General features: G+C 36.3%; 2 protein-coding genes across 2 annotated transcripts; both read right to left on the bottom strand.

Annotated features, from left to right (window-relative positions):
- Nucleotides 1-208: 208 nt before the first annotated feature.
- Nucleotides 209-3,445, bottom strand: SPINK7 (serine peptidase inhibitor Kazal type 7). The gene is made up of 4 exons (XM_069484005.1): nt 3,385-3,445; nt 2,492-2,517; nt 1,648-1,772; nt 209-254 (listed from the first exon to the last, which is right to left on the bottom strand). Exons 1-4 carry the CDS (start codon nt 3,443-3,445, stop codon nt 209-211), a joined length of 258 nt encoding a protein of 85 aa, XP_069340106.1.
- Nucleotides 3,446-21,515: 18,070 nt separating this feature from the next.
- SPINK13 (serine peptidase inhibitor Kazal type 13) lies at nt 21,516-33,499 on the bottom strand. The gene is made up of 4 exons (XM_069484006.1): nt 33,430-33,499; nt 26,649-26,674; nt 25,359-25,486; nt 21,516-21,564 (listed from the first exon to the last, which is right to left on the bottom strand). Exons 1-4 carry the CDS (start codon nt 33,497-33,499, stop codon nt 21,516-21,518), a joined length of 273 nt encoding a protein of 90 aa, XP_069340107.1.
- Between the last annotated feature and the right edge of the window lie 38,590 nt (nt 33,500-72,089).

Below are 72,089 nucleotides of genomic sequence, written 5' to 3' on the forward strand. Positions count from 1 at the left end.
TATTGAGGTATAAAAAGAAGCCAGTCTGTCAGGGAGGCATGACTATGTAGAAGGAGCACAACTTTCTTCATTTAATAAAGGTGACTCTGAATCTGGCTCTGCTCCCACCCAGAACATCAGCGAAGATGAAGGAATGTCAGTCAGAGCCTGGCAGTGATGAAGATGATGATGAGAATATCATTGCTGTCTACCCACGTCCATGGAGAATTTAGCAATTTCCTTCATGAAGAAACTGAACTCTTCCATGACTTTTCCTAAGGGAAGACATAGTTAACAAGATTCATTAACAGTAGAAGAAATTACATATAATATTAGAGCTGAAAGGACCTGTAGAGATTATGAGGCAGAAGCTTATTTTACAAATGAGGAAATTGAGTTCAGAAAAGAAATATCCTTGCAGCTTCTGACAGAGGCAGAAGCAGAGTTTCCTTAGTCTGGTGATGATTCCTCCCCATCCGCTGCCTCCTCTAATTGCAGAGCCCAACTGATCACTCAATGTCTTGAAACAACAAAGACAGAGCACTCTGACAAAAGAAGTTGAGGGGCCTGTCCGTCAGCTTTTCCTGGTCAGCAAGGCCTGTGATGAAGCTGGGTCCTGCATTAGTGAGGAGGACTTTCCAGTGTTCCTGGAACACAGCTAGTTTCCTGGACAAGGGCCCAGTGTGTATCTATGTTAGAGAGTCTTTCCTTTTGTGAAGTAAAACTTTCTGAATAGGAATAAGTATATAGACATGTCCTTCTGGGCTCAGGGCCCAACTCAATATTCTAACTTGTTAAGTTAATCAGAATGATGAAAACCATGAGATCTAAGATAAGTGACCAAAATCCAGTGGCCTAAAAGAGAGTTAACAATGACCATGGTGGACTCTGCATGAGGTAGCAAGCACAAGTTGCATGTCTTGCACCAAAGAAGTGACATCTGACAAATTACAGTTCTTCAGAAACACTGTGTGGGCCAAAAAAAAAAAAAAAAACATAAACAAAACATGTTCATGGGATTCTGGTCCAAGTACTAACAGCTTGCATCCCTTATTTTAGATAAAAGAAAAGCAATCATTCTGGTAGCTTTATTCTCCCTTACAGCTACATATACTTAGAGTCTCTAGAAAATTAAAGATAAAGAACCTCTAGCAACAGTCCAAGAATCAAGCTGTATTAAGGCTGCTAAACAGCTTAGAAGTCATGTAGATTAGTGATTTTCAATTTTTTTTTTTTTTTTTTTGGTGTGGAGTTCAGGACCCTTTCTTCAAACAAGATATTATGTGGAACTCCACTATTTAAACAGTTGAAAGCTCAACTTGGGGTTGGAGACTACCTCAAATGGTCCCTTTAACCCTTCTGCTGGCTCCTGATTTTCTTCTACAAAACCTCTGGGCTCTGGAGATTGCAGTTTGAGAACGCACGGTCTTGTTGGGTTACCACAATTGATAGACAGGAATTGGAGGTTCTGTAATGGGCTGGGACCAGTCCAAGCCTTCAGAGCAGGTGGCCCAGCCCTGGTCTGACTGTATGACAATCAGGATTTTATACTTACTGGGTGGGAATAAGTATAACTTACGGAGATTTAAGCAAGATCCTAGAAAGAGGAATGGTTTGTAGCAGAGAACATTGGCCCCAGATTTCTTTTTCTTCCCATGAGGTACTCACAAGCTCTCAGAACACAAGAGACATTCATTCCCATAGGTGATATAGTCAGAACCACAAACTGGCAGGTATGTGATGGGGCAGGGGATGACCGCCACTGGGTACTTCTTGTAAATGCTGCAGTCCACCTGTGTCAGACACAAGAGAATGTCCTGTTTTTCCTCCCGACCCCAAGCTAGGCTTCTTTGGCCTCTATTGGGCAGGAAACAAGAGCAGGCAGTTCTAGTTCAGATATTCTGATACTGCTATGGCTACTTCTCTAAGTGCTAATGTTACCATTATGAATATTAGTACTCCTGGCACCACCTCTACTTTTACTGCTATACTCAGTCAAAATTGTTGAGCATCCCTGTGCCAGGCATTAAACTTAAATCTTACGTGAATTTTCTTTGTTTAATCTTCAGAACAACTGAATAGGGTTGGTTCTACTATCACCTCTATTTACAGATGGGGAAATTAAAGCTTAGACAGAGAGATAACTTGTATAAGGCAAATGCTGGTAAGTTGTAGGGTCCCAACTCATTTTGAATGCAGAGGCTGTACAATTAATCAAGTTACCTCTGCTTGACTCTAACGTGTCCCTTCCATGAAAATATCACCATCCTCTCAGCTCTTTCTCCTTTAATTCTGGATTTTGTTCTTTTTTTTAAAATTAGGACATGGTTATTTATATTTCTGTGATATTTTTTCAACTGCCTTCTGGAAAGCAGAAGCCACTTCCTCTGTGTTTGTCTCCATCTCTGATCCCTTCAACATATTGATTTAATCCTACATATAAGTATTTGTAGCAGTTGACTAAATGACAATCTATAGGAATTGAAATTAAAATGTTATTCAACATACTCACTGTTGTTAAAGGAAGATTGGCAGCTTCTGAAAGAGAAATGTAGATGGAAATGTTAAAAATAGAGCAAATGAAAATTACTGAAATCTCATTCATTAATGTAACTTCTATCCTATAATTAAAGACTCCATGTTTCTTCTGGCAACGAGGCTCGGCACACTGCCCATCCTTATGCAAAATCCCAGCTGTTTGATGTGGAAATTGAATGCCAATGAGTTAGGTAAGTCCTTAGTTCAGACTAGAGAATTATCCAACTTTTCTCTTTTTATTGACCAAGGGACATTTTCTGGAGCTCATAGTGTCTTCGATAATGGTTAAAATTCAGGTAGCAATAAGAAATATTGCAATTATCAATCCTACAAGCCTGAAACATCATCCTCGATATCTTTTCCCTTCTAATTGATATAAAGGAATGCAATGGGAATGTCTCTAAGGTGTTAGAAATTAATTTTAAGTATGCAATTTTTCACCACAGAAAAGCCTAATTATTGACTCCCTGCCTTCAGAGAATTGTGTTCTGTTTTGTTTCTCCTGGATTGATTTGGGGAGACATCCAAGTTTTTCTGCATCTTTGCACTGAGGAATAGTATCTAATAACACTAATAACTTCCAGTGTCCTTATGAAATGGAAGACTTATGGAGAAATTGGATTATTTTCTGTTGTTGTTCCATGTATGCAAATAAGAATCCCTGAAAGGGAAAACATTAGACTAAATTCCTCAAACTCCAGGTGAAACATAAGATTCTCTTTTCCGAGGCCGGGGCTGTTTCTATTCCAAACCAGCACACTTTAAATTCACATGACCAAACATTTCTCTCAGATGCTCACATCCCAGGAGGGATTATTTGGGAAAATAAGCTTAACTGTATGGGGCACTTATGTACCCTTAACTCACCTGACCTGCTGCAGAAATGGGTCACTGTACAGAGCAGAAGGAGCCCCACAATGATCTTCATGGTGGAAATGGCTGTGACGCAGAGGCTGCTCTGAGATTGTCCCCACAGCTGCATCAGCCATGGCCTAGGAAGGGGTCACATTTATATGGCAAGGCTCGGTTTCTCCACCTTTCCTGTGAGGTCATCCAGGGTCAGTGTTGGCTCTAAGGATCTCAAAGCACAACATCACACCCTGGGCGGTGTTGCAGTACTGGTTGCTTAATTGCAACTTCCTATCTGACCAACATATTGGTTACTTGAGGTAAGAAGGATTTTTCTGTCTGACTTATCGGTGAGGGTTGTTTAGAATTCTAAACTTCATGCAGTAGAAGAGATTAAGTAGGGACTGCTTGGCCTTGTTATAAAATAAGTGAAAATTTCAAACTTCCTTTTTTTTTACCAAAATGGAAGTTATTAAACTCAGATTAGACAGATTGTACCTAAATTTATATCTTGCTCCTCAGAAAATATTGTTTTATTTTTGAGGCAATAAACCTATGAAACAAGCTGAGATCTAATGGAAGGAACAGTGACCTTAGCATTTACACGGTATGGGAAAGAGCGTTGACATATTACTTTTTACATTTTCTACCTGTATGATCTTGGATAAGTAATTTATCACCTGTAAGCTTGTGTCAATTAGGAAGACTTGGTTATGTTGTGGCAACATATAACCACAAGATTTCTGTGACTTAAAACAAAATAATTTTGTTTGTTTCTTACTCGGGCTACACACGTATGTTGGCCAGCTGATGGAGCTGCATTGCCTTCACCATGGATGATCATCAGACAGACTAATCACTATTTGGAATATTGCTGCCCAGGTGAAATACCGATGCATTCTCAAGGATTTCTCTTTTCAGCAATGTTCCAGCCTGAAGTGATTACTTCCCCTCATGGTCACGTGGCCATCGCATGGCCTCACCCAACCATAGAGACTCTGTATGGATTGAGTACAATCAATCTAACCTTGTCCCTGCAGGTCAGAGAGGGAGAACTGGTGTAGTTGGCAAACAGCACAGAGACCACCCCAAAGCCTGAGTTTCATCGCCTGTCCACTAGGGCCTACTCTTAGCCATGACAGAGTTCACATAATTGGGGTCATTTACATGAAAGTCTATTTTAAAGCACAGTGCATTTAATTATGTTATGGTGATTGTTATTATTGATGAGCCAAGAGCTAATGCTATGGATAGCAGACATTAGGTTGTACATTGTATTTTCCAAGCACAATTGTCCAAATGGCTGTGTGTACATTGAGCTTAAGGATATATGTATTAAATAAAGACCTGGGGAAAAGCAATGGATCTATTCCATCAATTTATTGCTTGGCAGATTTATTTTAGTACATTCTGAAACACACATCTACAGAAGATATTAACCAAATAATAACTGATATTGCATGACCCCCTAAAATTTGGACTCTTACTTCTGTTTGGAAGGCAATATAATTTAGTGGTTAAGAACATGGGCATTGAGTCCAGTGAATTTCATTTGGAATTTTTCTTCTAAAAAATGACTCTGTACCTTTGAGTATATAGGTTAATATCTGATACTTTAGTTTTCTCATCTTTACAGCAGAAGTAATATTTACCTCTCAGGGAGTTTTGAATGCCAAATGAGATTTTCCACACACATACAGCTATATAGTGGACCCTTGAACAAAGTGGAGTTTAGGGGCATCTACCCCCCATGTAGTTGAAAAATTTGCATATAACTTTTGATTTCTCCAAAGCTTAACTGCTAATAGCCTACTGTTGACCAGAAGCTAATGGTTAACATAAGTAGCCAATTAACACATATTTTGTATATGTATTATGTATTGTATTCTTACAACAAAGTAAGCTAGAGAAAAATACATTCAGAAAATCAGATGAAAGAGGAATATATTTACAATTCATTAAGTAGAAGTGGATCATCATAAAGATTTTATCTTCATTGTCTTCACATTGAGTAGATTGAGGAAGAAGGAGAGGGGTTAATCTTGCTGTCTCAGGGTGGCAAAAGTGGAAAAAAGCTGCATATAAGAAGAACTGTACAGTTCAAACCCGTGTTGTTCAAGAGTCAACTGTATATGTAATCTCTTATGGATATGTGTGTTCGTGTGTATGTGTGTGTGTGTATTTGTGTATCAGGGTGCCAAGCTCATAATTAGATCTTGATATATGGTAGCTAATAATATTGGAATACGATCTTCATAGCGGCTCATTAAGAAGGGAATTTTACCAGTAAGTTAAGGCTCAGAGGATTTAAGTAATTTTTCTAAGATCATGATACCAATGATACTAATTAATGGAGAAGACTGCTGAGTCCAGTCATGGAAAAGAAGCAATGTGAAGGTTCTAATAAATAGAAGTAATTGTATGTTTTATTATTTGCCATGCAAGTTTAAAGCAACTAAATCCTGAGAAAAAGCCATTGTTATTCCAGATGAGCTGTCTTTATTGTAGACTGAAAATGCAGTTTCATCAAAGAGGAATAAGAATGGAATCAAAACATGATCAGGATCATGGGGACGGATAGGGTCTCAGGTTTTTTGGTTTTTTTGTTTGTTTGTTTTTAGATGTGATAATCAGAGGGGAATGGAAGGAACTGAGGCTTCAGCAAGCTCTAGAATAGACTGTCTTAAGACCAAAGGGAAGAAGAAAAAAATCAAGATACGTGGCAGAGGGTAGCTAATTAGAGGTATGTACAAAGATAAAAAATAAGATTAAGAGCACAGATAAAACACCATTCCTTTGACCCAAGAGACAGGAAGAGTGAATGAATGTAGAGACAGAGATATTTTGAAAGGTAGGGAAGGAGAGATGAGAGGCGAATGCATTGTAAGGTATCTCTGGTTGTTGAATGCTAGGGTTGCTTTTTGCAGTGGGAGAATTGGGTTGGTCTGAAAACTTGAGAAAGATAGTAGAAGGCCTAGTACAGACATTGATGAGAGCATGTCCGATAGCCAACAATGGATGTACAGATGGATGTATGGCCACTAACCAAAGTATCAGTGGATGCATGGCCACTAGCCAAAGCTAGCACTAGAGTTTAGAAGGTGTAATCTGTACTATGCTGCACATCTCTCACAAAATTTTCATGACACAGAGTGAGAAATGGGGAAGAGTGATTTTCTGGATAGGGAGTGGGTATATCAGAGAGTTGAGGGGACCCTAAAGACTATGTTAGGAGGTGGTAAGGCTTAAAATAGTTAAGTGTTCCAGGAGGTTCTGTGAACTCTGCAAGGTGCAAGCAATTAAGTGTTTAGAGATCAAGGTTTAGGCAAAATGTGGACTTAGTAGGTGTGGGGAATATGACTGATTGTTTATGAATGCTGTGGCTAGGAGGCAAGGTGTCATATTTAATTTCTCAGGGGTAGGGCTGAGATAATGGTCCTCAGGGTGCAATCAAAGATCAAGTACATGAAGGATTGGTGGAAATACAGTTCTCTCTGTTGAATAGGGTGAGGAAAGATGAGGTCAATGGATCAGGTGTGGGGTTGCTTTGGGTTTTGGCTGCTGTTTACATGGAAAAGAAATTTTCAAGCTGGACGTAGGCAACAAATTATGGAGAAACATTTTGAAATATAAAATGAAGACTGGGAAGATAGAAAGTAGTCCATTTCAGGCTGAGGGAAGTTTGTCCATCCCTCCTTATAGTCCTACAAGGTAGGGGAGATGTGGGAAAATGAGGCCTTGTAAGAGAGAATCTCTATGGCAATGGGTCCATTCCCAGGAAGGCAGGATAAAATTACTGCAAAAAATTTAAAAACAAAGTAAGATACAAGTTTGAGATTCTTGGGAATTTCTTCCCTTGTAGATTTGAGGTGCTACAAGGGAAATGCAGCTTAGTACAGACATTGATGGGAGTATGTCAGATAGTCAGCAATGGTTGCAAGGATTAATGGCTACTAGACACAGTTAGCATTACCTTTTAGAAGAGCAGGATTAAAACTTCTAACTTCAGGTCCCATTTATTTATTTTTGTTTTTGTTGTGATTGCCTTTGGGGTCTTCTTCATAAATTCTTTGCCTAGGCCAATATCTATAAGAGTTTTTCCAACATTTTCTTCTAGAATTCTTATAGTTTCACACCTTAGGTTTTTAAGTATGTTATCCACCATGAGTTGACTTTTGTGAGAGGTGAAAGGTGCAGATCCTGTTTCAGTCTTCTACATGAGGCTATCCAGTTTTCCCAGCACCGTTTATTCAATAAGGATTCTTTCCCCCAGTGTATGTTTTTGTCTGCTTTGTCAAAGATTAGATGGCTATATGAGGATGGTTTTATATCTGGGTTTTCAGCTCTGTTCCATTGGTCTATGTCTCTGTTCTTGTGCCAGTACCATGCTGTTTTAGTTACTATAGCCTTGTAGTATAGCTTGAAGTCTGGTAAATTGATGCCTCCCAATTTATTCTTTTTGCTTAAGATTGCTTTTGCTATACGGGGTCTTCTCTGGTTCCATACGAAATGTAGAATTATTTTTTCTAGATCTGTGAAAAATGATGTTGGTATTTTAATAGGGATTGTGTTGAATCTGTAGATCACTTTGGGTAGTATAGATGTTTTAACAATATTGGTTCTGCCGACCCATGAGCATGGTATGGTTTTCCACCTGTTTACATCCTCTGCTATTTCCTTCCTCAGTGTTTTGTAGTTCTCCATGTAGAAGTCTTTTACCTCCTTAGTTAAGTATATTCCTAGGTACTTTATTTTCTTTGTTGCTATTGTGAAGGGTACTGAGTCTTTGATTTGGTTCTTAGTTTGACTGTTGTTGGCGTATAGGAATGCTACTGATTTCTGTACATTGTAAGAAAACTCAATGATATGCAAGTAAAAATGGATAACTAGCACAAAGAAACCACAAAAAAAAAATCCAAGACTTGGAAGAAAAATTCACTAAAGAAATTGATATATTAAAGAAAAATCAAACTGAACTCCTGGAAATGAAGAATTTATTCAAGGAATTACAAAACACAGTGGAAAGCCTCCAGAACAGGGTAGATCAAACAGAAGAAAGAATCTCAGAGATCGAAGATAACACCTTTCATTTAAATAAATCAGTCACAGAGATAGAGCAGAGAAATAAAAGAGCAAAGCTTATAAGAAATGTGGGATTATGTGAAGAAGCCTTAACATGAGAATCATAGGCATTCCTGAGAGTGAATAAGAAAATACACAAGGGTTGGAGAAGCTATTTGAGGATATAATAGAGGAAAATTTCCCAGGCCTTGCTAAAAATCTAGATATCCAGGTACTAGAAGCTCAAAGGACTCCTGGGAGATTCATCACAAACAGGAAGACACCAGGACACACAGTCATCAAAATGTCTTTGTTTAGAGCACAGGCTGGCCACACCAGATCTTGGGGTGGGGCTGGCCACACCTGGCAGTGTAGGGTAGGGCTGGCCAAACCAGAAATACCAACTATGTGATTTAGGGTTGGGAGTCCCGTTGACCTAGAGACTGAATGAAACAATGGGGCAATCAATCAATCGTGCTCATGTAATAAGTCCCTCATAAAAACTCTGGACATTAAGGCTTAGGAAACTCCCCTGGTTGGCAGTACCCCACATGTATTGTCACACACTGATGCTACACAGAAAGTAATAATGTCCTGACCACACAGGGAGAGGACAAAGTAAGGTTTGCCCTGCCCCTGCCCTATGTTTCTTCCTTTGATTGATTTTAACCTGTGTCTTTTTCCTGTAATAAACTATAACCATGAGTATAATGGCCTTCAATGAGTCGTGTGAGTCCTTCTAGTAAATTGTCAAGCATGAGGTTGGTTATAGGAACCTCTGAATTGTAGTTGATGTAAGAATTGAGGGCAGTTTTATGGAGGACTCTGCCCTCAACCTTTGTAGTTCAGCTAACTCCAGGTAGGGATTATCAGTGGGTATGGGAGTATGTGGGATATGTGAGCAGTTTAGGAAATGAGCATGTGGGTATCTGCTAGAAGCAAAACAAATCCAATTAAATGCAAACAACAGCAAGGTGAGCTTTTCAGGAGAAAGAGCAGGTTAGCAAATGTGCATTGTGAAGGAGATCAGCAGGAAAAGCTGGGAACAAGTTTAAGAGTATGAGAAGGGCTGAAGTATGGAATCAAATAAAAGTTTGAAATAAAGGAACAAGGGGGCAGTGAGGCTAATAAACAACTGAAGAAATTGATTTTTTATAAGGATAGAAGCACTAGAGGACAGGTTCTGACAACTGGTGGGAGCATAAGGACAATTCAGGTGGATAGGCAAGGCAAGCAATTATAGCTGCAGGAACATTTTGGAAAGAGATAAAAAAAAAAAAAAGCTTAAGAAATGAGCAGGATGGAAATGATGGAAAACACATAGGTGGATACACCATGGTGGACGAGATATGACAAGTTCGGGAGGTGGATGTCATTCCATACATAGGAGCAGCTATGATCAGTGAGCAACTGGGGAGTAAAGAGTAGCTGAGGAAAAAAATGTATGTGTGTGTTGGGGGAGGGATGCAGATGTGGTCAGTGAGGTTAGCTGGCAATTGTAGAGTGACTGAAGAGAGTGAAATCAAAGCAAGAAGAGCCACGGAGCAGACACGGCACTTTTCAAATCTGCTAGGAAGTTTAGGAATCGAATAGGAAGAGGAATAGCATTTGGAAAGGGGAGAAGTTGATGTAATAAGGACAGCAGAGAGGAGATACATCTACCAGGAAACAGCTAGAAAACAAAGTAGAGAAACAATGTGGATGAGAGGAGGCTGGAGACAGATGTAGTCTACAAGAGTCCCAGGATTTCCCATGTATGTGTGAAACTCGACTCTAGGTCCTCATAAGGTGACAACTGGAGAAGTGCAGAAATAAATGCCGCTGAAGTCAGGGAGTAGCTAAATGAGTAAGAACCACACAAGAGACAGAATGATGGACGTAACAAATAAAGCAAGAACAAATGAAGAAAGAACAAATAGCAAGGCCAAGAGGATGGAGGCTCACACCACAGAAGCTTGGGAGGCAGGATTGGTCCAATTGAAAACAGGAAGCTGCAGTCATTGCAAAAGGAGGTGAAGCCTAAGACAAGAGACTCACAGGAAACAGGACAGCTGAGAAAATGAGGCAGCTGGTAGAAAACAAAGTAGGGAAATAAAACATATAAGAAACAGTAATTCTGAATTAGAATATAAACCACATGATACTATTACCTTCTATAAAAATAAAAGGAATTATAGAAGAACCATACTAGAAGTTTAAAAAGGAAGGAAGACCCATATTCGGATATATAAGGTTTACTGGCTATAAGAAAAAAAAAGAATAAATATAAATATGCAGTCTTAAAAATATTTCTTTTGAAGATGTTCAAGTTTTAAAAAGCATTCTGTAAAATATAAAACTAATAAAATAAAAACAGTTCAGAATAAATTAGAAGTCAAGATCATATCAATTTTTTTGCAACAACAAATATAATAAAATTTATCTATAATTCTCTCAGTACATGCTTTTCTGCCACCTGTATATTTTCTTCAGTGAAATGTCTGTTCTTGACTTTGGCTCATTTTCCAATTGAGTTGTTTGTTTATTATTGAGTATCCTAGATACTAGTTATTTCTGGATTTATGGATTACAAATGTTTTCTTGAAGACTATAGTTTGTCTTTTCATTTTTAATAGGTTATTTCAAAAAGTAAAAGAATTCAAAAGTCTTAAATTTTGATGAGACACAATATGAGATATTTTAAGGTTGGTTTTTTGACTTAAAGTGGTATAATAGAGTCAGCTTGCGTCAGCCCTTGAGAATTGGTTATTAAATATTTAGGGATTGTAAAATTGATTATTAAGGGTAGCTTGAATTTGGTCACTTGAAAGTATTTACACCACAAAAGTTAGGAAATGCTACCAGTCAGGGCTCTTGCCTACTCTCTCCTCAACACTGCTGGTCCCTAAAGTATGTTTTAGTCAGAGAAAAATGTAATCATTTATTTATTTAATAGCTTTTGAATTTTAGAATCACCTTAATTTTAACCAAGCCTGTTTTTTAAGTTTATTTAATCTCATTAGATAAATTAAAAAACTCAAATTTGTATTTACTTTACCAATAATTTATATATGGCAAAACAAATCTTGCTGGATTTTTTTATCTTTTGTCCAAAATAGACATACCTTTTCTGAGTGCAATAGTAGTGACACAGATGCTGGTAGAACTGGTTCAGAAGAAATAAAGATGAATAGAGTTTTTACTGGTTTTACTCAACAGTATGTTCCCTTATAAAATGGAATTTAATTCTGTAACCATTATGAACAGCTAACACCATAGTGTTTCATCACTCATGGGAAGGTTTTTTGCTAATTAAGCAATGACAACATTAAAATTTAAGTAGCAATTTTTTACATACAAGATAGAAAGAAGATCAAATCAAAATAATTCTTTAAATGATGAAAACAGTAAATTCTTTCATTGAATTTAAAAGGCTTATGAAAACAGAGGCTAAAAGTTTCATCCAAACATATCAGTGCTTTATGTGCTTCTTACTAAATGTCACTTCAGTTTGCTTAGACTAAAATAAACATACACAGTTGCTGAGACATCAGTGAAAGAGTGGATCAAAGATACTTACTTGGAAATATTGGGTGAATTTTTGGCAAAGATGGTTGCTCAGCTATCACTTTCCATTAACACCATAGCGTGCTGGCATGTGGTATGAAATATTAACTCATGGAATAAATCAAGCTGGTGAAGCATCGTTCACTGTAACTTGACTAGTAATTGGGCAATTTACCTGTGATGGTGTAAATATGAAGGAAGAACTTTTTTTTTTTCTTATTTTGCAACAAACACAACTAACTCTAAGCTACATAAAACTTTGAAGGATTACATTGTCAGCAAATATGGTGTGAAACTGAAGTTTTGCATAGTCGTATGTTATGATACTGAACCTAGAATGACAAGGAAACATGCTGAAGTGGTTCCCCAGATTAAAGAGCTTGTTCTAGAATGTAAATTACTTCTTTCTTTATGGAGAAAATCTCACTGTGAGAATGAAAATCATTCAAAGTAAACAGTGTTCTTAATGACAGTAAAAATTATGAATTACAGAAGACTAATGCATTACCTCTTGGCTATTGTCTTTATTATGTAGTATTATGTATGCTGATCTTAACAATGGTTACTGCCTGTTTATGGGGGGTTTTTTTGTTTATATTAAAATAAATTTTAATTTTTTCTGTTGAAAATTTGGAACATGCAAGAAGAATATGAATAAAGCACTCATGATCCTGTATCTTAGAAATAATCACTGTCTAAAATTTGATTTCCTCCTAGCTGCCAACAAATGCCATAAATTTGCATACACTAAAATCTTGTTATTGGTCCATTTCCTAATGGCTGGCCTCCCTCTTTAAATAGAAGCTATTATAGTTGTTGGAGCTATTGAGAAGAATTTTTTTTTTTATGTAATAGCTTTTTAAAAATTTTTATTTATTTTTTTTTAATTTCAGGATATTATGGAGGTACAAAACATTTTGGTTACAAGTTATTACTTTGCCTCACCCAGGCCAGGAATAGAGGCATGCTCTTCCTCCATACAATGCTCACCACATCCATTAGTTGTGAGTTTACCCATCCCCACCCCCGCAAACCCCAGTGAATATTACTACCATATGAGCACCTTAGTGTTGATCAGTTAGTGCCAATTTGATGGCAAGTACAAGTGGTGCTTATTCTTCCATTCTTGTGACACCTCACTTTGGAGGATGGGCTCAAGCTCTATCCAGGATAATATAAGAGGTACTAGATCACCGTTGTTTTTTGTAATTGAGTAGTATTCCATAGTATACATATACCATATTTTATTAATCCATTCATGGATTGAAAGGCACTTGGGTTGTTTCCATATCCTTGCAATAGTGAATTGTGCTGTCATAAACATTGGAGTGCAGATGTCTTTATTATAGAATGTCTTTTGTTCCTTTGGGTAGATGCCTAATAGTGCTATTGCTGGATCAAATGATATTTCTATTTTTAGCTCTTTAAGGTATCTCCAAATTCTTTTCCACAGAGGTTGTACTAATTTGCAGTCCTACCAGCAGTGTAAGAGTGTTCCTATCTCTCCACATTCTCACCAGCATTTGTTTATGGTTTTTAGGGAGAAATGTTCTGTTGAGTATTTCAAGTACTAAACAAACTCGTACTGTTTCTGCAAGATTTGAAACTAGTCTGATCTCAAATTTTTAAAGATACGAGTCAGCCAGACTTACTTATTTGTCTGATATCTTTGGTATTTTTTAACGATTTTAGTACTACCATTCAAGAAAAAAATTTAGACTGTTTTTCATGAACTAAGGACAAAACAAAAGTTAGATGCTTGTATGAACAGAGTATCTACAAATTGTTATGATAGACATAATGATCCAACAATTATCAATCAGTTGGTGATAATTTTGGTATTGAACATCTGTGAAAAGTTATCAGCAAAACCTTATACATTTGTTTCCAATTTAAATTTTATTTTCTGTCAAAAGAATATTTATGCATAGGGAATTTATGGATCCAAAATCTATTCCTTTCATCAAATGTAATTTCATGTTTGTTAGCTGTAATTTTACACAACAAATTTTGGAACTGGCCACTGATGAAGGATTGAAATTTAATTTTGAAAACAGTGTCACTTTCTCTGTTTCATGTAACAGTCAAAATTGAATATTCTGAGCTTGCTGAAATTTCTTTAAAATATATTTTCTGAAATTAATATAAATATTCTCTGTGAGATCAGCTTTTAAAAAAATGAGTGTTATTTAAATAAAATGACACAGAAAGAGTTTAAAAATAAATTATCCTCTTGAAGCAGCATTGTTGGCAATAGATTAAGTGAGTTAACAAGCAAGGAGCACATTAAAACTTTTAACAGTTGCAAGAACCGTGTTTTTTCAAAATGCTCATACAGGTGTTTCTCGTGGAAAATTGCTATTTTACTCAACATTTTTAACTGCAGAAAAACAAAATCATGAACTAATAGCAACTAACAATATTGAGTACCTACATATATGCACACTTTGTATAACATAAAGATTTCTTATTTATTCCTTTTCCTATATTATATTTGTACTTATTGAATTTGTTAAAATTAATTTTATATCTGAATTTAATAATAAATGTTAGGCTTGTACTTTCTTTGACATTTTATCATTTCATTTGCTAGTAATTCATTTTATTGTCTTTTGTACAAATATTGGTCTTTGAAGGCTTGGATATTTTTAAAAAATTGGTCCTTAAATGCAAATTGTTTAAGAACTTCACTAGAGAATTTGACAATATGTTGTAGTCATGGAGAGACAGAGTAAGAATAAAATGTTTCAGCCTTGTTATTGAGAAAATAAATTTCCATGGACTGAAACAGGGATAGATGGAAAAGGAGCTTACCTGTGGGGAGAGATGCTTGGTTGAGTTTTGGAACTTTAGATTGTAAGATGATGGTAAAAAATTCAGATAGAAGGTTTAGCAGGAGGTTGGAGCTCTGGGACGGGCACTAAGGTCATGGAAAAGATAAGACCAAGAAATCATTTTCATAAAAGTCATAGTTGAGTCAGGGAAATGATGACATTCAAAGAAAAGAATGAATGTCCTATGAGATATGAGCAGCTCTACTTTATCACACGATGGCTTTCAGTAAAATTGATTTATACTTCCCATTAGTGCTATTATTCTTCCAATTAATTTAAACTTTTCTAATATTTTATGGGAGAAAGGAACACAGTGGTGAGAACGATCATGATGATCATAATAGTGATAATAAAATAATGATGATATAATTGTAAAACAATGATAAAAATAAAAACAAGTGCTTATGTAGTCCTTATGGGCCAACTGCAGTTTTTATCCCAAGAAAAAGTTAAGGCACAGAAGGCTTAAATAACTTGCTGGAGGTCACTTAAATAATATGTGGTAGAGTTGAGATTTGGATTCAGGCAGTTTGATTTTAGAGCTTGTTTTCTTAACCATTGACTACTAACCCCTGAAGATGCTAAGGTGAACCTTGCTTAGAGTCATTAGCACCAAGCCACACAATGTCTTGGAAATAATCATGTCTTCCAGGAGAAAAAAAAAAATGATTTAAAAAACACACTTTTTTTTCTGAAAGGCTCTTATTCTAAGTCTAAGCTGATGCTTCTCAAACTGTAATGCGCATTAACATCTTCTGCAGATCTTGATAAAATGCAGAATCTGACCCAGAATTCCTGAAGTGAGATCTGTAATTTTGCATTTTTAACAAGCTCCCAGGTCTGCCCTTGACCCACACTCTGAAGAGCAAGGGTCTAGAAAGTGAGGGGGCAGATGAAGATATGAGAAAGCTACCGCAGTGTTTACAGACAAATTAGGTGCTGGAATTGCATCTAGAGGAGCCAGGCTATGGCTCAAAGTGTTCAAAGTGTTGAGGAAATAACCCTTTTAATGGCTCTTCATCACATTTAAAATAAGACCTAGACTTCTGTCTATGGTTTTCCAGCTATACTTATATGATGTGATTGGATCCCTGGAATCTCTCTGATCTCAACACTGGGTCTTGACTTCTAGCACCTCTGGCATCTCTCTTCTCAAAGCAGACCAAATTCAGTCTGGCCCTTGCTGTTCCTATGCCTGGAGCTCCTTCCTCTGCTTTTACATGGCCCACTCCTTCTTGCTATTCTAGGCTCAGCCAAATTTCAGCTCCTCATGTTAGCCTTCTCTGGCATGACATCACTCTCTAGCCATCATATTATGTTTGTTTGTTTGTTTACTATTATTGTTTCCCCTCTAGCACTATGCCCTTGCACAAGGCCATTGGAATGTGAACTTCATGAGAACAGGGGCCTTATCTCCCAACTGCCTAGGACAGCAAATGGCACAGAGTAGGCACCCAATAAATATGTTCAACAAATCAATAGATTTCATTTGCCTATGTTCCAAAACTATTTGTCATTGTTTCATAGAGAATAAATAGATCTGGAGATCAGAAAACAGGAATGGTTGATCAATTCTTAAAAAAAAAAAAAAAGTGGTGCTAAGGGAGCATTAGCAGATTTATTTCAAATATCTGAAAAGTAAGTAGGAAAACTAAGTTCCTATTGGAGGACTGCTTTTCAAATTTTGAAAACAAAATTTTATTTTCATACACTATTAGCCCATTAATGCATCTAGGCAGAATACTTGCCTAAAGAAGAGACTGATATTTTTAAGAGGATGAGAGTCTGTACATTTTTGAAAATCTCTTCTAATCAGCTCTACCTGTCCTCTTTTTTCTAGTTCCATTTGGGTTTATTGACAACATAAGGTTGTGGTTAAGAGCAGGATAATTTGAGTTTGAATTTCATTCTCCTTTATAAACTACAGGATTACGTAGTTTACTTACCTTGTGTAAGTTTAGTTTCCTCATCTGTAAACTATGGGATGGCAATTAAGAGGATTAATTGAGACAAAGCAAATAAAACACACTTGGGGCACCTGGCATGGTACATGTGGACACTGAACCTGGGCTAACTATTGCTACAGTTCTGCCTCTGCCCGTGGGCTGTGACCAAGTGTCACACTGCTCCCTCCTGTCCTGGAACACCCGTGTTCTGGAACCTCAGATGACTAATTTCATTCTCAGCTCACACCCAGAGTCGTCTCCCTGTGTTCTCCTGGACTTCTTCCCTTTCATACCTCTGTCCATGCCTGTCTCTCCAGCAGCACAGGAGTTTCACACATTTATAAATCAGGCATTTCTAGACTATGAATGTTTGTTCCTCCACTAAAATGGAATAATTGTGGCCTTTCTATTTTTTTAAAGAGAGAAAAAAAGAGGATAGAATTTTTCCTAATTTCCCCTTTTTAGTCTGTGGTAATACAGGATTGCTACTGCCCACCCCTGTTTTGGGGAAAGGATTTCCTTTTTGTTTTTGTTATTTTGGGTAAGACGGAGATGGAGAGACTAAATAATGAAATAGTGCTATGCCGGTACAGATGGTCAATATTCAAAAGAGAGGACCTATATTTTAGGAGATGTTTAATTTTTGGCAACCTGAAAGACCTAGAGCTGTATCTCTCCAGCTCCACAGAGAGCCATCCTGATGGCACCTCCTGATCAGGGGGACACAGGAGAAGAGAGGGAGGGAGAGGAAAGAGGATGAGTGTCCCTGTTGCCAACAGAAGTGGCCTCGTGATTAGCTATAAAGGTGATGAAAAAAAAGTAGAGATATGCGTTTCTCTCTGGATCCTTCTAGTCAAATAAAACTAAGAAAAGTGAGGCTGGCGTCTAGAGGTAACAGCAGGTCATGGCCCTGAGCACACTCTAAAGGCAGAGAACTTTTTCACATTGTATATCCCCAGCCCTTAAACGTAATAATGACTTCATCTTTCTGTATTAGTCAAGATCTTTATTACAAGTGACAGATTATAAACTAGATTAAGCTAAAAGTTAAAGAATTTATTGAAAGGAAGAGATAGAGTATTAGGTATGCTGGAACTAGGGGGTCAAATGACACCAACTCGCCACTCAGAAACACACCAGCTCCCCAGAACACCTGACTCTGCTGCCTTCTCCTGCCTTCTATTAGCACATGGCCATTTTTCTCTCCTAATGAATGTGAGCTTCATCCAGAGTTAGAAGGCTACGAACAGCTGTGTATATGTGTATGTGTATGTGTATGTGTATGTATTTGTGGTGGTGGGGGTCTTAGTTGATCTTTTCTGTTCCAGTGCTTACACGCTGATGACTTCCAAACTTTTGTCAGCTCCATCACAATTGCAATCCCAGACCTAGACATTTATAGGGCGTTTTTGCCTAGATGTCTCATAAGCTATTCTACCACAAAGTAATCAGAATAGAAGATGCTACACATTTTAGGTTCTTATTCTTGGTTATTTGTATTTCTCTTCCTTGTGGACAGTAATAGTACCTATAATTTCCCCTTGGATCTGCATCAGAGACCAATACATACATTTAATATTTATTAATATATATTCATTAAATAAATGAATAAATGTATGTTGAATGTGCAAAATTGAAATGGATATACTCATGGTATAATTTGATTATGAGGAGTGAGTGAAATAACATATGTAAAACATTCAGCACGATGCTTGACATATGTAATTTTACAACCATTGAATGAGGTGAACACAAATGATGCCATTTTTAAACTTGTATCTTCTATACTATAGTTTCTCAAGTGAATTCATAACATGAAAGGATCAGACATTTTTCACACCTAGGGGAAGTAGCCTTACCACCAGAACATCCTTTAGAATACTTCAGGTAATGCCTTGAAGTGTTTATTTGCATTTGTTTATATAAATGGGAGAAGAGCAGAATGCTTTCTACACCTCAGGTAAGCCTATAACAGAACTGCAGGGCCTTTTTGGATACATAGTAGATTCTACTTCAGCCTGGAATTCTTTTGAAATGAATTAAGTGGAATACTAGAGTGAAAAAAAAAATATATATATATATATAGCACAGTAAACCAGTTCATATATGATGTATTAAGTGAAATTACATACTCAATTCTATAAAAGACATTTTCCCAAACATCTTCTCTTTCAATACTTACATTAGTGGAAAAATCCACATTAAAGGTAGCAAAGATGATGCTCAGGGAATGTAAGTCACATAAGTATCAGGAGAAAGTGAACCCAGGTCTCCATGCCACATGTCCATCCCTCAGCTCACTGCACCACAGTGCCACACTTGACACTGAGAAAACCTCCTGTGTCCACACTCAATGTGATAGCATCATTTCCCATTTTCAGGGTCAGGCATATTTTTTGTTTAGGGGAGAACATTTCCTACAGCAATAAAATTTATCCACCAATATTGATACTAGAGGTGTTGAATGCCTGACAATCTCATTGTGTTATGATCTCTTAGAACAGGAATGAATCCGAAATTGGAATGGCACAAATGTGCACAACAAACATATAAACACACTCAGTCATATCACACCTGACATTTTTGCCTCCCAGTTCTTCATTCTGGGCTAAAGAAATGCGAGGCCAAAAGTTCAAGTGAATAAACCAGATAAAGAAGGAAACCCCCTTGGACAATGACAAGAATGTTGGCAAGGTAGGCTTAGAGAACAAAAGGCCTGTATTATTTGGGGGGCATGTCCAGTGTCTAGGCAACAGAGATGAGGTGTGGTAAGTGATCCAGCTGGCATGTGTCTTCACACTGCCTTACCAGCAGGACAAAGAAACAAGGGCTGGAAGCTGTCTCAAAAAACCCAGAAGATGCCAGTTCCTCCTCTATCCCTGCAGGAGAGGGGGCATGTTCCACTCTCCACTATGGAAAAGTCAGGAGTGTCGATGGGGGAAGCGCCAGGGGCAGCCAGGGCAAGGAAGTGTAAGAAGCATTTGGTGACAAGGATGAGCACATAGGTGAACTTGTTTATCATGCAACAAGGATCAGTGGAACACAGTGAAAATATCTGTGAAGGAGGGGAGCCATGGAAAGAAAGGCTGAGAAGAAACAGCACAATAAACACATACACACACACACACACACACACACACACACAATGCCCGGGCTTAGATGCCCATACTGCCTTTGTAACCGGGGGAAAGACTCTGGTTTCTAATACAAATAGACTTTGACAAAGGATCTTTGCAAAAGTGAAAAAATCCAGGGATTCATTTATCTTCTAGATACTTTGTTCTTTAATATGTCATTTGGCTTGACTCGGGGAACAGAAAACCTGATACCAACTGCGTAAGAAGTTTATTATTACATGTAAAAAAAAATATCAAAGAGTAGATCTGATTTTGGCATGGCTGAAGACAGGAAGTTGATGTCATCAGAATATAATTTCTCTGTATCTCTCTCCACTTTCTCTATTTGACTTCATCCTTAAAAAGGGGCTCCCATTTGTCCTTACAAGGTGGCTGTCTGTGGCTCAAGGAAATATGTTCTAAGTATATGCCCAGGAAAACGGAATGAGGATCTATCTTTCAGCATTTCCTGCTGAGGACCAGAGTATCAATGGCCCTGTTTGAGTCATGTGTGATACCTGCGCTAATGTCTGTGGTCATTAGACTTCCATTTGTAGGTTTACAGGGCCCAGGTTATGTGTTCTACCCCTGAGCATGATGAAGTCAACACCTCTGAAGACATAAGGCTGAGTGTTGGTACAGTCCCCCTCAATGCAAAAGGTAATTGATTTTAGTTTCTAGAGTATGTATGACTGGATATCTAGACAGCAGCAAAAGATGTCAACTCCATTTGACTTCATTACTCCTTATATCCCATACCAGCTACTAATAACACTCAATGTTGGTTGATAGCAGAGTATTTCTGCTATTTGATGATAAGCCAACAGTGAATTTTAAAACCCCAATTTTTCTTACTAACAAATGGAGGAGCAGTAGTGTCTTTCATCAGGATATTCAATATATATGAGGCCAGATACCAGTTAAAGTGTATGCCTTACTCTTCTGCATAAACAATACAGTAAGCCAAACCAAGAACATTTTGAAGCCACTATGGCCAGAGACACTGATAGTGAATATGATCCAAAATTAAAAAGTGGCAAAATTGAGGGCAGAATTTAGGTCTCCTTATTTCCACGCCAGTGTCCTTTCCTTCTTTGAGTAGGAACCATTAGTTAGCCTAACACTCCTCATCTCCCTCTGGTATTTTACTTCTCCAACCACAGCAGGTGTAACTTTTCAAAGCACCCAGATAGATAGCTTAGGCTTGGATAACTGAATGACTCCCTCCGTGGTCTCTGCCGTTTGCAGAGAGGATATTTTCTCTTTTGCTCCATGTTTTTAAGTGGTATTAGTGGGGTAGGGTATGACCCACAGAGAGGCCTGTGATTTATTGTAAGTTTAATACAGGGGAGTGTTAGTAACCCCTTTTGATGAATAGATCTCAGCTCCACCAGATGAAAGCTTACTTCAAACAATCAGTACACACAGATTGATTTCTACCAGCTCTTTTATTGTTTTGTTTATTGGTAATAAATGTAAAATTTGATTTTCCATTTTCCATTAGTTTTATTCCTTTGTTTCCCATTTTGTTCCAAATTTGGGTACAGCATAGGGATGTGTTAATTTACATTCTCAAATTCCAAAAGAAATAATTTTCGCTGTTAAGTAGTGAAGAAAATAAGCAAGTCTAGGCACGCTGTTACCCATTAACTACATTTTCCTTCTTTTTTTACTTTAATGTCGAGGTCAAATTCCCTAAAGAGAAGAGAAAAAATAAATTAGGAAAATAATAATAAAGAAAGTGGACATTTCTCTTGAACGTACTTTGTCTTATCTTCTAAATGAGGTACTGAAAAGGGAGCTGCTTTTACAATTCCCTAAATAACCTTCTTTTTTTAGCATTCCTATTTGTAGCCACCACAATTTGTACATTCCTTCTCTATGTCTTGATTATTCAAAAGGTGTTCTATGAAATTTTTCAACATTGAGTTTTTCTTCCCTTAACCCATTCCCATCTCAATACCTTTCCATTAAACGTAGCAATAACAGATTTTTTTTCTCAAGAGGTTGGGTAAAAGATAACCAGAGCAATAATGTTATGTGTAGTTCACATAATTCACTCTCTGCTCAAAACTTTTGCTATGTTCACACTGCCCATAGGCTATAGGCTATTCTTCTTACTCTGGTATTTATTAATACATCTCACAGAAAACTAGCCTCTGCTTAACTTTCTACCCTTACATATTACTATTCTCTAAATACATGACATTCCTTTCAACATAATCTTTATATTAAATTTCCCTAAAGACACTGCACACTTTCTCAATTCCAAAAGTCTTCCCAAACAGCACTGTGTAGCTTGATCATTCAATTTTCTTTTCTGTGTTTTCTTTCTTTAAAAATCCTTCAAACTTTTCTTTCTTCAAGAGATTCCCCTCTCTCACCCCTATAATCTGGCTCATCTTAGATGTATTTGTGATCTGCTCATCTGTTTCAGGCATTGCAAACTAAATGCTCGGAGCCATGCAGGTAATATAAGTAAGCGATATGAGCTACCTCCACCACAGAAGAGAGTGGTGGGACTCTAGCTATCTGGAACGCCTGAACTCCATTTGAATGGGGGGCAGCTGCTGTTTATTTATTCCGTGTGAAACCCTTGCTTAGTATTGCTCTTATGTTTGAAATCTATATTTTGGCATAAAATCTTACTTTTGAAATATCGTTTTTGGTCCAACAAAACCAAGGCTGCTTTCTATTTTCATCAACTTTGCTATGCATAATCCTTCTTCACAAATAAGACCCCAAGCTTCTGAAGAGTCTGGGGTGTGTTTCATACAATTCTCTATTTTCTTACTACTTATTATCAGAGTCCTAGGCTGAGTAGGCTGGAGGGATACCTTTAAGGATGGTAACTAGGACTCTGTATCAATTCTGGCCAACACTTGCACTCTTCATTATTTTTTAAAGATTTTACATTGTTCACAAGTGGTGAGTATCTCTCAGGGCTGGGAGTTCAATTCGCCAGGCTTTTCTTCAAAATATCACTGAGAGCAGAGACTGAAAAATTACTCTCCTCCCCTCACTAAGAGCATTAGGACTGTTCTTTTTGCTCCAAGACATAGAAATGGCATGAAGGTTAAGTTTAGATATGCAAGTCCCATGGAGAATTAAAGCAAACATATAGGTCATGACACCACTCCTGCCATTGGCATCAATTTTCTGTGTTTTTAGAATAAAATATGTCTGCTATGAACTTTGCTCATATTGGCTACAATGTTACTAAACCATTTTTTGCTCTTTTAACCAACAGGGGTTCTTCATGTGTTCTTAGATTGAGAAATAACAGGTAGAGTGGTCAGAGTACATCTGTCAGGGTTGCAAGCTAGAAAGGAAGCAAGGAAGGAAAGAGGAAAAGAGGCAGGGGAGGAAGTAAGGAAGAAATCACCATGCCAGGAATTTTTACCTGGGAGATGACCTAAAAGAGGAAGGAAGGAAGGGAGGGAGGGAGGAAGGGAGGAAAGGAGGTTGGGAGGATGGAAGGAAGGAAGGAAAGGAGGTTGGGAAGGAGGAAGGAAGGATGGAAAGAAGGAAGGAAGGAAATAAATTATTTCTTTCATCTCTTCCCCATTTTTGCCAGAAGAAATCTGAGGCATGATCTTTGAGCTGCTGAGACTGTTCTGTGAAAGCACAGCTTCCTTAAGTTTCCTAGATGAGGCTGAAAGGAGTCTAAAATAATCTTTGTGGGCCGTTGCAGAGTTACAGCCCGGTGGACCAAGGCCTACACTGTGCCTCCGCATCAACCTGTTACTTTCAGAAGGCCAGACCATTGTGGGAGAGTCTTTTTTATACCACTGTTTTTAGTAGTGTGTGTCCAAATACCACAGAGTGTGGGAAAAAATCTTATGAGGAAGCGCTAAATAAGACATTTCCAATTCTCTTTCCTAATTAGCTCATTCTTGAGAAGTCAACAGTTAACTGCATTCAGACGGAATGATAGTGTAATTTATTCTACATAATCTGGTAATATTAATGCATTTTCGTTCATCTTTCTTCAAAACCAATGGTAGAGAATAGGTTAATTCACATTTTTCAGCTTCCCTTCTTTTCCTTTCAAGGCTATTTTAAGCATCCTCTGAGGATAGTACTTGCTCTCAACATGAGCATATATTTCCTTTATTAAACTAGCTTCTATACCCTGCCTCTTTCAGTACTCGGTAATAATTTTTATGATTGGGAATGTGACATTGGAAGCTCAGGAGGATTCTTTTCAAAAGAAGGTTTGCAATAAAGAGTTGGCTCAACAGGCTTGGGGTGCTTTAATCAGCTACTGGAGGTAGCCAATAAGCCCATAGAATACCCCGCTTGATAAGAGTGTGCTTGCATACCTCGGACTTGGGCCTGCCAGGCAGTTTATGCTAAGCCTGTGATTTATGGTGAATACCTGTTTTCCTGGGGTCCTGAGACACTCTGTACCAGTTTGACCTCTGGATGGGGAGCAGGAACGCTGCAGACTAAGTAAAGATAAGCCATGCAGGTGTTCTATGCCTATGTGACTGACTTTCATTAAAAAGCCTGAACACCAAGGCTTGAGTAAGCTTCCCTGGTAAGTATGGAAATACTTCATACAAGTTTTCCCCCATCATAGCTAGGAGAATTAAGCATTGCCTGTGTGACTCCACTAGGAGAAGATAGCTGGAAGCTTATGCCCGAGCTCTCCTGGATGCCACTCTTTGCACCCTTTGTCTTTGCTGATTTTAGTTTGTATCCTTTCATTGTATTAACAGTTATCATAATTATAACAGATTTTCTGAGTTTTGTGAGTCCTTCTAGCAATGTGGATTGTCAAACCTGAGGATAGTCTTGGAGACCCCAACATAGAAGATCTCACAGGCTATGTAGGACTTACTGACAAGACATAGGGCTAATTTGTAAAAACAAAATGGGGCTAAAATATACCATAAGAATATTATTAATTTTTTAATCTAAATTTCCTGCCAAATTTATTTGAAAGGCTAAAAATACGAAGAGTTGACTGTTAACTTTTATCCATGTAAAAACATACAATCACTTTGTTACTCATGTATTTTTTTATACCCATAGCTATGTCTATGTCTTTGTCTATATCTATGGTTCTGTCTGCATCTAAATCTATATATATTTCTAGCTACCAAACAACATGAATGGGTGCTATCCATAGGTTTGTCAATATGACTTATGAAAGAAAATTTGAGTGGTTTTTGAAAAAATGGGTTCCCATTCATTGCTTGAATATAATCAGCAAACTATAAATGTGATCTCTGTACAAGTCTCCCAAAATACAATGTAATCCTTTCTCTCTTTTATTAATAAGTCAAGTTTGAATGTTAACTAAATTTTTTTTAAAAAATTCTCTTTACTATATATGTAGTCTGTCTTCAATCTTTCATGAACAATGGAGGCTATTTTTAAAAGTCCCAAGCATTGGTAAAAACCAATTCCTTAGTTAAGATTATTTGAAATTTCTATAGAGAAGTATAGAGAAAAAATAATGGTATTTTATTTGAACTTACCACTTATCAAGGCAATAGAAACACTCATTCTGGTAGGTGAAGCCATTTGTAGCACAAATATATGCTGTTATATTAGGACAGCTTGCTTCATAAGAAGGACTCGGTGGGATATACATTTCACATGGGGGCTGCAAATATCATAAAATATCATAGGAATAATTATTATGATAATAGATTCTCTCCCATCTATTCCATGCCTGTCACTTTTGCCTCACATAGAAATACTATCAAATCCTACTAGTCAATTGATCTTTTTTAAGGATTTTCTGTGCTCTGGCTTCCATCAGGCTAGTATTTTTTTTTTTTCTGACCATAGTGTCCCCACCCTTCCCATCATCTCTTAAGTCATAACCATTATAATATACCTGTTTAAGCTTAAATGCAAAGTTTTCATTTAACCTTGGTGTCCCAGTCCCAGGAACTCATTGTTAAGAAGTTATTGAGTAGAGACATTTACGTGTTTGTGAACTTCTAGAGGACGGGGCTCAAGTATAGTCAGTAGGAGTGAGAATTCTGTATTGAGACTGGGACCACATCCCCCACCTGACTGGCACCCAGTGAGTATTACTACCATGTGAACACCTTAATGTTTATCAGTTAGTACCAATTTGATGGCAAATACATGTGGTGCATGTTCTCCCATCCTTGTGATACCTCACTTTGAAGGATGGGCTCAATCTCTATCCAGGATAATATAAGTGTTGCTAGTTCACGGTTATTTTTGTAGTTGAGTAGTATTCCATGGTATACATATACCACATTTTATTAACTAATGGCCAGCAAACCTTTAAAAAAGTGCTCAACATCTCTAATCATTAAAGAAATGCAAATCAAAACTACAATAAGATATCACCTAACTCCAGTGACAATGGCCTTTATCAAAAAGTCCCAAAACAACAAATTCTGGCATGGATGTGGACAGATAGGGACCCTCTTACACTGCTGGTGGGACTGCAAACTAGTACAACCTCTGTGGAAAGTAATTTGGAGATACCTCAAAGAACTAAAAACAGAAATACCATTTGATCCAGCAATCCCCCTACTAGGCATCCACCCAAAGGAACAAAAGACATTCTATAATAAAGACATCTGCACTGGAATGTTTATAGCAGCACAACTGACTATTGCAAAGATGTGGAAACAACCCAAGTACCCATCAATACATGAGTGGATTAATAAAATGTGGTACATGTATACCATGGAGTTCTACTCCATGTAGTTTTAGATTTCTCATGCCAAGAAAGTAATTAAACTAGAAAGAGAATCCAGAGCTAAGAAATTTAAATTTACCTCAGGCCTTCTAGGTTTGAAAATTTCTGCAAATAAAGGACAAACACAATAAGTTAAAAGAAATAGTTCTCCATGGGATGTAATTTCATGGACTGAAATCATTGATTGAATAAAGAAATGTAATTTTATTGCTTATTTGCACAAAAGTATACAAAAGAATTTATAGCAACAAAATTTGTAAGCAGCATTCCTTTGTTAACTACTTTATCCATTTATTTATTTTTTCCTTCATTTTCGTAGTTCTGACTTCATTTATAAGTTTTCTTCAACATTGAGAAAAGAGTAAAAACTGGGATTGTATGTATAATTTATGAACCATTTTATTTTCAGTAAATTACTTGACTTTTGTCAGCTTTAGTTTCCTCTTCACTACAGTTGGGATAATTATATACAGTTTTAGGATTGTTAAAAAATCAAATATCATATGGAAGTAAAATATAAGGCCAGTTCCTACCAAGATATTGAACTAAAGAGGGCACAGTGATGACAAGAAATCTGAAGGACACTTTAACCCTGACTGAAGCATTACAAAAGCAATTCACGTAATCAAAAACATTTGTACCCCCATAATACTTTGGGGAGGAAAAAAGAAAACCGAAGGAGTTCACTGGCTTTTGGGAGACTGGTTTTGAGGACTGGTTTTGTGAGGGGTCCAGATGTTGCCTGGGGACAGAGGGTGACCAGCTGGCTGTGGAAAATAAAATATGAAAAAACCTATTTTAGTTCTGCTCTTACTTGTTTCTCACTGTTAAATAATATTTAAAATATCATAGAATATTCTAACTTTCCAAAATTTAGACTTTCTAAAAGTTATAAGAGAAATCCTGAATGATATTTAAAAATCTTCCCACAAAAGAAACAATAAGTCTACCAACCTTTTTAGGAATAGATCACGCTGATTACATATGCATTCTTCCAGAGAATAAAAAGAATGAGATGTTCTTATCTCCTCCTAAAAAGCCAGACTATTTAGTGACAAAAACAATTAGATATAGCTATAAAAAATTAAAATAAAGGCTTTGATCTAGTAAAAATAAAATAAAATTACACATATATGCTGCATCACTCTTTCATAAAAACCTTCAACAAACTAGGCATGGAAGGAACATATCTCAAAATTATAAAAAAGCCATATATGACAAACCCTCAGACAACATCATACTGAATGGGGAAAAGTCGAAAGCATTCCCCCTAAGAACTGGAACAAGACAAGGATTCCCAGTCACCACTTCTATTCAACACAGTACTGGAAGTCCTAGCCAGAGCAATCAGACAATATGAAGAAATAAAGGGTATCCAAATACAGAGCGAGGAGGTCAAATTATCATTTTTTCACTGGTGATATGATCTTATATCTAGAAAATCCCAAAGACGCTACCAAAAGTCTCATGGAATTGGTAAATAAATTCAACAAAGTCTCAGGTTACAAAATCAATGAACACAATTCAGTAGCATTTCTATATACCAATAACTGTCAAGCTGAGAGTCAAATCAAAGACTCAATGCCATTCACAATGGCTACAAAGGAAATAACATACTTAGGAATATACTTATCCAAGGAGGCAAAAGATCCCTACAAGAACTACCAAACCCTGATGAAAGAAATTGCAGATGACATAAACAAATGGAAAAACATATCATGCTCATGGATTGGTAGAATTAACATTGTAAAAAATGTCCATACTGCCCAAAGTGTTTTACAGATTTATGCAATTACCACCAAAATACCAATGTCATATTTCACAGATTTAGAAAAAATAATTATACACTTTGTTTGGAACCTTGGAACCAAAAAAGACCCCAAATAGCCAAAGCAATCTTAAGCCAAAAGAACAAATCTGAAGGCATCAGATTACCAGACTTCAAACTGAACTGTAAGAGCATATAACCAAAACAGCATGGTGTTGGTACAAAAATGGGGACATAGGCCAATGGAACAGAACAGAGAACCCATATATAAAACCATCTACCAGGCTGGGCGCAGTGGCTCACTCCTGTAATTGTAGCACTCTGGGAGGCCGAGGCGGGCAGATGGTTTGAGCTCAGGAGTTTGAGACCAGCCTGAGTAAGAGCGAGACCCCATCTCTACTAAAAAAATAGAAAGAAATTAGCTGGACAACTAAAATATATATATATACATATATACACACACACACATATATATATATATAATTAGCCGGGCATGGTGGCACATACCTGTAGTCCCAGCTACTCGGGAGGCTGAGGCAGGAGGATTGCTTGAGCCCAGGAGTTTGAGGTTTCTCTGAGTTAGGCTGATGCCACGGCACTCTAGCCTAGGTGACAGAGTGAGACTCTGTCTCAAAACGAAACAAAACAAAAAAAAAACATCTACCTACAACCAACTGATCTTCAACAAAGCAGACAATAATATACACGGGGAAAAAGAAGCCCTATTCAATAAATGGTGCTGGGAAAATTAGATAGTCACATGCAAAAGAATGAAACAGGATGCCTATCTTTTACCACTTATAAAAATTAATTCAAAATGGATAAAATGGATAAAAATGTAAGGCATGAAACCATAAAAATTCTGGAAGACAATGTGTGACAAACTCTTCTAGATATTGGCCTAGCCAAAGAATTTATGACTAAGACTCCAAAGGCAATTACAGCAACAGTAAAAATAAATAAATGGGACCTGATTAAATCAAAAAGCTTCTGCACAGTAAAGGAAATAATCAACAGAGCAAATAGAAGACAACCTACAGAATGGGAGAAAATATTCACAAACAATACATCTGACAAAGAGCTAATATCTAGAATCTACAAAGAACTCCAGCAAATCAGAACCAGAAAAAAACAAACAGCCCCTTTAAAAAGTGGGCAAAAGACATGAACAGAGATTTTTAAAAGAAAATAGACAAATGGCCAGCAAACATATGAACAAATGTTCAATGTCACATATCATCAGGGAAATGCAAATTAAGACCACAATGAGATATTACCTTACCCCTGTCAAAATGGCTAATATTTTAAAAAATCCAAAAACTATAGATGCTGGTGTGGATGCAAAGAGAAAGGAGCACTTACACACTGTTGGTGGGACTACAAATTAGTACAACCTCTATGGAAAACAGTATAAAGATTTCTCAAAGACCTAAAAGTAGACCTTCCATTTGATCCAGCAATCCCACTACTAGGTATCTACCCAAAGAAAAAGAAGTCATTTTATAAAAAAGATATTGTAGAACAATTCACAATTACAAAGATGTGGAATCAACCTAAGTGCCCATCAATTCATGAGTAGATTAACATAATGTGGTATATATATGCCATGGAGTACTACTAAGCCATAAAAATAAATGAAATAATGTCTTTTGCTGCAATTTGGATGTAGCTGGAGACCATTATCCTAAGTGAAGTATCCCAGGAATGGAAAAACAAACACCATATATACTCTGTAATAATTTTGAACTAATTGATGGGCATACATGGGCACAGAGAGAAGTAAAAGTCATTAGAAATCAAGAAGAGGGGAGGACTGAGTAGGGGAGGGCTAAAAATCTACCTAACAGGTACAATGAACATTATTCAGGTGATGGGAACGCTTATAGCCCTGATGTAAACATTACAAAAGCTATCCATGTAACAAAACATTTGTATCCCTTTAATATTTTGAAATAAAAAACTACAAAAATTTTCTAGATATGACACCAAAAGCATGATCATTAAAAAAAGATAATTTGACTTCATTAAACTTTAAAACTTCTGTTCTTTGAAAGACAATTAAGAAAATGAAAAGACTAACTAAAGATGGAAAAATAATTCCAAGTCACATATCTGACAAAGGACTTTTATCCAGACTCTTAAAATTCAATAATAGTAAAACAAAGAGCCCAAGATAGAAATAGGGATGGCTAATAAGCACATGAAAATGCTCCACATCAGTAGTCATTTGTGAAATACAAACTGAAACTGGAGTGGAATTCCACTACATGTATATTAGAATAACTAGAATTTAAAAGACTGACCAGACCAAGTGCTATTGAGGATGTTGAGATACTGGAACTCTCATACATTGCTAGTGGGTATGTAAAATGGTATGGTAAAACCACTTTGGAAAATAGTTCGGCAGTTCCGTAAAAATTTAAATACACACTTACCATATGATTTATCCATTCCACTTCTAGGTTATTTATCCAATAGAAATAAAAGCATAACTATACATTTAATAATATATCCATATTATTAATCCATAATGTCTTTATTTGCAGTAGTCCAAAATTTGGAGTAACCCAGATATCAATAGGTGAATGAATGAACAAAATGTGGTATGTTCATACACTGGAATATCTCTTAGATATAAAAAGCGATGAACTATTGATTCATATAACTACTGATGATTCTCAAATCGGTAAGACTAAGTTTAAGAAACTAGATTTAAAAATAATATATATTGCATGATTCCATTTATATAAATTTATAGAAAATGCAAGCTACTTTATAATGACAAAAAGCATATAATTGTTTGAATATGGGGTAGGTTGAGGTGGGGTGGGTGGGAAGAAGGAACAGCAAAAGGAATCAAGAAAACTTTTTGTGGATGAGGGATATATTCATTATCTTGATTATAGTGATGGTTTCTCAAGTGTATAAATATGTCAAAATTTATATAGCACACTTTAAGTATATTAAAATTATATTGACAAAGTTTATTATTTGTCAAATATACCTTAATTTATCAGTTTATAAAAATCTCTGAGTTGAGGATATAGATAGATATATTTAGATTTTAGAGGGAGAAGAAGAATTTCTTTAACAAAATACGAAAAAAGACTTGTTGTAAATGAAAAGTTTGAGAAAGGTGACTCCTTCAATATTAGAAATTTCTAGTCACCAAAAAGATTCATTTAAGAAAGTGAAAAAACACTTTAAAATCTGAGAAAAGATATTTCTACCAAAAAAATCCCACAAAGGATTTATATCATTATATAGATAGACAAGAAGATAGATAATCTCCTATATATTTGTAAGATGAGTTAATGCAATCCAGTAGAAAAAAAAGGCAAAAGGCATGAATAGGAATAACATAAAAGAAGAAACACATATTGCCCATAAACCATATAAAGATTCTCAGCTTTTTTAGTGATCAGGGAAATGCAAATCAATATGAAAGTGAGATTAGATTGGCTAAAGTTTTTAAGGTTAAAAGTAACAAAATATCAAACTCACTCAAGAAAAAGTAGATAATCGGAATCATCCTATGGCTAGTAAAGAAACTGAGTTATAGTTAAAAACCTTCCTCCAAAGAAAACACCAGGTTTAAATGGCTTTAATAGTGAATTTCACCAAATATTTAAGAAAGAAGTAATACCAATTCTACATAAACTCCTCCAGAAAATTGAAGTAGAGGAAATACTTCCCAACTCATTTTATGAAGCGAGATCAATATGCAAAAATCAATTACATTTCCGTATACTGGCTGTACTAGTTTCCTAGGGGTGCCATAACAAAATGCCACAAACTGGAATGGCTTGAGACAGCATACATTTATTTTCTCACAGTTGTGAAGGCTAGAAATCTGATAGCAAGGTATTGGCAGGGCCATGGCCTTCTTACATTCCACAAATTTTATTACATTGTGTTTTATTTTCATTCGGTTCAAAATATTTTTTAATTTTCCCTTTGATTTCTTTTTTCATCCATGAATTATTTAGAATTGTGTTGTTTCCAAATATTTGGGGATTTTTCAGATATTTTTATATTGTTGATATCTAATTATTAATAAATGCCATTATAATCAGAGAATATAAAAAAAAATTTTTTAAAGTTAGACAATATCAGGTGCACTGGTTTGCAGGTGTGTACTAGTTTCCTATTGCTTCTGTAAGAAATTGTCACAAATTTAGTGACTTAAAATGATACAGATATATTATCTTACAATTCTGGAGGTGAGAAGTCCTAAAATCAAGATTTCAACAGGGCTGCATTCCTTCTGAAGTTTCCAAGGAAAAATCCATTTCCTTACCTTTCCCAGCTTCTATGGGCTGCCTGAATGCCTTGGCCCATGGCCTTCTCCCTGTGTCATACTAACCTCTGCTTCCATTGTCACATCTCCTTCTCTGACTTGAGCCCCCCTGCCTCTCTCTTCTAGGGATCCCTGTGATTATATTGGTCCCACCTGAAATCCAGGATGTTTCCATCACAAGATCCTTAACTAAATCACATCTGCAAAGTCCCTTTTGCCATGGAAGGTAACATAGTCATAGGGTAACATAGTCATAAATTCTGCTGATAAGGACTTGGATATTTGGGGAGGCCATTATTCTATCTATGATAGCAGGTAGCGTGGATTTTACCTTTATGTTTTTGGGTTTTTATTACTCAGCTATGAAGGCACACATATCAGCGCAACGTCATTCACAAAGACACTTTTTATTCTTCATTGAATTTATTATCATATTTAGAGAACCTTTTAAGACCCAGATGAAAAATGTATCTTTTTTTTTAGGAGAAAAAAATCATATCCACATAATGTATTGTTTACCATGGAGACATTACAATTTTCTTTTCTCTAGGGGATTTTTTTTTTTTTAATCAACAAAATAGAAATGAGGATAAGACTCCACGATGTAGAAAACAAGTCTGATTTTTCTATGTAGGAAAATATATCTTAATAATACCCAACTTGGATTACCAAGCCCAAAGGCCTATTTTTCAGCAAAACATTACCCATACAAAGCCACAAATGACTTTTTTTCTTTCCTACAACTTTAAGAAAATCAGATATTTATCTCCCAAAACCTCTAAGGTTGCTCACCTGAGAAAACAAGATGTGCCAAAGTAGAGTATACCAGGAACAATACGGTTTTCCGGGGAAAGGCGGCCATTGGATCTCATAGAATGTCCTTTGGGGAGGCCTGTGGATGTACCCAAGACAGTTTGTTCCCAACCTCTTACATAGCTGGCTTTCCACACCAGAGAACCCAGTATCCTAAGGGGGTGTCATTCCCATACACTTGGCTGTGGTGGTCTCACACTGCCTAGTCTCTAGGAATTCAGGCCTGAGAGAGCCCCCCTGCTCTAAAAAAGAAGAGAAAAACCATGAAAATATTTTTTTTTCTCCCAGCAACCAGCTTACAACCTTAGTCCTGGACTAGAAAAGAAATTAGGCTCAAGACTCATCAGGGTTGACCCAAGGCATGTTTCATATACATGGGTTCACCCTAGAATTTGTTATCTAAATTAGGACATTCTTGTTAGTGAATATGGACATTCAAAGAATTCTGAGATAACTAGTGTAAACTGAGGGCTGTCCTTTACCACCTGGGACGTGTCACCCTAAAACACAAGTCATTTGATTCCCTAGGATGGACCCATTTCTTCCACACTGAAGCCCTTCGATTCCTAGTTAAATTTCTCTTTGACAGGCCAGTCACTTGGGCTCAAACACAAAAAATTGATTAAAAATGGAAGTGTTTGTCCTGGGTAATAAAAATTATGTGTCCCTTCTCTGATGCAAGAATCAGAAAAAAAGATATATATCTCCATCAATATCTATGTCTATCACATTGAATTGATTTATTCCAATGAGTGAGATGCTAGAAATCATAGACTTTGGAGTCAGAGATACAGGAGTTGAAATTCTAAACTCAACATCTCTTAAAAGTATGAGCCTCAGAAAAGGTATGAACTTCATAGGATATTGAGAGAATCTACTGATATTAATACGAGTAAAGAGCTTAAATATATTAAATTGGCAACTTTTTCAGCCAAACTTTTCTTTGTAGGGAAAGAAAATATTTAGGCACAAAGAAATGATATTTTCCAATTCCCTTTCTCTACCTTTCTCATGCCCAATTCTATGCATTCTAGTTCTTTTCAAAATTGTAGCGGGGGCATGTAGAGAAATAAGGGAGAACCGTATTAAGAGTGAGGTTTTTTTCTGCTTTCATGTGCAAAGAAAACAAAAGGGGGGTGTTGCAGGAAAACAAACCACCCAAAAGGGGGAAACCCACTGACAAAGAGGAAAGCTGAAGAGATCCCACCATTGACTTGGACTAAGGATAGAGGAGGCAAAAAGAAGTTACCTGGATGCAGGGACTGAACGTCAGCCTGCTGTAGCCACTTTGAGGTCACAGCCAGCCTTGAGAAGAGCTGCTGTTCCGTGAGTACATGGCCAGGGGCATGAGCTGCAGTGGAGCAAGCTGCTTGCATGGCTGAGTGATTGGCATGAGTTTGCTCTAACGGCATTTCTGAGTTTGATCCCTCTTCTGAACCACCCCCTTTGATGGGCCGTGCTCCAGCAGACAGGGACAAACCTGGAGGTTCTGTACTTTTGTGTTCTGGTTATGGATCATGAGGACAAGAAGTAACAGCAGCCAGAACATCTGATATTAGCAAACCAGATTAATAACCTACCACATTCCAGACCATTTGGTGAATTTTCTCTAAATTCAAGACTGGTTCCAGTTCTTCCCAGAATCCTCCACTTCTAATTCTCACAAGTTGTACCTGTTCTATCTTTCTAGGATATGATTTTTTTCTTTTCTATTAGCCCGGGAAACTCCCAAACAATAATCTTTGCAATACCCAAGCCTCCCAATTTCTCTACTTGTTGCCCTCGGATACATATACCTTAGCCTAAAAATTGGCCATTATCTGGAAAAATTCTATCGCAAAGCAGACATTAAGCTCTCCTAGAGTAGTTAGTACTCCTTTTGTTGCTTTGCATTCCTGTGCCAGCCCGAATCCCATAGTCTCACTTATATTTAGCTCTTTGACATGTCCATCCTCTCTTGATGTCCTGCTCTCCAGTCTTCCCACCTTCTTCCAAGTTGGAATAAATTCAGCTTCTCATTTTCCTGCTTCAGTCCTTGATGGTGTATGATAGAAAAAATTCCATGCAATGGACTCTACGAAACTGCTGTCTTTGCTACTTACCCAAGCCCATTAGACTCCTAGGGAAGCCTCCTAAGTAATGTCATGTTGCTCCTCATGCCACCTGCCTCATACCGTTTCCTTTCTTTTATCCAGCTCTTTTCTTCTACCTGATTCCAAGTCACTGCACTGCTTTGATCGGAAAACACTTCTTTTCTACTGAGTAAACAAGCTTCGGGATGAACTAGCCTCACATTTTTCCTCTTTATTTTAAAATTCCAGAAACTTTATCATCTACCCTTTTTTCCCCTATTTTTATCCTCCGCTCCATTTACCTAGGGGTCTACACATGCATTCCTTCTTTTCTTTCTGTCAGTACCTGGCTATGTAGTTGACATTCCTCATTCCATATATTCCCCACAGTAATCCTGTGGGGTATATAATTCTCTGAATCTTGTATAAGAGAAAAAGAAACTGGGGTAGGGACAATTCGAAGAGATAATAATTCATTTGCTGAAGCTACTAACTAGTTACTAGCAATGCTACAATGGGCAGAGATAGGATTAATACCAAAGCCCATGTTCACTTGCTATCTTTACATTATCTCTTAGCTTCGAAAATGAATGTTCCCTTAAATGTATTCCCCAACAGCCTTCTTAGAACCCTACCATAACTGTCTTGTGTGATACATTTTGCCTTTGTGGGCCAGCATTTTTTATTTCCTCTTCATCACATCTCACTTTTCCTCCCCCAAATCCCAAGATCTCTTCAAAATACTGTGTTCTGAGTAATTTGACTCTATGCTCTGTGAAGGAGAAGACCCTGCCCGTACCTAATTTTGACCTTGTAGCCACAGTGAAGAGTATTTTTTTTTTTGCCACATGATAGGTATTCAGTAAATATGTACAGAAAGAAGAAAGAAAAGAATCCATTCATCACTATTTTTTTTGTTTATTTATCATGTTCTAGGATATTCTTGAAAGTATGTCTTCCCAGATGTATTTTAGAAACATTGTGTCTAGTCCACCAATAAATAACCTTACTGGAATTTTGACTGGAGTCACATAAATTTTGGAAAAGTAACATCGTTATAATACAGTCTTTTCATACATTAATGTGATGTGCCTTCTTTTTGACTTGCAGTATAATTTTTCCATTCTCTTTTAAATACAGGTATTTCAAGAATGATATTTGTAAAACACAAATCTTATCTTGCTGCCCTACTTGAATCCTCCATGGGCTCTTCATTGCTCATATTATGGGTTTATTTATGATAAAACTTGGATATGAAGAAAGTAATGTTTTACTTTGTATAACTGAAATCAACTTGTTCATTTTAATTTAGGATAAAGTTGCTCTGTTTTTCTCCCCCTGAATAAAAACACATACCACATTCCTTGCATGATTTTCATACAATTTGTTTCCCTTTGCCCTATCTCTAGTGGTTTCATGCACATATATTGATTATAATTTTTACCATCAGCAACCTTTCTTTTACAGACAGAACTAGAAAGTGGAGACTTGTGAATTGTCTACCATATATCAGCACTGTGTACCAGATCAGCAAATTTTATGAATATACCATAATTTTTATAGATATGTGCTTCTTCAAAGTATAATTTTTCAATGTGGCAAAAGGATCAGATTTATTAACAGACTTACATATATTTATTCTCTCTGTAAAAACAAGAAACCAAAAGTACATAAGCTTAAACTTAGGCTTAATAATGAATGTTTCAGTAGTTTCTTAGTTAGAAATGTTGTACATCTTTAGTGAATATCTATTACTTAACTTTGCATACCTTAGCGCTGCAGTTACCAAACAATTATTTTATTTTATTTTTAATTGACAAATAATATATATACTTATGAGCACAATGTAATGTTGTAATACATGGTATACAATGTGGAATGAGTAAATCAAGCTAAGTAACATATACATCACCTCACATTATTACTTAGTGGTGAGAATATTTAAAATCTACTCTTTTAGCAATTTGGGAATATACAGTATATGATTGTTAACTATAGTCAACATGTTATGCAATAGATCACTAGAACTTATTCATTCTATCAAACTGAACTTTGTACCTTTTGAATAACATCCTCCCTTCCCCTGTCCACACTTTCTCACTCTTCCCCCTGCCATAGTCCTTTGGTAACCACCATCCTACTCTCTACTTCTATGACCTTGACTTTTTTGGATTCCACAGAGATCATATGGTATTTGCCTCTCTGTGCCTGGCTTATTTCACTTAGCATAATATCCTCTAGATACATTCATGTTGTTTTAAATGACAAAGTTTTCTCTTTTAAAAAGGCTACATAGTATTCCATTGTGTACATGGACACATTTTCTTTATGCATTCATCCATCAGTAGGTACATTTTTGTGGATAAATATCTATTGTGAATAATGCTGCAATGAACACGGAAGTGCAGACATAGCTTCAACATACTGATTTCCATTCTTTTGAGTATATACCCAGAAGTGGAATTGCTGGATTATATGGTAGTTCTCCTTTTAGTTTTTGAGGAACCTCTGTACTATTTTTGAAAATGGGTGTACTAATTTACATTCCCACAAAGAGTGTACAGGGTTCTCTTTTATCCACATCCTCACCCACACGCATCTTTCATCTTTTTGATAATAGTCATTCTAACAGATGTGAAGTGATACCTCATTGTGGTTTTAATCTGCATTTCCCTGATGATTAGCAATATTGAGCATTTTTTCATATAACTGTTGCCCTTTTTATGTCTTCTTTTAAGACCTGTCTATTCAGTTTCTTTTCTCATTTTTAATATGGTTTTTTATTTTCTTGTGATTGAGTTCCTGTTATGTTTTGGATATTAACCGCTTATCAGGTGATTTGTAAATAAATTCTTCCATTCCACAGGTGTATCCTGCAGTTTTTCAAGATGCTGGGAGTGATGGAGATGAAGCGTTGGTTTCCTGATATATTTTGAAGGAAGTGCTGAAAGGTTTTACCCTCAGATAAATTTGCTATCTTACTTCTGTACTCACAATCCAGGCTGCAGCTGGCTAAACACAGTCGGTGAGTGACAAAGATCTGAAGACTGTGGTGGTAGAAAGAAACGAATGCCAGCTGAAACCACAATGTGGAATGAAATGGTTATCATTTTACTGTATTTATTAAGCAAGTAAAACTTGAACAAATTCTCATTTTCCCCAACTCGGTCACTATGCATGTAGAGCGCTGTGTTTCCCAAGCTTTTCCATATCATACCCCACAGAGAAAATGATATTCACAAGGCATACTGATGCAAATAGGAGTGAGCTGACCATGGGGTATTCCCTCTTCCAGCTCCTTTTCTTCCAAACACCCAAGGTAATCATTGCTAATAATGCTGCATATGTCTAAGAATTTAAGGTGACTCTTTGACCAGAGGAGGTCTCACATTTAGTGGTAGCAAATGGAGTGGATAAGGGAGGTTCTTCCTAGGCCTCTCTCTTTTTAGCCTTATCTCTACCTCTCTGAGTCACCAGGAAGGACTCAGATGAGGTCCTGGACTTCAGCCCTTCCCTAGTACACCTTATCAGGCAGAGTCATGGAAACATGAGCTTCTATACCAAATCAGACTCCTAAGAAGCACAATCATGATAAAAGAACGACAAAAATCAGAACACTATAAACCAATAAAAACAATAGGTACAAAAATACAGCTAGATAAAAGGAATAAGCATTAGTGTTTGGTGTAATAGAATGACTATGGTTAACAATAATTTATTGTATATTTCAAGATAACCGAAAGAGTAGAATTGGAATGTTCCTAACACAAAGAAATGATAAATGCTTGAGTAATGGATACCCCAATTACCATGATTTGATTGCACGCTAATAAAAACAAGACAAAAATGCCAATTATTGACAAAATAAAGACATAAGTTGTTCATAAATATAATTAGCTTAGGTTCTTAGATATATGTTGAACTTTAAATCAAATAAACAGAATAAACTTCCTTTTTAAGCACACAGGGAACATTTATAAAAATAGACCATATTTTATGTTATAGAGGAAACCTCAGTAAATTCCAAGGAATCACAGACTATACACTCTGAAATAGATATAAAATTTGAAATTAATAATGATTAATAAATGCATTATCCATGTGCTTGCAAATTACCTAATATGTTCAGATATTCCCTGAGTTAAAAATGGAATTTTGATGGAAATTGCACACAATTTAATGTTTATGGCAAAGAAAATATTTATTAATGCTAGCAAACTGTTGTAACAAATCATCCTAAAAATATAGAGTGGCTCAGAATACACAATAGGCATGTTCTTGCCCATCTGAACAATCAAAAGTGATTCCAGATTTTTGGAAAGTGGGGTAATCCTTTATACAATTATTCACAGAAACAATTTAAAAGAAGCTGTTCAGTCTCAGCAGGTGGCTTCCATAATACTGCATTACAAGAGCCAATATTATTAGTTTTAAGAGAAAGTAAAATTAATCCACGATGAGATATTACTAAACACTCACTAAAGTGGCTAACATCGAAGACTGATAATACCAAATGTTGACGAGGACTTGGGGCAACTGGAAAACTTGGCCATAGTTTATGAGTGCAAGTGGATTCAATTACATTGGAAAAATGTATTACCTATTATGGCTGAAAAATCAAATACACTAAGACCAAGCAATTTCACAGCAAACATGAATGCATATGTGCACCAAAATTAATTCCCGTTTCCTCCTACCTCCTCAGGAATATCCCCTCTCTCTTCTATATCATAATTTTCCCTCTCTCCTATATCTTTCCAGTTTCAATACCATATGCTATTTTTATCTTATTTATTAACGTTCTCTTAACTCCATTTTCCCCACCAGCTGTTACATCATTTCTTCACTTCTAATTGGAGCAAAATATCTTAAAATTGTTAACTATGCTTGCTGTCTACTTTCTCTTTTGCCCATTTCCTCCTAATCCCATTCTAATCGTGTTTTCACATTTATCACTCTGCCGACTCTTATTAAGGTCAGTAATGACGTCTGTATTATTAAACGTTAAGAATGGATTCTCATATCCCACTTTTGCTGTCTACCAGCAGCATTTCATATGGTTTATCACTCTCGTCTCCTTGTACTTTAAAAACCTTGCCTCCTGTGATATCCAACCTCTTGGTTTTTCTCCTATATAATTTCTTGCTCTTTATAAGTATCTGTTATTGATTTTTAAAAAACTACTTCTGTGCTAGCACTCAGGGTAGAGTCCTCTTCTCTTCTGTATTTTCCTAAGTGATCTCATCCAGTCCCATGAATTTTAATTCCACTTATATGTCAGTGGCTCCCAAATTTATATCTCCAATCATTGTTGGACTCTTGGTATCCTACTGTTACGATGTTGTAGTACTGTCAGTGCTCTGCTCATATCCTTTTGGGCTTCACATATCATTCCATGTGGCTCAACTTCCAACTGCCAGCATCGGCATCTCTGCCAACGGGCTTTCTCTGAGTACTCTATCCATGTACACAGAGTGTCAGATGCACCAGAAAGTCAATGTCCCCTGTGAGCATCTGTCAGTCAATGGCTGATCAGAGTTGGTATGCAAACATGCCAGCTCCCTTGCCTTTCGGGTAGGATAAACGTGATGTTTAGGGTTCATACTACCTTCAGAATCCAGCTGTGGAAGTGGGATTCATTATCCCACAGTGCCAACCTGCTTGATAACACAGTGTTCATTGACTACCTTCACTTTCCCACCTCACTCACCAATCTCCTACTGATGTGTCCTGGATTTGCCTCCCAAACAAACTACTTTATACTCAAATCTTTGCCACAGAATCTCTTTCTGAAAGAACCCAAACTAAGATATATATCTCAAACCTAACATGTAAAGATCATTTTTTTTTTTTTATTCCCAAACACCAGTCAGCAAGAAAAAAGGAGGATAGAAGTGCATACCCCTCTGGCATTGGTCAATAGTACAAAGTTTTACTTAGGCAAGATAAATAAATTCTGGAAATCTAATGTATAGCATGTTGATAATACTTAGCAAGACTGTATTATATACTTGTAATTTGCTGTGAGGATAGGATAAATTAAATTAAATCTTCTCACAACACACACATACACACACAATGGTAACTAGGTGGAGATAATGGATCATTAATTACCTTGATTCTGGTAATCATTTGAGAACATATGGGAACATCAAAACATAATGTTGTACACCTTCAATATATGCAATTTTTATATGCCAATGATATCTGAAAAAAGCTGTTAAAATTATTCAGTTTTGTTATTTTAACATATATTGAATTTGTATTTAAATTAGATACCCCATGTTTATCTGTAAGAACCAGCATCATCACCTCCAGAAATGCCATAGTTTCTGTAAATTCTGAGAGCAGTTTTTCAACTGTTAGTATTGATTATGAGTCCTTTAAACTTTCTAATACATTCTAATTTTTCCTACAAAAAAAGTGTACACCCTTACATTACAGAGCTTTGTCTAGAAGTTTAACACATCAGTTTGGCTGAAGGAAACTCAGTTCCATGAGCATCACAAAAGGCTCTCACTCTGATGCAGGAAATGTTCTCTGTAACCCAAGTGGGAGGAATGACCTGAGCTCAGGATTTGATAGATTTGACATTTACTCAAATGATAAAATCTTTATTTCACTAAATTAAATGGCATGGAACTGGTGGGGGAGGGCAAGGATATTTTCTGTGTCCGGGCCAATCCCTTGCTCAGCTGTAAACAAACTTTTAACCCTTAGCCCTAAATGCTATATCTGTCCATCCTGAAGATTCTAGAGATTTCTGGAAATGTCTTCTCAAATCAGAACAATTACCCAGGACAGAAGACTAATATAGTTAAGTCATATATATATATATATATATATATATATATATATATAAAAAATAGGATCCATTCTGTAAGTCTGACGCTGGAATATCACTGATTTCCAAACAAAAAAAAAAATCAACATGATACAAAGGCTCTTGGACTTAAAGCATTTTAAATTGATTTATCATGTTGTGAAGTTTCAAAGTGGGATGCCCTATACACATTCTAGTTTTGCCTGATTTCCTTTCCACTACCATGATGGCAGTGGCCAATAAACCGCAAGGTCCAGATATAACAATATTAATATGTGTTTATTCGATTTATGTTCCTCAAATTAGTAACTCTGTCAAGGCAAACTTTCCATAATGCTTCATAAAAGACCCATGTTATTGAAAAAATGTATCCACTTTAGTATGGCCACATCCCAGTGGATGGAAACATCTGACTCTGCCAGTACGTCCCCTTTAATTTTTCCTTCAAAAGACCTTGGAAGTCAACATTTTCCTAATTAAAAATCACAGGAGATACATAAAAATTCTGACTCCTAGGCTTCTCCAGCAGAGATTCTGATTCAGTAGGACTGGGAAAGAGGGCCAGGAAATTGTGATGAATATCAGCTTCCTCCTTTCCCTACTAGACTCTATTTGATTTCCTCTCTGGATGCACAAGGTATTTAGCAGACACTTAGCTAGATCTGGTGACTAACATTCTCATGGAAACAGTGGGCCAACACCCTGACATAGGTGGTATTTGTCTAAATTAAATAGGCCAGTTTCATCAAGACCTGTTTCTCTCATTACACAAATTCTTTCAGGAATTCCAAGTCCATCAAAATGGATTCCATATTGTTACTCAGTCAGTGGAATTTTAGCCTCTTCAAGTCTTGCAATAAAATATGGATTAAATATCAGTTGTAGAAAGATCACAGTGACTTAGGATCCCTTGTTCAGTACCACTTGTCACAGCTCTTCCAACTTCCTTGGATCTTCAGTTATTAGCCCATTAATTTTTGAAATATCACCAGGCACGGTGTGAAGGGGAAAGGAATTCTGGGGCATCTCTTACTAGCATTGAAATGTTTTGGCTCTCCTTCCACTTATAACTTTTTGGCTTGAACTATTCACCTGGCCTCCTGCAAGTACAATCTGGCCAAGATGTTAAGTCCTTCACATGTTCATACGTTAGTGTGCTGTACTCATTACTATGATCTTTGGTCAGATACAGCCTATCATTGCTTCAAAGTTCAAAATGTAGGGATAATGATCTTGCCAAGTATAACCTGTATGTAGTAGACTGTTCTCTTCCCTTCCTAGTGGGAGATTCTAACTATTCTCTTGGAAATGGAGAGAAAAAGGGATTTAAATCATCAGATATTCCTGTTGATACTGCATATTCGTTGATGTTCACTGACAGCTTATATACTCAGAATAAAATTGGTCAACTTCAGATTTCCTATGCTGTGGTGACTTCTCATGAAATTTTGGATACTCATGTTTTTATATGAAATTAAGCCTGCACAAGAAAATGAGTTCATAGCAGTTACTAGAGCTGCAATTCTTGATTCTGGACTAAAACAAAGATAGATGCTGATCACAAATATGCTTGGTGCCTGTTTTGCAACAGGGAAAATTTGAAAAAGTAGAGGATTTTTTACTTTAATGGGAACTAAACTATCTCATGGAAAATTGCTAGCTGATTTTCTAGAGTCTTCTCAACTGCCTGCTCAGATAGCAGTAATTCATTGTGGATCACACAGGGCAGGATGATAAAGTGTTGAAAGGCAATGATTTTGTTGACAGCTGAAATTGCTGCTGTTCAAACATAGCATATTCCAAACTTAGAAGCTCCATTTTTAAAACTATAGGGAACTTTTTTTTTCATTTGGAAAAACATGCTTTACAAAGGAAATGGGCAAGTGGATTGAAAGTTGGGCTAAAAGAAATTTGACTGCACTGTAGGAATTACCTAACAAAATAATTCATATACCATAGTTCCTATTTGTTTAGTCAGTGTTGTCATGTCATCAGCAAAATTTTCTGAGTAAAAGATGATTTTAAAGGCACTAGACTTGAACCTACTTGACAAAAGATGCAACGTAAACATAGGAAGTTCTCCCCTACCTGTTTTTACTAGAAACCTGGTGGAAGCTGGATTTCACAAAATAAATGCCTGTGGAAAGTAAGATATTTTCTCTAGGTTGAGGGTATATGATGTTTGGATGGGCTCAAGTCTTTCTCTCTTCAAAAGCTAACTCTCAGGGAGTGGTAAAGTCTCCCTTAATACACATAGTTCCTGATTTGGGGACACCAGTGCATGTTAAATTAGACAGAAGTAGTCATCTTATTTCTACTGTCACAGGAATTATGCATAAGTTTAAATATACTTATATGCCTCAGTCCTCTGAGTAATAGAACTAATAAATCAAACTCCAACAAACTCAATGGCTAAGATTCTACAATATGCCATAATAAGATGGCCTAGAGTTTTGCCACTCATTCATTACCACTAGAACAACCTCCACAAGGAAGCAGAGAATCTCTCCCTTTAAATGTGTTTTTGGCAGGCCTATGAATTTGGGTCTGAAGTCATGTGCCTGTTTTAACCTAATTCTGCCATGATCATGTGTAATGCTTAAAGGGCTTTTCTTTTCCCTAGAAACCTTGAAACACAAAGTTGTACGGACTTGGTCACTGAGAGGTTTCATCTACATGAAAGTGTTCTGCGGGAAAGACGGGCTACCATCCTGCTGGAGAGAACTTGTCTCGTGCTGGGAATCACCTGTATGATCATCACAGTGGAAGAAATGTCCAGCTGGATTTGTGTTTCCCATGTGAAGCCAGCTCCTCTGGAGAACTGGACTGTGTTCTCCAAAAAAGATGTAAAACTTAAGTTTTCTAAAGCAACTGATACTGGTACAGAACTCAACTGAAAGGAGATATTCTAAAAAACTCATTACTATTGTCACGGATAGCGTCCCTGTCCTTTTCACAGTGGGGTTATTTCACTTACTTTAAGAATCACATTTTACTGGAGAGCAAACTTGTTATTTGTTAGGATTCAGAATTTGATTGCTTGAAATGGTTTAATGCCAGAGGAAAAGAATCCCACAAACCTTTCAAAGATACTCCCTTGTATAATCCAGCAGCAATTAATTCTAAAACAGCTCAAGATATCAACACTAATTTAAAATGACAGAATTTTTCATATTTAAGGTCACAATTATATATATATATTTTTTTTTTATTTCATCTTGTTATGGGGGATACAGAATTGCAGGTTACATACGTTGCTCCTGTACCGCCTTTCCCCCCAAGTCAGAGCTCCAGGCGTGACAATTATATATTGAGGCAATTATTAGACTATACCAAAAGAGATGAATGGTATAGAAAAGAAAAATATCTAATTAATACTTGACACAAATAGAGACTGCAGAAGACAGACGTACAAATTCTCTCCAGGGCCAGGATAGACAGATAGACAGAAATGGATGGCTATAATTCGTGGACATTTAATTGGCTGTTGCAGTAGCATAACTATTTATTTAGATTGATGCAAAAAAATGGCTACAGGGTGGGTTTGTTCTAAAGACTTAATTACAGTCATGTACATTAGCACTGGATTTTCAATTTATACCCTTAAATAAGTGCTTCAAAATAAAACTGATGCTAGATAATGGCCGTGGGTGTCTTTATGTTTTACACATAAGAAACATGGCTTAGAAAAATGGAACAATTATTGAAGGGCCTAAATGATGGCGTAAGTGTGATTGACTGAAACTCAGAAGACATTTAGTAGGTATTGCAAAAACAAAACCAAACAATAAACAATAACAAAGTAACTCTTATCTAGATCATCAAGCTCCAGAATGAATACTCTTCAGGCTTTGATTAGGTACAAGCTGATAAGGACCTACAAAATAATATGTAGATAATTAATCATTTCACAATATAACCAATTTAAAAATAAAATATGAAAAGTTTTACTAAACAAATGGTCATCCCAGGTATCAGAGGAATTTAGGATGAATTATGATATGTGACAAATAGTACTTCAAGTTCTCTTACTTGAGAAATAGCTTTTGCTTCTCTTGAGAAAACGTACGACATGAGTTGTGTCTCCATGGCTACATAAAAATATAAGATTTATTTCTGCTTTTTAAATCTCTTTAGTGGGTTACCTGGGATGCTGCACATCATATTCTGGTGTAATGCTTATTTAATAATAGAACTGTTTTCTTTCTCTTCTACTTTTATAGAATGGTTTCTGAATCATGGAGGATAAATACAAAGTGAAAAAGAAAAAAAAATTCTCCCTGGTGAAAATAAGGGAGGAGACTTTCTTCCTACCTTTTCTCAGAGAAACTTTAGGGAACTTGGAATTATAAGTTCTTCCTCTGTTTCTGTGAAGTGTCTGTAAAGTTTTTTTGAAAATTAAATAACCTTTTTCTATCTAGCCTTTCTGCCCAGCTCAATTCAATAGCTGCTTCATGTGCTCTAGCCACCTGAGACTAATCACTGTTCTGAGAACGAGTGATGCTTCTCCATGCCTCAGTGCTGCAGGTCGTTGCTGATTCTCCTGGGTACCCTGCTCTGTGAACCTTTCTTCTCTAGGAGCGTGCAGTGCCACTGCTTGTACCTTCTCCTTTCTCTGCTGCCTTGGAACTTTGTCAAGATCAAGAACAAGATCTATCCACACGCATCTGTCAATAATTAACTCTGACAGAGCTTCCAGGGTTGGCATAGGGTGTTGCATTGTGCTACTTCTCCTGGGCTGTCTTACTCATTCCTCACGAAGACTGTCATTTAAAAACCTCAAAAATGAGAGGCTTTAGGTGGGTGGGTGGGTGGAGGTAGAGATGGTAGTGAACAGGAGGATGATTTCTCTCTACTTCTCCTTTTGAGGTGTGTCACTGGACAGTGATACAGAAAGGACAGTATCTGAGACATTTAATAGCACTTCTACCAGGACCCAGATGACTCTGGTCTACATAGAAGCAAAATATCCTGCTCTTTAGAAGGACTGAACTCAGTGGAGATGGGTTGGAGTATCTGTAAAGGCAAACAGGACACTTACTGTAAACATCTCCTAGGCAGAGAGAAACTTTGCCCTGGATTTGTAAGTAGATCTATTTTTATCATTTGTGAATAAATCTCTTCTTTTCTTGAGGATTTGGTGAGGAAGAAGAGGAATAGGCCTTATGAATGGAGAAAGTATAAATGCACAAAGTAACAGTTAGAAACATCATCTTTTCTGTTGACATTTCTTCTTTGATAAGGCCTCTAGAAACTGGTCTTCTAGAAACATATTCCGAGACTTAGGGAAAATAAAATGAGTATTCTGAATGGTTTCCTTCCACAGTCTATTGCGGTTTTACTACAAAGACCTAGTGGCTTCACTTTCAGTATTGACCAACGTCATTTTGTTATTGATCTTGACATTTTTTTCCTTTTTCAGGTGATTAATATTGCTTACCTTATGTGCAAAAACTCTTTACATTCTGTAAGCTGTAAGAAATTTCAAGGTCATTTGAGGCTGAGGGATGCAATTTGCATCAACACTGTGAGCCAAGACATAGTTATTTGAAAAATTATTTTGTTTTCCTGACTATATCATTCTAACAAATTTCCTGGAAAAGGGAAGAGAGAGTATGTGACACTAGAGAGACCACTATGGAGAAGGGCAGTAGAACTGAGCTTTTATAACTAATTCACCAACGCAAATTCTTCCCATGTCTTTGGCCTCAGTTTCCACATTGCTAATATTCCTAAAATGGAGATACTGTAACTAATGAGCTTTTATTTCTTGATACTCTGGTTTACTGATTATTATCTCTAACAAATAGCTAAGCACTATGTCTGAAGTAATGATACCTGTGGCTTTTTCTGGAAGCCTCTAATTGTCTCCAGATACCATAGATATTGTGAGAGAAGGAAAAGAAACCAAGACTTAGAACAAGAAGTCTGTGACTTAGCTCTTGAATATGTTCTCTAACAGTTGAGTACTTTTGTACAATGTATTCCCTCTCTCAGCCTCAGTTTCTTCAGCTACAAAGTGGGGAATTTGGCATCTTCTTGAAAGGGTAGTTAGGGGTATTGAAGAAGATAATATGAATAAATGCACAGTAGGAAATCAGATTCTTTACAGTTATCAATTATTTTTATGGTTGTATTGCATTTATGTTGTGGATATTATTGGCCTCAGAAAACTGGCTTTATTCACACAAAGTAAAATTTATCCATTATTTTATTTGTACTTTTCTTGATAATCAAGTTATATATAATTTTTCTTCTCATCGGTAGAAAGCATTTTCTCAGAGGACATGTCGATTAATTCTTTTTATCTGTGCTTGCTTTGAAGGTATTGCCTATGAAATGCAACTTTTGAATGTTGAGGTAAGCACAATTTGGGATTCCTTTTAGTGTTGGAGACTATAAATTTGTTATGCTCGTAATCTATATAAACTGTAGATTTTCCCCATGAGCATTTGGCACCCAAAATTGTGAGCTGATAAAATTATACTGTGGCCCTAGGCTTGGAGTTTTGCTAGGCAGGTGTGATAGAAAGATAGATGCAGAAGAATGGAAGGTGGTAGGCAAAGAGGAATACAAATGAATGTTGGTAGGAATTAGGTTGTTTAGGGAAACAATGAAAATCAGGTTTGGCTGAGACACTATAACAAAATAGAGGAATCAAAGGTGTCTTTATATGTCAGATAAGATCAGATGTAGTGTCTACTTTTTGAGGAAAAAAAGAATATGGTGATGTCATCAGAGAGTAAGATATTTCAGATTTCTTAAGTAAAGCAACTTCAGGTAACAACAATATAGAGCATCTGAATTTGTGAGTGGGTGTCAGAAAAAGACAGTACCACATTATAGTTTAAGATAACAGGGATTTGTGCCACTACTCATTCAGTTTCTTTAGCAGAAGCCTCTTCTGGCTTATTCTCAATCTTCCTCCTCCCTCAGCTCTCACTTAAAATTCATCAAGTTGGAGCTTCATCCATAAGTATGTAAATCAAATATTTTCGCTTCTTTCGACATTGACCTAACGCCAGACCAAGCACCCTAACTTTTTATGCTTCTTTTTTTTCCCTCATGCCCCTCTAAATTTGTTTTCCCAAATTCAGTGTAGATTACATATAAAAAACATGATCCAACTATGTTCTGTTTACAAGAAACTCATCTTATCTGTAAAGATCCATAGACAGAAAGTTGAGAAATGACATTCCACATCAACAGAAACCAAAAGTGAGCAGGAGTAGCAATATTTACATCAGATAAAACAGACCTGAAATCAAAAACAGTAAAAAAAAAGACAAAGAAAATCATCATATAATGATAAAGGGATCAATTCTGCAAGAGGATATAACAATTTTATACACACACACACACACACACACACATATACGCACACACACCCCACAGGAGCACCCTCATTCATAAAGCAAATATTCCTGGACCTAAAGAGAGAGATAAACAGCAATATAACAATAGTGGGGAACTTCCACACCTCACATTAGATAGATCATCTAGGCACAAAATTAACAAAGAAACATTGGACTTAAATTGGATTTTAGACCAAATGGACCTAACAGACTTTAACAGAACATTCTACCCAACAGCTGCAAAATAAATATTCTTTTCATCAGCACATGGAATATTCTCCAAGATAGAATACAAAATAAGTCTCCACTAATTTTAAAAAAATGGAAATCATATCAAATGTCTTCTCAGACCAAGTGGATTAAAAGTAGAAATCAATACCAAGAGGAACTTTGGAAACTATACAAATACAAGAAAATTAAAAAACATGCTCCTGAGTTACCATAGGGACAATGAAAAAAATTAAGATGAAAATTAAAAAAATTTTTGAAACAAATGAAAATGGAAATACAACATACCAAAACCTGTGAGATACAGGAAAGGAAGTGCTGGGGGTGCAGGAAGTTATAGCACTGAATGTCTACATCAAAAAAATAGAAAAATTACAAATTAAAAATTTACCAACACTCCTCAAGGAACTAGAACAGCAAGAACAAACCAAACGCCAAATTAGCAGAAGAAAAGAAATAACAAAAATCAAAGTCAGACTAAATAAAATGAAATAGAGACTAAAAAACAATACAATGGATCAAAAAACCCAAAAAGTTGGTGCTTCAAAAAGATAAGCAAAATTGTTAAAGCACTAGCTGGACTATCCAAGAAAAGAAGAGAGAAGACCCAAATAAACAAAATCAGAAATGAAAAAGGAGACATTTCAACTGATACCACAAAAACACAAATGATCAGCAGACACTATTATGAAGAACTGTATGCCAATAAATTTGTAAACCTAGAGGAAAAGGATAAATTTCTGGAAAGATACACCTACCAATATTCAAACATGAAGAAATTGGAACCTATACAGACTAATGAGTAATTATATTGAATCAATAATAAAAAAAGTCTTCCAAAAAAGAAAAATCCAGGACTAAATGGCTTCACCAATAAATTCTACTGAACATTAAAAGAAAAATTAATAACAATTCTTCTCAATCTATTCAAAAAAACTGAAGCAAAGACAATTCTCCTAACTCATTCTATGATGCCACCATAACCCTGATACCAATACCAGACAATGACACAACAAAAAAAGAAAACTATAGGCCAGTATTCCTAATGAACATACACACAAAAATCCTTAACAAAATGCTATCAAACAAAATTCAACAACACATTGAAGGAAGGATAGACTATATGAATTGAAATTCTTGCAATTCCAAAATCCTATAATTTCCAAATTTTAGTTCTCTGTAAATGTTCAAATATTTTATGGAAATCCGAAAAACCATAAGTTCAGTTAGATATTTAAAACATGAAATACAAGACATTTCTCAACCATTAAATACCTTGCCTAGTAAACATCTTGCATGGTATTTACTTTATTAAAATGACTTTAATTTCATGTTTACACAATGGGATTACACAAATGTAAAATATAGGCAATACTACTTACAATAATCTTTCCAATATTGCCTTTGCATCATATAAAAGTATAGCTATCTAAGACCATGCCCCCATTCTAATAAATCAAAATCTTTAGAAGAAAGATCTGGTGTCTATAATTTTGAGCAGCACCCTAGTTTAGGCAAACACTGATAAAGTGTTTTAGTCCTAAAATGAGTTTAGCATTGAGAAAAATCCAGCTTCTATACAGAATTTGGGAAAATTTTACTATTAATATATTTGTTATGGTGCAATCAATATAACAGATGCAAAGGAGTATGTACCTTAAGGAATTTGTGATTTTACTTCTTTTGTATGTATTGGTTCTGAGTAGGTAGATGGACTTGAGATAGTGGAAGCCCTTCCATACAATTCGTTTTCCATTTGGGGTACCACACAGATAGATGGTGATACATTCCTCTCTGCCTCCCAGCCAATGATAATTATGCTGAACTAGAAGTCCAAATATTCATTTAAAATTTATTTAACCAAAGAAATGTAGATTTAATATTTGAAGACAACCAGGTCCATGGGCATTACTCCCTAAATATTTGTAGTAATGAGAGAATGATAAATACAAAAACTATTTGACATTTCAAGTGTTTGTTCTCTATTTTGTCTACCCATTAGAATGAAAATTTATAGGGCAAGGATAACTTGGTCTCTTATGTATTTGCTTTGACCTAAGTGTTTGTCTTTTTCCTTCTGGAGATCTTGGGAAAGAGATGCTTTAGCAAATAGTGATATATTTACACAGGTAGTCATTTGTTCTTTGCTGGTTGACATGTTTATTAACACCTACTATATGCTAGGATCTATACATTATGCTAGTAGTAAGATGATGAGAATAATCAGATATAGTTGCTGTCCTTAAGGTGCTATATATATATTCGTGTTATTATCTAATAGTGAATGGAAACTTGTGCCCTTGAGCCACTACTCAGTACGAAGAACTTTGCTGTGAAGTTTCACAGATGCCTCCTAACTTCGTTGTGGTAAGATCTAGACATGCGGACACACGTAAGCCCCTCCTGTAGCCTCAACTTTAGTGTGATCTCAAGACATTGATAAAACTGAGAATAGGAAGATTCAAAATGAAAGATAGTGTTGATAGAAATTCTGTGTTTATCTTCTAGATGGATATAATTCCTCCACTGTGTTGATATGATGGATATGAAATTATCTTTCACCTGAAGGACAATGAACTTTAAGGGAAACAGCCTGTGCTCAGTTTGAGAGTGAGATAAAATATCTCCCAGAGAATATCATGACTCAATTTTTCTCATGTGTGTAATATTTTAAACTTTAGTATCATGTGTAATGACTTATGATTTCAAAAATGAGGTGTTCTGAGCAGTTCTGTCTCTGGCCTAAAGATAAAGTTCATACCTGGCACAGTCTTCCATCTATATATAACTAGAAGGTGTGATGACACTTTGCCTGCCTCCGGTTGTCACATTTATGGTTTCTTTGTTGTCCTTAATATTGGAAATTCCCGGCCTTCACAGAATTCCTCTCTTTCTTGACCTCCGTGAATTTGACTGTCCACTGCCGTCACAGTTTCACAGCATGTTGTAGACCTCATAGATTTCAAAGCACTTGAAAGGAGATCTTAGTGATTTCCCACTTCATCACTTTTAAGCGAGAGCACCTGGGTTGAAGCGGTCATGACAGGCTAGAGCTCAGGGTTTGCTTACCGCTGCTTCACAGAACTACTCTACAATTTTCTATTTTACTTAACAAAAATTTCCATGGAATACTTCATTTAAGAAAATAGTTATTGTTAGGTAAATTTGAAACTCATTTTTATAATCCTAAGTTCTCATTCTTTAGGCCAAAAATATCTAGATAGTAATTCAATGAGGTGGTAAAATTTCTTCACATCTATAGACCTTGAATAAATGGGTAGAGATGTTATGTTTTTATTAATAAAAGGGACCACTTAAAGGCAAAATGACAAAGGTAATGCTCTGCATCAACATGATTGAGCATTTTTAATTAGAATTCCAAGAATAAGTTTTGTAACTGAACAATGGCTCACAGTCAATGTTAAAATTCCCTAGAAAGTGTAAATTAGAGGAAACTACATAATTCAATTAGGGATTCTCCCAGGCAGATATACTAATATGCCATAATAGGATGTGTATCTATATAGTTTTCTAAATAGTTGAGAAAAAAATCTCTCTCTTTATATATCTGTATTCAATGTACAATAAAACTGAGTTGGATTTCTATATGAAGTACTAACTTATTCAAAATGCATCACGGGCAAAATTGACTATGCCTTTGGCAATAATAAGTTTATATAGCTCTCATATCTTTTTCATTAATAATTTTCATTTAACGGGTACAGAAACAAACATAATAATTCTATCAAGAGTTGGTATATGCTTTTTGGACCATAGGGAAAGTTTTAACATTAGGGTACAAGATAGTTACTATTCTTTTTTTTCTCTATTTCATAATACTATGGGGGTACAAATATTTTGGTTACAAGTAATGCCTTTGCTTCACCCAAGCCAGGGCTAGAAATGTGCCCTTCCCCCATACAGTGCACTATGTCTTCATTCATTGTGGGTGTACCCACCCCCACGCCCTCACCTGACCTCCAACGAATATTACTACCATGTGAGCACCTTAGTGTTCATCAGTTAGTACCAATTTGATGGTGAGTACATGTGGTGCTTATTTTTCCATTCTTGTGATACCTCATTTCGAAGGATGGGCTCCAGCTCTATCCAGGATGATATAAGAGGTGCTAGATCACCATGAAACTATCCACATATTGTCATGTAATCTTTGACAAAGTAGTTACTCTTCCTAATGCTAACTACTGTAATGTAGGATTTTCTCCGTGTATCTATGTAAGAATGACATATACAATGAGAATAGTGGGGTTTTGATCTTGTGTCTTAGTATAACAAAATGCAAATAAAATAAAAATTAAAATGTAAAATCCATTAAACTATGAGGAGATAATTCTGGTATTCATGTCCAAGTGTATGTCCTCTTTGAACAGAGACAGTTTTATTTTAGGCTTTCTAATCTGGATGACCTTTCTTTCTTCTGTCACTCCTTCCCTCTCTCTTTTCTTCCTGACTTCCCTCCTTCCTTTCCTCCCTTCTTTTTGCACTCTTTCTTTCCTTCTTTTTTTGCCCAATTACCCTGGATACAACATCCCATACAAACATAAATAGAATTAGCAAGATGGACATCCTTGTCTCATTCCCAGTCCCAGAGCAAAGGATGCACTCTTTCAACACTTAGTGTGGTACTAGTTTCTTTTTCTAGATATCTTTATCAGTTTGAGAAATTTCTCTTCAATTCTATTCCTAGACTATTACGTGTTTTTTAATAATTAAATGGAATTTGATTTTGTTAAAAGCTTTCTGTGTGGCTGCACCTGTGTCTCATATAGGGGCTTTGAAAACATTATCAATGACTAGTATTCATCTATTTTTTTTCTATATATTTTATTTTATTTTATTGTTTTTCAGCTCATTATGGGGGTACAAAAGTTCAGGCTATATACATTGCCCATGCCTCCCCATCCCCTCGAGTCTGAGCTTCAATTGTGTCTATTAACAATTTGTTCATAGTTCTCATGGTGGCCTGGTACATGCACAGGCTTTAAAATTTCTCCAGGTAATTCTGATGTGCATTTGGTTTTTAAAAGTAATAAAACCTTAAACATTTTTTGAATTAAACTTTCCACTCTTTTTCATGCTTGATTATTTTGTCCCTTTCCAACTTATCTGCTTGGAAAGAATTCTCGTTATCTTCTCCATCTTAAAATCTACCTTCACTCCTCCTCAGAGTTCTGGTTTCATCAGATTGAATTGTCCCCTGCTGAGGGATAATCTTTTGAGAAAGCATTTGTGAGGTACCTCTCAGACCTAACTTTCCAACCTTCAGGGAGGGCAGAGGGCCTCTCTGTCTTATCTTCCCTGGGCCATCTACCTTACCCCACCAAGCTGCTCTCTCACAGATCAATAAAAGAGAGTTAGCAGGAGGGAGATGCGTGGCTGAGGGCGCAAGGGGAACAAGATCTCCACAGTCCCCAGAGCTGTCGTTTCTCCAAACTTGTTATCTCTCTCTGTGAGGTAGGTCATGTGGGGGATGAAGGGAGATGGCCCTGGTGTGTAGCATCGCTAGGAGGACTGCTCCAGAAATAGCCCTGCCTATTCCTGTTTTTCAATCTGAATAAAACCCAGTTTGAAATGACCATATTGACTCTAAACTCAGCCAGGCTTCTTGCGGGCTTCCCCAAAGGTTTTAGAGAGGAAGCAGCTCCCTCTCATGTCTTCCCAGAGGTCTCTTCCTGGCCTCTCTCACTCATATTTAGCCAGGCCTTTTGTTGACATGTTTTGTTGAATAATAAAGTTGGATGAACAAAAGAGCAAACAGTCCACCTTAACCAGGGATCTTGTGGGTTGGAGAAGTTCCTTAGGAGTAAAAAACTTTCTAAACTTGGGCCCTGAATTGCATTTGCCTGTCCATTGGGAATGGTCCACATGTCCCTGTGCCATTGTAACAAACATTCTAAAGGATTTTCCTCCACAGACTCGATCAAATGCCTTTATTCTCATTATGGATCAAAGCTCTTTTCATCGCCTTGACCCTTGTTCTTCACTCTGGTGAGTAAATTTTCCAGTCCTTGGTGGAACACTTGACATGCTCTTGAAATGCAGGAACTTAGGAATAGGGTGGCTGTTTTAGTGGGTTTGCAATTCTGAAACTGATAAAATGACGAACATACTGCAAATTCCTTGTAAATGTTTCATCAGTGGATTGTTTTTCCCTCATTAGTGAAATGGGCCTGAAGTGATGATTTAGAATGAACAATACAAATTAGTCCTTTAGCCATTGCTAAACTGAAGGACGTTGACTACATTTTTTTCTGTTGTTTTAGGGAGATTAGATTCCATAGAAGTAAAATTTGAAGGGCAGGGAAGGAAGAATCTCCTCTTGCTCTAATATTCCTTGACAACCTAATGTTTGCTATTTTTAGTTGTCTACTCTGAGTCTCTAAAATAGAGGCCTTATATAAAGAAGAATTTATTGATACTTTTGGTGACAAGTTATCTTTCTTAAATTTCAAAGTAGTCCATGAATTTCAGAAAAAAGCAACTATTTGGTGAATAAAGCACTGAAATTAGAGCAGAATTTGTTCATAGCTAGTTAACTTCGTGCAGGGCATTGTCCTCTATCACAATAAAAGCCTCTTCTATAAAACTTAAACACTGGTACCTTCAGGCAAGGTGTTAAGAGTTATCAACAAATAATATATGATACTATTTTTCATACAACTCGATTAATTTGAGGATTAATTGTTTTTTAAGATTTAGATATTTTTGATAATTTGTGTTTTTGGCATTGGCATAAAATTCTCACGTCAGTGGCAGTGGCAGTTTCTTGAGTAGGTCACTTGCATAAATATTTGCTACCAAGGGCTTTTTACCTTTTTAACTTGTTCTTTGGTTGCAGAAACTGTCATGAGAAGAAGACGAAAACACAATGTGTTGGTAAGTTACTACTAGTTTATTTGGAATTTGAAAACTGTAAATTTTTAATTGTTTTTCAACTTTAAAAATCACAGCAAAATTGACCAAACAAAATGTACAAAACAGAGATTTTTCAAAAAGTAACAATATATACATATTGTTATTACACCAAAGTCAAGTAACACCATCTAGCAAGCAATATAAAACCAGTTGGTTTTATCTACACAAGGTGATAATTTGTTTATCTATTCAGTATTTCAATCATTGGCAGTTCTTCTGTGTTTTTACAACACTGAGATATGTGAATGTGTATCTAGAGTACAATGGTTCATCCTAACAAAAGAAAATAAAGTACCACCCCAATTATCCATTTGTAGAAGGGAAAACACTAATAATTTCTATATGTTCACATAGTGGACTATTATATTTACACAAAAATAAATGAAATATAGCTCTATATGTTAGTATGTGCAAAGCTCACAAGGGTGTGTGCACATCAAGTCATATATAAGAATATAATACAGTATTGTTTTCTTTGTGCCAATTACCAAGATATCTAAAACTATACAGGATATATAAATGTAGTAAATGTACATATTTATAAGTGGTGAAATTATAAAGAGAGGCACAGAATGATAAGCAGATCTTTCAATTTGGTGATTTCCTGTAGTGTGGCAAGAGTAAAGGATATGAGGCATGAGTGGGGAAGACGTGGGTGGTGGTGATGGGTGGCAACATGGTGAAAAATCACTCAGCTCCACATGGCCCTTTTCTTAATAGAAGCCTTTTAAAAAAATACTGAAAATATTTTATTATTCATTGGGTTGATGATTACATGAGTGTTTTCTTTAAACTTCAATATAGGTCGTTGATAGTTAAGGACTTATATTGCCATTTTGGAACTTGTTTTATGTTTGTTTTGTAACTCTTCTCTTCTCCTTATCTTACTAGCTTTGTGATTAAGTGATTTTCTCCAGTAGTATGTTTTAATTGGCTCCTTTTTATTTATAATGTATTTGCTATAGAGTTTTACTTTGTGGTTACCACAAGACTTACAAAAAAATCTTATAGATATCACAAGTTATTTTAGAGAGATGAAAACTCGCCTTTGATCACAAAGAAAACAATGGAACAAGGAAAAAGTTAAAAAAAAAAAAAAACCCTTTCCTTTAATTCCATCTGCTCCACACTTTGACATATTTTTGTCTCAAATTATGTATTTATGTATTGCCTATCTCTTAACAGGTAGCTGTAGCTGTTATTGTTAAGATAGATTTCTCTTTTAGTCTTCCTATAATTAATAGAGTTATGAGTGGGTTGCATAAAACAATTACATTGTTAGCATATTCTGAGTTTGTGTGCTTACTTTTACCAGTGGGTTTTCTACCTTCATATGTTTTCTTTTTGCATGTTTGTGTTTTTCTTTTAGATTGAAGAAATTCCATTAGAATTTATTGTAAGACAGGTATGATAGTGAAGAATTCCCTCAACTTTTGTTTGACTGGGACTTTATCTCTTCTTCATGTTTGAAGGATAGCTTTGTTGGGTATAGCTCTCACTTGGCAGTTTTTCATTTTTTTTTTTTTTTAATTTCAGTACATTGTCAATGTCATCCCACTCCCTCCCTACCTGTGAGGCTTCTCTTGAGAAGTCTGTTGCCACAGGCATTGGATCCCCTTTATGTGTTACTTGCTTCTTTTCTCTTGCTGCTTTTAGGATCTTCTCTTTGTCCTTGAACTGTGGGAGTACCTAAGGATAGTCTTATTTCAGTTTAATCTTTTGGTGATGCCTGACCTTCCTATACCTGGATTTTTGTATCTTCCTTAAGTTTTGGGAAGTTTTCTGTTATGATGTCTTTGAATAAGCTTTCTACCCCTCGCTCCTGTTCAGCTTCCTTTTGAACATCAGTAATTCTTGCATTTGCTCTTCAAGGTAATTTTCTATATCTTCCTGAGATTCTTCATTCCTTTCCATTCTTTTTTTCTTTTCCCTTCTCTGTGTATTTCCAAATAGGGTGTCTTCAAGCTCAATGATTGTATCTTTCATTTGATCCATTCTGCTCCTGAGAACCTCTAATGATTATTTTAATTCAACAAATATATTCCTCAGTTCCAGGATTTCTGTTTCCTTTTTCCATCACTGCAATCTCTATATTAAATTTATTGAATAAATTTATACATTGCTCTTCTGAGTTATTTTGGAGATCACTGAATTTCCTTACAACTGCTAGTTTGAAGTGTCGGTCAGAGAGCTTGTCTGTCCCTGTCCTGTTTGGGTCAGTCCCTGACTCCTTGCTTGTGTGCTTGGAAGATCCAGGTTCCCTGTTTGCTGGTTGTTTCTTGTGGATGTACAACTATGTCTTTGCATTGAAGGATTAGTCATTTATTTCAGTCTTCTTTGGCTTGTTTTGTTTTTTATTGGATAAGTTTGCTTAAAGATTCCTTTGTGATTAATCTATTAAATATCTTGTTTGCTAGTTTACAGCCTCTTTCTCAGCACAAGTTGGTACCTGAAGGCCAGATTTGCCGCAGCTCTAGCAAATGTTCAAAGCACTGCCCATCTCAGAAAGGGAAGGTCCCAAGAGGATCCCCCAGCAGTGCGGGCAGCCTGGCTGGGGGTCCGTGGCCTGGAGAGCTGTGGAACACAATCCTATGGTGTGGTGTGCGGACCAGCCTCTCTGACTCAGTGTCTCCTTTGGCTGAGTCCCAGAGCGGACTTTCCAGTGCCAGGGATGTTAGTCTCACCTCCCCCTTTGTCTCTGGCTGTCCTCAGGAATTTTTCTCCCTTTAGGCACTTGTGATGCTTCCTATTGGTGGAAAGAGGAAAGATCTCCTGCCAGGGAACCCAAGATGGTGGGCAAACTAAATTGTCCCTCTTGCTCTGATTTTTCCAGTGTAGTAACCTGGAGGCAGGAAAAAGTTTTCTGCACACTTAGTGCAGGGCACTTTGGGGGACGGACATTGTAGGTATAAAAGTCTGATTCTTTTAGTGTCTGCATGAACTTTTTCCACTTCTCTGTGGTTCCTGAAACTGTCTCATCCTCCTACTTGAGTTCTGAGATATTGCGGGTGATAGTCTCAGTGTGTTTCTGGGGTTCTCTGGAGGCAGTGAGGCCAGCTTGCTTCTGCTCTGGTGAAGCCGTGTCCTGTTTCTCTCTTAATTTGTGCCCAGTTTTCTATGGGTCCATTCATAAAATTTTATTTGCCAATTTTTGTTGCTGGGATACAGAAATACAATTAATTTTTATATATTGACCTTATATCCTGTAACCCTACTGCATTTCCCTTTTAATTTCAGTAATTGCCTTTTTAAATGTACATTTCTTGGGAGATTTTTCAGCTAGCCGTCTGATAATACAGACAATATTATTTTTCCTTTTCAACCTCCAACACTCTTTCCCTCTGCCCCTTATGATTTTTCTTCCCTTATTTAACTGCCTGGTATCTCCTCATGTTATGGGAAAATCAATCAAAATTTTTGCAAGAATAATGATGTTAGCTATAGATGATATTCTTTATCAGATTTAGTCTATTGTTATTTCTAGTTGTCAAGATTCTTCAATCATTAATAGCTGACTACTGATGCGTTCATATGATTTTCTCTTTCTTTTATTCTCTGAAAGGGAATTACATTTCTTACTTTTCAGAAACTGAAAAAGACTTGTATGCCTGAAATGAATTCTACTTGATAAAGATCTTTAAAAAAACTTTAATGTGTTTACTTTGCTGATATGTTTCCATAAATGATACAGCTCTTTTATATAGTGTTTTCATTAACTACTTAAACATGCTTTAGTCCATTTCTAGGACTCTATTCTATACTTATATGGTGTGTTCATATATTAGACACTGTTTTAAGCGTTTTCCACGTAACAAATCATTTAATACTTACAAGCAGCATGCCATATTTATTCCTTTTTACAAATAAGATCGCTTAAACACAGAGAATATATGCCAGTTTACAAGACACTCACTTATTGTACCATACATCTAAGACTTAAAGCAGAGTTGTTTGACTCTAGTCTCTGACCATTTTAGAATAAGCTACAATAATTTTTCTTGCTTATTTTTCATTTTTTGATGGCAATTCAAAAAATTTGACCCAGCCAAATGTCTATTCATAAATGTTTTTAAATTAATGAACTTTTATATACCACTCTATGCACCAGGTAAATTTCCAAAAAGAATAAATTGATTTGTATATGATGACATGCAAAGAAGGGCAATTTAAATACTATATAAATGATGCCAACCACACATATGTTTGTGTAATGTGTTTGCATTCCATGCTCTAGTTTAGAGAAGCATAAACATTGATGTAATGGGTCTCCAGAGATTATTCTGTGACCCTACTCAGCCACCCTTGAATAGAATATTTCTCATATCCTAGAATATGCAGGAAAGATTTGACGTCACCTGGGCATAGAATTATTTGCTTCATTGGATTTAGTATACTTGAATTGGTAAGCCACGTAGAACACAGGGCAGATGGCCTTTCACGGTGACATTGCTCAATTCCCCACCTCCTCTCATAATGGGAGAAATAATGCAGTGGGTATGAATGCCACTGAATTCTGGGGCAGGGAAACACATCCCTTTCCCACCTCTACAGCTAAAGTACTTCAACTACTCCTTACTCTGATTTGCAGGTCATATTCTCTAATGGAATTTGTTAGGATAATCTCTTTCAGGTCTGATATTTGCAGTTATGACTTCTAACATCAAAGTATTTTACCAGGAACGTCCTCACTGATAACTCTTGGGACAATATAGTCTGCTTTAAATCTCACAACTGTCTATTAATTTCACTGTGGCGAAATTATCATCTGATTTTTCCCCTGAGAAGTATTAATATGGAGTGCTTCATGAATTCCTTTCTCATATCGAATCATCCTTCTACGACAGAAATAACTCTAACTTGGGCATTTCTTACCTTTTTAAAATTTGTTTTAATCTGTTCACTAATATTTAATTTAATAGCGTAGGTGATATTAGTCTGAAAATTTATTATAATATATTCTTTTTATCAAGTTTTGATATGTATATTGTACTTTCTTCACTAAAACATGGAAATGACCTGTCATTTTTGTAGTCTGTAGCATTTTCTGTGCCATGGGGTCTGTCTGATTTTGAGAGTTGTATTCTCTTGAAATCCTTTGTGCCTGTTGATTTTTTCTTTGGTCTTTCATTTCATAAATGTTTATACTTTATTAATGGAAATTAGCCTTTTTAAGTTTTCTACATCTAACTGGGCTAAATTTGACAGATTTTGTTTTTGTAAAAATCTATCCATTTCTTCTAGACATTCAAGTTTATTTGTAATGAGGGATACAAATTAGTCTCTGATACATATTTTTAAATTTATTAAACTTCGATAACTCTTTTCCCTATTTTACATGGGCTTGTTTTGCTTTTCATATTTTTTTTTATTTCAGCTTATCATCATGGGGGTACAAAAGTTCAAGCCACATACACTGCCCATGTCCCGTCCATCCCCCCGAGTTAGAACTTCAAGCGTGTCCATTCCCCAGACAGTGCGCATTACACTCATCATGTAGTTATATCCCCATCCCCCATCCCCTTCCCCCACCCCCCATCCCGCCGAGTAAGAACATTCAAGCATGACCATTCTCCAGACGGTGCGCAACGCACTCATCATGTAGGTATACACCCATCCCCTCTCCCTACCCCTCACCTCAGTCCGATACCCAATTGGTGTTATTCCCAAATGTCAGGGAAACCAATTTGCTGGTGAGTATATGTGGTGCTTGTTTTTCCATTCTTGGGATACTTCACTTAATAGAATGGGTTCCAGTTCTATCCAGTAGAACAAAAGGTTATGATTATTTTATTTTATTTATGTTGTTATTTTTTCAAATAATTTCGGTTTTGACTGATTTATAAAGTCTACTTATTGATTTATGGTTTTATATTTGTAATTATCATCTTTGTGCTTTTAATTATTTGTTCATTTCTAGCTTTTTGACTGGAAATTCAATTCATATTTTCTATTTTGTTCTATTTTTGTCACTATCAGTATTTAGGGCTATGAGTTTTCCTTTGATCACTGCTTTAAATGCATCAAATTGATTCTAATATCCATTCTTATCATTTTAATCACATTTTAGTAATACTCTAGTTTTAATTTGTATATTCCTTTTCTCTCAAGTGTTGTTTAAACTATGTTTATTTCATGATGTGATAGACTTTTTGCTTTTTGATTTTGTTATTTATTTTATATTTCATTCAATTGTGATCAGAGTGTTATTTATACTCCTCTTAATGAAGCTTACTGATTTTTTTGTGGGCTAATAAGTAGCACTTCAATTTTTGAGAATGTCCAATAAATATTTAAAAAAAGGTATAAACATATTATCAATGTAGTCCCTTTCATATATATACATAAGTCTTTTATGGTTTTGTATCCATTTTAGAAACAATCAATTTCTGTTCCAAGGCTTAACTTTAGATTTAAGGATTTTGTTTTAACATTCCCAAATGTCTGCTGGAGGCTATATATAATCATTTTGTTTTGAGCATTTCATTAAAGTTTTATTCTGTTTCATAGTTTTATATTTTTGAGACTAGAGGGTGTTAGCTGCAGCTATTTGATTCTTGATGATTTTTCCTGTTTGTGTTCTTCTTCTAGAAGCCTTACATAGATGACGATCATATTTTTTCCCTTATATTTTTGTGGACATAGGTGGCTGGTAATGTATGTGGGTTTGCAAGGTTCCTAATGAAAGGGTGCCCTCTTCTGTCAGTATAGCAAAATGCAGTTACTTCAGTGAGGCAATGGGAGGTGAGAAAGAGTGTGTGCGTGTGTGTGTGTGTCTGTGTCTGTGTTCGTTTTTGTGGTTTTATCCTTTCACACTGTTTGGTTCTCTTTTGTATTGCATTATTCTGAAGGCCCTCCACGTCCTTCTTTTTAATTTTAGCACCCCCCTGTCTCTGGAGGATGCCTTTCTCCCCCCACCTCCTGTTTTTGAAACTTTTTTCTCATATAGACATAGGGCTTTGTAGACCTCCACCATGAATCTCACTTACTTTTAATATCCTTCCCTCTACACATGCCCTTGTGTACCACGACTCTTTTATGATTTTTTGGTATGAATGATGTGCCTTCTCTGAGAGATTTTAGCTGAATCTTTAGTCTTCAGTTCCCCTCTGCCCTCTTTGTAATTGGTTTTAGGTTTTCTTTTATTCTGTGGCCTCCGGCAACCCTCCCCCCTTCCCCCACCCTCCATTCTTTACAAGAAGCTTGTTTCCACTGGGAGTTCAACTGAAAATCCCACTGAGATTCAGTGATTGGTTTTGTCTATATAAGTAATGGCAAGTTAGAACTTTTGTTCTGTCTTCTGGTTGTGCTGAGTTCATATCATTATGGGGTTTTATTAGTTTTCTTGTTAACTAGTATAGTTTCTGGAGGATTCACGGAGAGATTTATGTGGTCCAGTTACCTTTGGGCTACTTAGAAGTTAAGTCCCTGTTTTAAAATATCATTTTAGTTTCTGGTATCAGTGCATGCTTTTTATTAATAAATTTACTGAAGTATATTACACATATGAAATAATTTACCCAATTAATAACATTGTAAAGTTATCTTATTCAGTAGTAAAATTAACACCATAATTCAGCTGAGAATATTTTTTTTTTTTTTTTTTTTTTTTTTTTTGAGACAGAGTCTCACTCTGTTGCCCAGGCTAGAGTGAGTGCCGTGGCGTCAGCCTAGCTCACAGCAACCTCAAACTCCTGAGCTCAAGCGATCCTCCTGTCTCAGCCTCCCGAGTAGCTGGGACTACAGGCATGTGCCACCATGCCCGGCTAATTTTTTCTATATATATTTTTAGTTGTCCATATAATTTCTTTCTATTTTTAGTAGAGATGGGGTCTCGCTCTTGCTCAGGCTGGTCTCGAACTCCTGAGCTCAAACGATCCGCCCACCTCGGCCTCCCAGAGTGCTAGGATTACAGGCGTGAGCCACCACGCCCGACCAACAGCTGAGAATATTTTTATCACACTGATTAGATTCCCTTTGCCCAATAACTGTTAGTCACCATCTCCTGCACCTCCCACGCCAAGGAACCACTAATGTAATTTCTGCCTCTGTCAGTTTACCTTTTCTAGACATATTGTGTAAATGGAATCATATGTGGTTTGTGACTTTCTTCTTCCACTTTATATGATGTTTTCAAGGTTTATCCGTGTTGTATCATGAAAGAGTACTTAACTTTTTTATCAGTGATTAATATTCCACTGATTCATGATACACCTCATTTGTTTACTCATTCATCGGTTGATAGACATTTAAGTGTTTCCAATTTTAGCTATTATTTATAGCTTTAAGAGTATCAATGCATTCTAACCAGAAAAAATTATTTAATAATCCACATCCAAACAGATTGTAACAAGACTATTATACAAATCAATGAATTTAACAAGATGGCCTTAAAAGTACCATGAGGAAAAGACCATTTATCTACAAAGAAAGTAGAATTAGATTGTCAACTTACACCTCAAATTTAGCAATGGAAGACAATGTCAGTCTTCAGCATAAATCCAAAAATCTTAAATAAATTTTAGTGTGCAAAAAATAGCAATGTACCAAAATGTTGCCAAAATATGACAGTCTCTTTTACTAGTGATCCATGATAGGCTGAAATTAGTGTATAATCATTCACCATATTAACATGTTCAATTTTAGAAAATGGTACGATCTTAATAAAAATTATAAAAGTTTTCATTTCAAGTAATCTATATTTGCTAAAATATTTTCAGAAAACCTGAATAGGTTATACTGCATATACATCTAAATCTCAAAAACATTCAAAATTAAACACTACACAATTTTATTAATAACTGCACATGTGGTGAAAATATGAGGAAAACACAAGTCAATAATCCATAGAAAATTGAGTGCAGTGATTGCTTCTGACACAAAAGGAAATGAAATTTGAGGCAAGTACTTGATGGGAAGGACTAAAATGGTTAAGAAAATATTTGTGTTTTAAAGTATGCTTCTGTTCATAGGATTAGTTTTGTTATGAGCCTTTAGAAAACAAATATTCTTTACTATCTTTTTTATATGTGTCATTTCCTAATAATATATTAAGAACATTATTTTCAGATATGTACTCCCTGATAATTTTTTGCTGTGTCTGCATGTTTTAGCCTCGTTGTCAGAATTATGTTTCCGAACCACCTGATTGCGACCAGGAGATTGAGGCAATCTGTGCATCCGATGGCAAAACCTATATTAACGAATGTACTTTTTGCAAGGCACACATGTAAGAGCATAAAAGTAAACATTTTCTCTTCCCCTATTTTTGAAATAACAGTGTCAGTGTGCTAGGAACTAGTGTGTTTCTTTTAATTTACAACCACATACACAGGAAACAGCTGTTTTATTTCTATTAAAGTTTGAGAGTATACCCTTAAACTTTACCGTGAAACCCCAATTCTAAAGATACGTTAACTTGAGCTATGTACATGACGACGCAGGCTTGTTTTCACATATTTGAATTAATTAACCAAACTCAATTTAATATGATCTTTTATAATCACCACCAGTGGAGCAATAGGATGTAAACGGGAGACGCCAGGGTTAAACTGTGTCTCTCTCATCCTTTCCTTCCTCAGGTCTGGGTGGCTCCCTAGACAGTCTCAGGACTGGGAAAGTAGCCCAGAGAGGACAGAGGCCATGTGCAGGGGCTGGGGAGTAGCACACACAGCTGTATGAAGAAGCAGAGCCCAAGTTGTTCATCTTAGGTCTTGTTCAAATGCTTAGTCACTGAGAAACACTTCGGACACCATGGAAGAAACTAACATATTATTTTTTTTCCTCTTTCTACAGAAGAAGTAACAATAAAATTACTGTAAATCATGAAGGTGTATGCTGACCTTTGCGATGTGGTGCTATATAGCATATGACTCCTGTTTAATCCTGTTCTGCTGTTGGATTCCACAAATTGCTAGTCTTTCGTGCCTTAGAGTCCTAGATAAGTAGCAGAATCTTGTTTTGAAAGCCAGGATTGACTGAAAGAATTGGATAGTCTTGCAAATCTAAAATTTCATAATTCCAAAATTTTAGTTCTCTGTCAATGTCCAAATATTTGATGAAAACCTGAAAAATCATTAGTTTAATTATGTATTTAAATCATGATATATAAGACATTTCTCAATCATTACTTCTCTCAATAAATATGCTGCATGGTATTTACTTTATTACAACGACTTTTACCTTAGTGATTACCCATAGGGTCACACACATGCATAATACAGGAATTGATACAATATTTCTCAAACTTACGTTCAGAGTATATACAAAGTACAGATACCTAAAACCCCACCTGTGCTAAAGAATCAAAATCGTCAAGAGAAAGTTCTGGTGCCTGCAATTTTGAGCAATTCCCTGGTCAGAAACTTTTAGTCATAAAATGAGCTTGGCACTTAGAGAAATGCAGCGCCTATATAGAATGTGGGAAAATTTTATTGTATTTGTTATGGTACAGGCTAAGCCACTCAAACAGACACAGAAGGGTACACAGCTTCAGTAATTTGTGATTTTACTTTTTTATGTATTGAGCCTATGAGGGTAGGTAGATAGCTTTGAAGTGGTAGAAGCACTGCCATCAATAATTGACGTCTTCTATTTAGGGTACCACCCAGATGGTGGTCCATTCTTCTCTGCCTCTCAGCCAATAAGAATGATGCTTAAGTCCAAATGGTTATGTACAATCTTTTTAAATAAAGAAATGTAGACTTAATATTTGGAGACAAGAATGTACTCCAATTACTATATCAGGTTCATGGGCATTAGTCCATAAATATTTGTAATAATGAAAGTGATAAATGTAAAAATTATGTATTTGAAATTTCATCTATCTATTATTTATTCTATGTCTCTATAAGAATGAAAATTTATTGGGCAACCTTAACTTGGCCTCCCATAGATTTGCTTTGAAGCAAGAGTTTGACCTCTCCATTGTAGAGATCCTGTACAAGACATGCTTAACAGATGGTGATATATTTACACAGGTAGTCATTTGTTCTTTGCCAGTTCACATGTTAATTGCATACCTGCTATATATGGGGATCTAGGCCTTAAGCTAGCAGTACGATGGTGAACAAATCAGATAGAGTCGTTCTCCTCAAGACATTGACCTCATACCAGTTCACGTTATTATCCAACAGCGAATGGAAACTTGGCCCTTGAGCAACTACTCAGTACCAAGAGCTCAGCTGTGCAGTTCCACAGATGCCTCCTCACTTAGTCCTTGTAAGAGCCGGTTATGTGGACATACTACATAGCCCATCGCGTAGCCTCAATGTTAGTGTGACCTCGAGAGATTAATAAAACTGAAAATAGGAAGATTCACAATGCAAGATGGTTTGGATACAAATTCCGTGTTTCTCCTTTAGAGTGATGTAATCCCTGTGCTGTGTGGACAAGGCACATACGAAATTGTCTTTCACCTGAAGGACTAGGTGTTTTAAGGGAAACACAGCCTTGTGCCCAGTTTCAGAGTGAGACAAACACTCTTCAAGAGAATACCATTAGTCATATTTTTCTGAGGAGTGTAGTGTTTTAAACTTTAGGAACTTGGGTAGGGACTTGTGTATTCAAAAATGAGGTGTTCTGAGCAGTTCTGTCTCTGACCTCATCAGAGGTATAGAGATCACCACCTGGCACAGTCTTCCACCTGTATGTAACTAGAAGATGGGATGACACCTCACCTGCCTCCAGTTGTCAGATTTATGGTTTCTTGTTGTCCTTAATACTGAAAATTCCCTGCCTACGTGGAATTCCATGGCCAATTATCCTCTCTTTATTGACCTCCATGAATTTGGCTGTTCTCTGCCGTCAATGTTTCACAGCTTCCCGTGGAATCTAGTAAGAGAGCTCAAGACATTCTCTCCACAGAAAGCCTACCTCAGCACAGGCCAAAGATTATGAGGAAATTCCCACTTCCCAGCTTCTCTATGAGGAGAGAAGGGAAGACCATGCATTTAAAATTCTCATTTTACTGGAAGCTTCCTGAGCCATTGTCTTCTGTCTCACAAATCTCAGACACTCATGGAACCTGACACACTATGGCCATATAGGGGATACAGAAAACAAACACTATAGTTTCAAATAATTAAACTAGTACATGCCACAGCCACACTACCTGGCTTAGAATAACATGAACAGCAGAAAACAACTGAGCTCCTAGATTCTCCTTGCAGAGGGAAGAAAAGGACTGGACCACACCTCCAAAATTCTCACTTTTTGGGGAGCCATCTGAAGCATTGACTTCTGTCTTGCCTGTCAAAACAGAACTGGCAGGACCTGGCATTCTCTAGACACCTGAGAGACATTGAGAATAAAGATAGACAGTTCAAGAAACACAAAGATTTGAGAGTACCCTAGAATCTTTGTCTGGGCTGATTGGCGAAAGGTGATATTGCCGTCAGGAAAGACTGCAAGAAATGGCTGTTTGGATAAAGACCTGACACAAAAAGTCAAGGAAAATGAGAATATAGTTAAAGGAAATGAAAAATAATGGAATGTATTACAAATAAAGGAAGAAAATAAATTTCCAGAATTGGCCCTAAGAAAATAAAAATATGATTTATCTGACAGAGATTTCAAAATGACTGTCATAAAAATGCTTACTAAAGTGAGGAGAACAATGCATCAATAAGTGACAGTTTCAACAAATAAATAGAAAATATAAAAAAGGTTGCAACGAGAAATCATTGACATAAAGAATACTATCACTTGACTCAAATATTCACTGGAGAGGTTAAATAGCCAAGTAGATCAAATAGACAAAAGGATCAGTGTCTTAGGGCATTTGGGCTGCTATAACCATACTGGGTGGCTTAGAAACAACACACATATAGTTCTAACTACTCCAGAGTCTGGAAAATTCAAGATCAAAATACTGGCAGATTCAGTATCTTATAAAGGTTCACCTCTTGGTTCAAAGACAGTGTTTCTTCCTGTGTCTTCACATGGCAGAAAAGATGATAAATCTCTGGCATCCTCTTTATAAGGGCACTAACCCTAATCATGAAGTCTTTGCCCTCAATGGCCTAATGACCTCCCAAATGAACCACCTCCTATGATTACCTTAGAGGACAGGATTTAAGCCTGAAATTAGGGAGGACTCAAACACTCAGACCATAGCAGTCAACGCATTCTGAGACAGGTCATTAGAAATTATTCAATCAGATGAGAAAATAAAAGAGTGAAACAGAGTAAAGAAATCTAAAGGAACTTATGAGATACTATCAGATAGACCAGGTATGCATATTATGGGAGGTCAGAAGGAGAATAGAGAGAGAAAAGGACAGCACATTCAAAGAAATAATGAAAGCCTATTTAAAGTAAATACTGTTCCAAATACAAAAAAGCAAATGGACATCCAGATCCAGGAATCTCAATGAGCTCTAAATAAGATTAATTCAAAGAAATGCAAACCAGCACATAATATAATAAAATTGTCAAAAGTCAAAACAAAGAATCAATATGGAAAACAATAAGAGAAAAACAACTTGTCACGTACAAAGGAGCACACATAAGAACCTCAGTGGATTTTGCAGCAGAAACATTTCATGACATAAGGGAGTGGAATGATATATTCTAAATGCTGAAGGAAAAAAGAAAACCTGGCAACCAAGAACAGTATACCTAGCAAAGATGTCCTTCAACAAATGAGACACAAAGCCTTTTCTTGACAAACAGAAATTGAGACCTACCTTTAAAAATTGCTATAGGAAATTACAATACTGAATTTAAAAGATTCTAAACAGCAAAATGAGAATACATGAAAATGTAAAACTCAATGGTACAGATAATCATCTAGACAAATACCAAATACTGTGATTTTGTAACAGTGGTGGAAAAATCACTTTTAATATGAACATAAATTTGACAGACAAAAATATTAAAATAAGTATAACTATCTAAATATGTTAATGAATATACAATATAAAAATATAAATATTGACATCAATAGCATAAGTTGGGATGAGTATATTTTTGGGTGTAACTAAAGGTAAGGTGTTACCAGTTTGAAATAGACTTTTATTATAAGGCTTTTTCCCAATGTAACTCCCATTGTAACTAAAAAGATTCACAAAAGAAAAGAAAAAGGAATCGAAGCATATCAATACAAAAAATAGTGAAACACAAAAAAAGACAGCAAGAGGGGGAAAAAGGAATACAGGAGTATAAGACAGAAAAAAAAATATTAAAAATGGAAACACGAACTAGACAAAAATAAGTGCTTCCCTAAAAATAATTATTTTAGTTGTTTAATAAATGTACTACTCTTACGAACATGAAGACATAGAACAGCTAAATGGATAAACATAAAGAAAACAACAACAAAGAACAAGATTCAACTATGTGTTGTCTACAAGAGACTCATTTTATTTTATTTATTTATTTTTTTTTTGAGACAGAGTCTCACTCTGTTGCCCAGGCTAGAGTGAGTGCCGTGGCGTCAGTCTAGCTCACAGCAACCTCAAACTCCTGAGCTCAAGCGATCCTCCTGTCTCAGCCTCCCGAGTAGCTGGGACTACAGGCATGCACCACCATGCCCGGCTAATTTTTTCTATATATATGTTTTTAGCTGTCCATATCATTTCTTTCTATTTTTTTAGTAGAGATGGGGTCTTGCTCTTGCTCAGGCTGGTCTCAAACTCCTGAGCTCAAACGATCCACCCACCTCGGCCTCCCAGAGTGCTAGGATTACAGGCGTGAGCCACCGCGCCCAGCCAAGAGACTCATTTTAGATTTAACAACACAGATAGGCTGAAAATGAAGATATGGAAAAATGATATTCCATGCTAATGCAAACTAAAATAAACCAAGGTTAGCTATACTTATACCAGACAAAATAGGATTTTAGTCAAAAACTGTCACAAGAGACAAAGAAGAACATTATACAATGACAAAAGCGTCAATTCACCAAGAATCTATAACAATTATATATGAACCCAACACTAAAGCACCTAAATATATAAAGCAAACATTGATGGAACTGCAGGGAGAAATTGATAGCAACACAATAAAGTAGGAGACTGAAAAGCCCCATTTTCAATAATGGATAGAACATCTAAACAGAAAATCCATAAGAAAATAATGGACTTTAACAACACTGGAGACAAGAATATAAAAGAACTATACAGAAAATTCTACTCAGCAGAAGCTGAATATACATTCTTCTCAAGTGCACGTGGAAGATCCTCCCGTGTAGCTCACAAATTAGGTCAGGAAACAAGTCTTAACAAG

The sequence above is a fragment of the Eulemur rufifrons genome, chromosome 10 (assembly GCF_041146395.1).
Source record: "Eulemur rufifrons isolate Redbay chromosome 10, OSU_ERuf_1, whole genome shotgun sequence".
In the NCBI taxonomy this organism is placed as follows: domain Eukaryota; kingdom Metazoa; phylum Chordata; class Mammalia; order Primates; family Lemuridae; genus Eulemur; species Eulemur rufifrons.

Coding starts and splice junctions, on each gene's coding strand:
- SPINK7 (XM_069484005.1), bottom strand. CDS start 3,445: ATGAAGATCATTGTGGGGCTCCTTCTGCTCTGTACAGTGACCCATTTC. Junction 2,518..3,384: donor CCATTTCTGCAGCAGGTCAG/GTGAGTTAAGGG, acceptor TTTCTCTTTCAG/AAGCTGCCAATCTTCCTTTA. Junction 255..1,647: donor CTCTTGTGTTCTGAGAGCTT/GTGAGTACCTCA, acceptor GTCTTCCCTTAG/GAAAAGTCATGGAAGAGTTC.
- SPINK13 (XM_069484006.1), bottom strand. CDS start 33,499: ATGGCCGCCTTTCCCCGGAAAACCGTATTGTTCCTGGTATACTCTACT. Junction 26,675..33,429: donor GGCACATCTTGTTTTCTCAG/GTGAGCAACCTT, acceptor CTTTATTTGCAG/AAATTTTCAAACCTAGAAGG. Junction 25,487..26,648: donor TCAAACCTAGAAGGCCTGAG/GTAAATTTAAAT, acceptor TGATATTTGCAG/CCCCCATGTGAAATGTATAT.